Source organism: Podarcis tiliguerta (assembly GCF_965153285.1).
Source record: "Podarcis tiliguerta genome assembly, chromosome: 5".
NCBI lineage: Eukaryota > Metazoa > Chordata > Lepidosauria > Squamata > Lacertidae > Podarcis > Podarcis tiliguerta.
In genome coordinates this window covers 77197131-77269219 of record NC_139538.1, presented here as the reverse complement: position 1 = coordinate 77269219, position 72089 = coordinate 77197131, and the positions used below count along the sequence as shown (strand labels likewise).

The window sequence follows — 72089 nt, the reverse complement described above, 5'->3', positions numbered from 1 at the left end:
CGGCCCCATTGACTTTAGCGAAGCTTCTCCCAAGAAATCTATTTGAGCCTGGAAGCTTTAATCACCGTATAGAACAGGTGAGCGTGAAAGAAAGGAAATGATGGCAAGTTGACTGCATTTCAAAGAACATTTCCAAGGCTGAAGCACAAATCTGGAACACACTAATGTGGAGGGGGGGGGAGTATTGTGTACAAGAAATATGGCTTTTGGAGGAAGTGATCCTAATGTTTCCATATATGTTTTTAATTGGTTTAAATGTTTTTACACACACACACACACACACACACACACACACGTATTGTTATAGCTGTTGTTTTATCACTTTGGTGATAGCTAGCCTGGGCTCATTTCAGAGAGGAAGGGTGGGATACAAATTTAATAAGAAACTAAGAAGTGTCTGCTGGATCCAATATGTGTGCATTGGAGAAAGAGACCCATGTGTGTTGCCCTGAAGAAGGACAGGATATCAATGCAGTAATTTATTGCCTATTTCACTTTAGAGTTTAGATGCTATTTAGAGCTGAAGGGTTTCAGAGCAGTTCAAGCTACAATGAGAAAGTAACATTTTGAAATCTTCAGAGTTGTTCCGCAGCCTTATGTTGAGATGTTGAGGCCAGCAGTTCAAGGTGTTGTTCTGTTGTTAGAGCATTATAATCCTGTATCTTTTCCTACATGGAAAGGAGCGGGGGAACAGCTTGGGAACAAACAGCAGGAGTGGTAAAAGGTAACAGTTCCCCTGCAGTTGTTCTGCTGTCCAGCACTTTCTTCCCAAACTGCTTCTCCTTAAAAGAAAGAAACTGGAAGAAGTGACCTGGCTGCCTACAAACCATACATTTCAAGGACATTTCAAGGTCATGACTTTCCCCAAAGAATCCCGAGAACTCTAATTTACCTCTCACACAGCTACAATTTCCAGCACCATGAGCAAACTACTGTACAGTTGCCAGGATTTGTTGGGGAGTAGGTCAAATGTTTGAAACATGCTTGTGAAAAGTATGGGATGTATGCTGGCCCAGAAAGCTTAAGGAAGAAGACTATTAAAAGTAGCAACAGTTTCCACAAGTATGATTAACAAAATGAATAAATTTTGCTTCAATGGAGAAGACATTTTGCCACTGGAGTGGATTTGCGGATGAAATCAGATTCTTTTGAAGACGAACCATTTCGTGAGATAAAAATGTATGGACTGAATTCTGTGTGGTGACACAAGGGCACCACCATTTTGCAAGGGAATGTTTCGTCGTCATTACCCAGACCTGACTTAGAGAGCAATGCTATGCACAAGAAGCTGGCGTAAAACAAGCTGGTGTAAATTAAGCTGGCATTATGTTATACCAGATCCAAACCCCATTCAATTGTGGGGCTTGTCAGGTCATGTGACCAATCTGAGTGGGATTTGTGATCCAGCCCTACCGTGCCCCTGTTGGGGGACTTGCACCAGACAAGGCTCTGCCATCAATGTCTCAGCCGACTGAGGCAGGATGAGCATGTTATACTGGTGTATCTTTGGCCGAGCCAGGGTTGGAGACCTAATGCCGGCTGAGCCAAAGACTCACTGAATCCTAAGCTGCTTATCCCAGAGCTTGTCGTAGGGCTGCCCCCTGAGTTTTAGACAGTGTTGGGTTGCCAAGACAACAGAGGCTCTTGTCAGTTTATTTGCTGCCTGCTGTCAGAAAGGCATGCTTTGGAGTTTACTCCTGTAAGGAAGCTTAGCACACATACTGTACCCCGCATTACAAACATTTGCGACATCAGTTCCGGAAGCCCATAAATTGAATCTATACACCTCTATCATACATTAAATAATTAAGAAATGACTCATTTCTTTCAATACCATTTGTTTTCAGTCAACACTTGAGCGACTGTGTTTGTGGAATGGGAAGAAAAGCTGAGGGAAGAAAACAATATTTTATATTTTATAATCAGGCATGACTTATCTCTCTGTTTTCGGGGTGCCCGTGTATGATTAGTCCAACCTGTGCCCTGTCACAGATGTCCAAGTTTGATAACAACATTGATGTCACATGACACTAAGGTCACATGCTCTGAGATGGTACGAGGTCATAATGGCGGAATGAATGCACTTTCTGAAATCTTTCCTTTAAGGACGGTGGTAGTTCAGTGTGGTGGTGCTTACAGCCTTTGAACACTAAACCTGCTTTAGATGTGAAGAGCAAGTCAACAGATTCTTTGAGCGATGCCAGACAAGACTGAGAGTCTGGGTGCTTGGAAAATCAAGCAAGGAGTGGCAGTCCAAGGTCAGTTCAGCGTGAAGATCCAACAACTTTATAGGATCAATGTGAACCCTATAGGTCCCTTCTGTCTTTTGACCTCTGTTTAGTTGGTTAATTATTGCTATGCTACTCTTTGGATAGGACATGAGTGGCACTGTGGGTTAAACCACAGAGACTTGGGCTTGCCAATCAGAAGGTCAGTGGTTCGAATACCAGCGATGGGGTGAGCTCCCGTTGCTTGGTCCCTGCCCTTGCCAACCTAGCAATTTGAAAGCATGTCAAAGTGCAAGTAGATAAATAGGTACCGCTCAGGAGGGAAGGTAAACCACATTTCCATGCACTGCTCTGGTTCGCCAGAAGTGGCTTAGTCATGCTGGCCACATGACGGCTGTACGCCGGCTCCCTCGGCCAATAAAGCAAGATGAGCGCCACAACCCCAGAGTTGGACCTAATGGTCAGGGGTCCCTTTACTTTTTTACTCTTTGGATATTAGCAGTGCTAGCAGCGAACTGCCACAGTGAGCAGGGCAGCAGTCCCTTTATCTCAAAAGCTGCTAGACTGTCTTAGAGAATAAAGTATTTGGAGCCTATTAATAGAGTTTCAGAGTTCTGGGGCTTTGCAGTTCCAAGCCACCCCTCCCCCTCCCTCCTCCCCCCCCCCTCTCTCTGTGTTGCAGGAAGTAAAATCAAAAGCCTCCTAGGGATGCTAACCCATATTAAATGTTTGTCAAGGTGATTCTGAAGAACAATAGCAACAAACAACCCCACAACAACTTCTTTCTGGGTTGAGAAATGCTTGCACAGGAAGAACACTAATACCAATTAACTTTGGATAATAACTCAGTTGGTAGAGCATGAGGCATCTCAGGGTTGTGTGTTCAAACCCCACGTTGAGCAAAAGATTCCTGCATCGCAGGGGGTTGGACTAGATGACCATTGTGGTCCTTACAACTCTACGATTCTATCATTCTAATACAGATAATTTGCATCAAAGCAATTTGCATGAAGACAAGCACAAGTCTGTGAATTTAGGACCCAGCATGGAACATGATGGTTCATTGCTTCTAATACAGTCGGAAACATTTTTATATTTACCATATTTTATGGGGGAAAGTGACATGTGACTTGTTTTGAAGCCAGGGCCCCAATCCAGCTACACAGACTGGAAGAAGGCTTCCATGAGTATATGCTTAGCTTGGTGAGATACTAAATGCACAAATAAGTACTGCGGAAGTGATTTCCCTCTCCATGCCAGCAGTCCTGGCAAACGGCTCTTGAGAGGGAACAGAAGGGATGAATACCGCCAACCCCAACCCACTTATTTTCCTTGCCACCTCCCCCAAAAAAACTGATCAGAGGGAATTTTGATTTTAATGAAAGGTTCCATCTGTGCAACTGTCTCTTTCATATGAAACTCCATTGGATCCAAACTCAAATCAGAGCCACACCTTTATGGTGTGGGTTTTGAGACACTTTAAAAAGCAATTCCTGTGCTGATGATTCTTACTTTCCAGAATCCAAACTTCTGTATGCAAAAGAGCCAGACCCTGACTCCTAATAAATAGTAATGTTGCGCTTTGTGTTGTTTGTTGCATAATTCATTGCTCATGTCTGTGTTTCTCATTGTCTGGTCTCCTTTCATGCTAATTTCTCCAAAGGCTGGATTCATCAAAAGGAATAACCAGGAGATATTTTTCATTTTAACAAATACAAATGGCACCCTGATGCTCCCCAATCTATTTTTGAAACGCACAAAATAGCGCTCGGAATAATGACTAGGTTTTGCATTTGTGATAAATTAAAATAAAAGCAATTGCACTTCATAAATATTGGAGAAAGATAAAAGCTATTAGAGCATCCATTTTATACTGTGAAAGTACTGGAGATAAGTCTCAATAAAGGACATATCACCCACTACAGCAAATATTTAGTTTCTATCTTAAAAAAAAATATGTGATAGTTGTGACACTAGTGCTGTCCCACTAGTTATATTGTAATGTTGGCATTGTTGACATGACCACCATTGTTATCCGCAATTGCTATAACTATCTAACACTAACACAGGTGAGCATTTCCATGACAAAAGTGCTCTCATATATAGATAGGGATGCCCGAGTTCAGTATTCGTGAATTGCAATATGAACTGACCCTGATCAGAATCTCCTGAACTAAGGTGTGGATTAGAACATAGTTACCCATCAAATGTCACATTACCCCCCAAATGTTGGGGAGTGGTTTTCAGCTGAAGAAATGTAATAAAATGCATTTTTCAAGGGAAGATTTGAAATGTGCATTTTGAGAGAAAATACATTCGAAAATATTCATTCCACTGCAAATACAATTATCACGAGTGCGGTACTGATCATCTTCAAAGTTGACCTAATGATGTACAGTGCCTTGGATGGACCTCTTATGCCTAGCCATTCCTTAGAGTTTCCGCTTCCTTGTAAGCCCCAGGACAAAGGGTTGTCTATAACCCACAACTGGGTTATTTTTGAGGCCAGTGCTGGATTTATGTATAAGCTAAACAAGCTATAACTCAGGGCCCCACTCTCTTGCCCCCCCAAAGAAAAACAAAACCTGGATGTACATTTCCAAAATATAAGATAAACAACAAATAAAATAAAACCTACAAACAGCAACAGTGTTTTGTGTTGTGTAGGCTCCTATGATGTAAGTAATGGGCGCTGCCTGCTAGCCCGCTCCCTAAAATATCACTGGTTAGATACCTATTAGGTCCATAAATTACCATGTAGCATATATTCAACAGACAAAAGAAAAGAAAAGAAAAAACAGTGACAATTTGTTGTTGATGAAGGATAGCTGGACATATAAAGGGCCCCATTACCTTCAGTAGCTTAGGGCCGCATCAAACCTAAATCCGGCCCTGCTTGAGGCTGCTGCTTTTCATCATGACCTAAGCTCAGTTGGGTCGGCATCAGTGCTTCTCCAGCTTTTCTACATGTGAAAGTGTGAGCCCATTCTCTTGGCTTCCACGCCTCCTTCCTCCCTGTCTCTCCACTCCCGCTATTTTCCCTTCTCTCAACCCTTATGTCCCCTGCTGTCATAGGCACCACCAATTGGCAGGGCCGCCCATTTCCCGAGACGACATCTGTAAAGCAACAGCCCTCCCACAGCTGTCCTGTTGCCTTCCCTGCCTTTCTCCTGGCCCAGTCCTTTGTCTCTGATCCCTTTCCTCAGTGCTTCCTGCCCAGGGCAGGCGACCATTTTGGAACCCACTGAGCTCCATTCCCTGGGCATGGTATTCAGTCAAAGTGCATTAATAACCTTTCAAAATATCTCATACATATCCAACAGTGATTGGAAAGGAAGAGCAAAAGAAAGCTCATGGGGGACAGGTCTCATCAGCACTAGAGTGTGGTGGGATGCATTGTGATCCAAACAAAGATCTATTAGATCAGTAGTCCCAAGGTAGTGGTCTGCGGAACCCGCCCATGGGGTTTGTGGCACCATTCAGAAGTCCAAAGCCACCATAGAGATATCAACATTTTCAAAAATAAGGTGTCCATGGCTTAGCTTTTGAAAAACAGGGTCTGCTGTGCTTAGCTAATTGGAAACCACTGTATTAGAAGCTTTTCCCCTCTAAGGTCAATTGCAGCACAGGGGTGTTTTTTGTCAGGATCACAGCTGAGAAGGGAAGGGTTTAACTTCCCCTCTCCTTACATTGTAGCCCTGGTGAGAATCATCTCTACTCAGTGGAGTATTGCATTAACAACAGCAATAATACGTGTCTGTGAACCACATAATGAAAGTAACATTGGTTTGAACCTTCCTGGTTCTCACTGGTGGGGGTAAGGAAACACATACTTTATCTGGATATGGGGGAACTGTCCTCAACATGATGGTGATAGAAGTGGGGATTTAATGGGCAGCTTCTGTTTTTGGCTGCAGTCACACTGTTCACACTGAGACTTTAATTGGGCTCTGTTTGACCCCTATGCAAGGTTACGGAAATGCTTTTCCAAGGATAGGATTTTTTTAAAAAAATAGGAAAACTCTGAGCGAATAAGAAAAGAGACAGGTGACACCATGTAAGTAAACTACTGAAGTCACTAGTATGAATTTTGTTGTCCTTAAAAGTTCAGTCAACATGGAAAAAACAACAACCTTCGGGTTCTTCATATATATATATTTTAAGAAATCCTCAGTGCTGCAGTCCAGAAGCATTGCTTTAATATTAACACAACAAATGAATGAGATGGAAAATTAAAAGAGATTACGCTTCCTGCTCGGCATGTTTTCATTTTAATAGTTTGCAGTTTAACAATTACAAACAAGCCTTTCATTATTAAAATTGGTGTTTGTTAATCAGGCTTAAGTTCTGTTTCATAATTAATTCTGCAAAGAACTTGATGGATCTGGTTATTAAAAATATGACAAAGCAAAGCACAAATGAATTTTGGACTTTAAAATTATCCTTCTTTAGCACACTTGATAGTTGACGTTCATTAGCATAAATGATTATATTGCCAGAAAATGGGTGAATTGTAAAATGTAAAAATAATGCAACTTGACACCCACTCACCCGCTATCTTTTTCCTCACCCTTATATTCAATAATGAAGGCATTTCCTGTTGGCTCGTTTGAAGTTCATGTGATGTATCTGATCAGATTTTGACTACCAGTTGCATATGGAGAAATAACATATGGGAAATTTGGGACACACCTATAGAGAAGGAAGCCCAGGATGGTCACAGAGTGGAAAGGAACTGGAACTATCTTGGCTCCCAGACAACTGCCTCATAGTATTGTCTTCCTTCTTCCTTAAATATTGCTCTATCGCTCTGTGGGAGGGTGGCAAATCTGTAGCTCCCTGGTTGTTGGACTTCAGCTCCCATCAACCCCCAGGAGCATAGCCAATGATCAGGAATGATAGGAGCTGTAGTCCAACCACATCTGGAGGGCCTCCATTTCTCAGTCTGTTCTGTGCTCTCCAGGAGCATAGCCTGTTGTAGAACAGGAAACTATAAACAGACCAAGTCAATCTTTATCATTTTGAGTGTGCACCAAAGAAAAGGATGGGTGCACATAACTTCTGGAATGCCAGGCAAAGCGTTGGCTGAATATGGTTCCAGTTCTCCAGGAATGGCAAACAGGCATGGAAGCTAAAGTTCTAGCAGAAAAATCAGGCATGGGAGCCATGGCAGTCAGTCAAGACTGACCTGGTGCAATCCTTATGCCTACATGGCATAGATATGTAATGCATAAATGGTATGGATTTTACCCAAAACCTGTTAAGCAGCTAGTCAAGTAATGAAGGGTTGGGATCTCATTCTGTGGATCCTTTGGCATGCAAACTTTCTGGTTACTTGACTTTTGATGCAAAAAATGGCAAATGTGGTGGCAACTGCTGACAGGCAGGGGCAATTAGGGCAGAGGGCCTTCTCGGTAGTGGCGCCCTCCTTGTTGAATGCCCTCCCATCAGATGTCAAAGAAATAAACAACTATCTGACTTTTAGAAGGCATCTGAAAGCAACCCTATTTAGGGAAGTTTTTAATGTTTGATGTTTTATCGTGTTTTTAATATTCTGTTGGAAGTCACCCAGCGTGGCTGGGGAGACCCAGCCAGATGGGTGGGGTATAAATAAATAAATAAATAAATTATTATTATTATTATTATTATTAATTATATTCCGGGTGGGGTGGAGTCTCTGCCCAAATGTGTTTTGAGTCAGATGTGCCTCAGTGTGGAAAAATATATATGCTCTGATGCAGTGCTTTTTTTCCTTAAAAAAATGTATAGGGGTACTTCATTTTCCTACTCATATTGAAATACTGCACCTCAATGAGGCCAAACCTAGATTCACAAAATGTTTAGGGGTATACGTACCCCTGTGTCTTCCCAGAAAAAAAAAGCACCGCCCCGATGACATCTATATGACATAAGTCTAAACTGAACTCTCACTTGGCACATTTTCTCTGCCCCCCACATAGTATCAAGCTATAAAGGAAAACATAGTGATCCAAAGGTGTTAGGAACATTGGCAATCAATGCAGCTAAGCATTCATTTCATTCTGTTTCTCAGTCCTTAGATTCCCCCCCCCCCCATTATAATTTAATTCATGAAGCCTTTATGCAGCATTCATAAAAGTGCAAAGTCGTTAAAATATTTACCTCATTCTTTTCAGCTAAATTCTGCATGGCAGGTGGTTGCTTATCAGAGAGGAGGAAAGCCCCATCGCACAAACAAAAGTCCATGCACAGGGCTCCTCCTGACAGGCACGTCAGGTGAATCCTGCCCTATGTTTCTTTGGTTACTTCTTAATTTGAGTGTTCTTTTATTGAAAAGAATACAAGTCATTTTAAAAGAAAGCTTAAAATACTGCAGGAGGGAGAGTGAGGTTTGGAATCTTTCTCCCCCTCCTCCCCCTTCTGATCAGTGGGATTTAGCTTTCATTTTTTATCCATCCTGCCTTCTCAGTACACACCCCATTGGACTGTAACACAAACATTCAGAGTCACACTCTTAACGACATGAATTTTGAGCTCTAGTTTCCATGTCTCTTGTGCCAACGAGTCATTTTTTCAGCATCCAAACTTCCACAAGAGCCAGACTTTGGTTCGTAATATACTACTGTGGTGTGCAAATTATACAATTTACTGTGTTGTGTGGAGGGGCAGCAAAGAAAGATCTGGTATGTTCTATGATAGTATTTGCTAGATTCACCATTAGCCAGCAGTGGAAGAATGCACTGGGCCAAAGACATTTTATTCAAACTGGCATGGCTTTATTACATATGTAAACAATACACAAATGCAGAGAGAAATCCCTTAATGATATAACTTATTTTAGAACAAACTGTAAATCTTCATTTCTTTCTTGGATTCACAACCTTCTGTTTGTCCTTCTGATTGTCTTCAAGCTGGAGTACTTTCACAAAAGGTCAAATTGTGGAGTGGAAAATAGATCTGACTCATGTGTGGATAATTAGGGGGAAAAATTGGCTGAGCACCTAGATTGAAAACATGGGGTTTGTGTTCTTTTCAGTGGGTGAGAACCCCCAGCAGAGTTTAAAACACTCTCAGAATTAACCAACAGCACAATGTTGGCACATAGGTTGTTAAGCCCTTTTGCATATCTCATTTATTCCGTCTGAAAACGCTTGCACCTTCTCTCTATCCCTCCAGCAATGAACAGACCACACACTATTAAGTAAGTTTAAACTGTTTTAATTACTAAATCCAAAGGTCTGGTTCATGTATTATTGCATGCAGCAGCAAGGAGAACACAGGTAGATTATTCTACAGTGCAAGATACATCATGCAACTTGGAGCAAGTTCTAAATAGGAACCATTTAGAATTGAGATCCAGTGAGCTTGCCTCTCTACATCTAGACAGTCAGACCTTGGGCTTTGTTTCAGAACCATCCCAGAATTACAGAGCCCTGTGAACTAGTTTTTAGACATCAATACTGACACCATCAATCTAAGCAATATTAATGTTAATTAAAATATTATAATGTGTTGTTTTTAATATATGTATTTAAAGAGTGGCTTGAGGTGCTTGTAATTATATCATCCTTTGTTCCTTTATCCTTCTAATTCTCCCTTCTTTTCTGCATATACCATAAAAGCACACAGATTATATTTGTTATCCAGTGTATTTTATTTCAACACATATAAAGGGATTTATATTATGATTTTCCATTAGAAACATAGAATTTAGAGAATATATATATATATGTGGGTGTGTGTTTATTATGTATTATTATTTCACAGTGATCTATAAATATGTTTTGTGTGTCATATATTATGAATAGTTGAGGTTTTCCATACATAATGATGGTTTATTTAATATAAAAAACTTAAGAGAGGTTTTATGGTATTATTCATGTATATAATTATCTGCATAATGGTTTTCTTCCATATTAATTACATGATATTTCTGTGCCCACAAGGAAGGTTATCATTAATGGAAACAATGGCATTTTATTGTTTTACAAGAACAATTAATTATTTGATTTTTAAAAAATACATATTTCAACATCACTCTGAGTTTTGGCTCTTTTGCTGTCCCCTTTTTCCTTCCACTTGCTATCAAGTTTGTCCTAACCGAGGTTTAGATTAGTCCTCATCCAGCCTCAGGCCATATATACAGAATAGGTATGACAGATAAACAGAGCAGATCTGTACAGAAGTAGAACATTTGAGTTTTGATTTCTTTTTTCATCTTTGCTAATTTAGTTCTAGTTTTTCAGTGTTCTCTGTGGGGATAATCACGTCCTCTTTCAAATTGGCTCTCTGGTGCTTTCAAATAGCGACTGCTATCTCTTCAAGGACTCACGTTCCTTTGCTCAGACATAGCCTAGCACACAGAGATGACTTCACTGGCAGAACACAAACACCAGAGCACTCTCCCCTCCTGTCAGGATGCTGTCAGCGGCTCCCAGCTGGTTGCCCAGGAAAGTATAAACACAAGGAAAATCTCTTGCCATCCTTTTTTATTTCAACATTAAAGAGAGAGGCTACAGAACCAGCCTCTTGGATAATGGCATTGTCCCGAGTGAATCTCCACCCCCCGTCTTTCCCACTTCCTCATTTGTCATCATCATCATCATCATCATCATCATTATCATCATCTCCTGTATGGGTACTGTCTTTGAGCTCTTTGCTCTCCTACTTTTAAGGCTCACCAGGTTCTGGGAGATGGAGGGTCTGGAATGCTTTATATAAACACCGTTTCAGCTAACTGCCGTTCCGGTCCTGCCTCCTCCTCTCCCATTATTTCCCAACTTCCCCCCTCATCTGCCTCTGAGCTGTGACCTCCCTCAAACCACTGTTGAAAAGCTATACTGTCTTCTTCGTCGTCTTCCCTGGAAGGGTCAGGATGGGGGGGCGGTCTCCACGATTCCTCCTCTGCTCAGTCCCTAACACCTTCTGTGGTTTCCAACACCCTGGTATTTGGAAGCATTTCTGCCACCGATAGCCCTCTCCCCCATGTAGTTGTCCAGTCCTCTTTTAAAGCCATCCAAGATGGCAGCCATCACTATAGCTGACTATGCGCTGTGTGAAGAATACTTCCTTTTATCAGCCCTAAGAGATTTGCTGCACACATGAGGAGGTGAACAAGCCCAAGATGTTCTGCCTGTTGCATTGCCTGTTGCTGGCAATAATTGTTCTAGAATAGAGCTAGAAAATAAAATAGATATTCCTGCTTTCAGTTACACGTGCATATACACGTGCATGGTCACCAATGCCAAAAAGAACAATAGCAGTTGCCAATGTAAAAACAAAAACAAAAAAACCTGCTTTGGGTGACTGGGGGAACCACCAAATTAATAACAGAAAATAAATTCCTATAAAATTTCACTGGGAATCCTGGACAAGTGCTCACAACAAACAAATGGAGTGGTATTCAACTAAGTTTTACTCAGAGTACGCCCACTGAAATTAATGGCCCTAATGTAATCATGTTCATTAATTTAAATGGAATTTGCTGCCTAGGAGTGTGGTGGAGTCTCCTTCTTTGGAGATCTTTAAGCAGAGGCTTGACAACCATATGTCAGGAGTGCTCTGATGGTGTTTCCTGCTTGGCAGGGGGTTGGACTCGATGGCCCTTGTGGTCTCTTCCAACTCTATGACTCTATGATTCTATGAAATGTGCCTCCTCTGAGCAAAACCTAGTTGAATATCACCCATAGCTGTGCATACTTTTTACAGAGAAGCTGCCCCAAACCACCAACAAATTGCAGAGCCCACCTTTCTCCATGGACTGAACAGTGTTTTCCAGTGCTACCCTGGTACAACAATATGGAACAAAGTCATGATGAACCTTCATGATTTTTCCATGGGGATTGTTCCCTTGACGCATGCAGAACTGTGGCATGAATTGGTTAGTTCTAAAGGGGCAACCCAGGACTGTTAACAAGGGACACCTTTCCAGACCTGTGGGAAAAAAACCATCCATCATCTCTCCTTCAGGCAGGCAGTATTGGCACAAGGTCACAAGGTCATGAACTCTCCTTCAGACAAATAGTAACAGCATGACGTCACAACCACCAGTCTTCTCCTTAAGACAAGTACTATCATCAAGAAGTATCAGCTTGAGGCAAAGGTGCCATTTTCTAAAAAAAAAAAAATTGAGGGGACCTGACACAATGATGTCTTGATGTCACTCTGTGCCTGGCTCTACGTTCGCCCTGAACAATCGGGGCCCAGCCCCCTAAAAACAATATTGAGTGCCCCACAGGGCTTGAGGACACAGTAGCCAGTCTCTCACAGACAGGTAGCACCAGCATCATCACAATGTCCAGCCTCTCTTCAAACAGGCAGCATCACCATTAGGTCACAATAGCAGTTTCTCTTATGGGCAGGTGACATCAGCCTGAGGTCACAATGTCCAGCCTCTCTTACAGGCAGGTAGCATCTCCGTCTTTCAGGGAGACTGCATCAGTATGAGGTCATACTTGGCAGTCTTTTTTATGCTCAAGTAGCAAGTCTCTCTTACAGGCAAGGAAGAGGGCAGGAGTTGGGCATCATCAGAGTACTGAAGCCCCCTCACTCTAAATAGGCAGGTGAACTATCTTACTAGTTTTATGTAGATGTTAAATAGTATAAGGGACAAGACTTGCAGAACCTTGTTGCATCAATGCCATAGGGCTGAGAGAAGGGTATATAACACACACCAGGAGTAGGACTTTTGAAAAAATTCTGTCCCCAAATCTCTTCACTCCAATTTTCTGCCCAGGAGGCCTATAAGGAAAGCTCTCAGTCACACACACCACAGTAAACCTGAATTATAATTTTACATTTAACAGAAAAATAAATAATGTAAACACATTTTGGTTTTTTAAAAGCACAGCATTACAAAATGAGCCTCACTACAAAGATATGCAAAACAGCACAAGGGCAAGGTTAAATTATTGAAGGATGAGTAAAAAAGTAAAGGGGGAAAAGAAGGATTTGGTTTTTTTGGTTTTTCTTTTTTGTATAATATATTGTTTCACTAGGTTTCTATGTAATCTGGGAAATAGAGTATTCATTCACTTAATAGATCAATACCATATGTGTGTGTGTGTGTGTGTATTCTGAATATGATTAGTAAATACAGAACATACTTAAATATAGATAGGGTTACTAAAGCTGTAACTTTATAGTACCTATTGTTTTTCCTTTCCCAACTTTTCAAGAGTTTTCTTCTCCTTTCTTCTTTTTCCATATCCAAGCAGGAAGTCCATGGTCAAATAATAAAACCAAACAAACTATTAATGTTAGCAACAAACTGAAACCATATCTCTCCATGATTTTTCATCTTTTTCATGATTTTTATTTTTAAATATTGTTAACAGCATTGTGCTCACTTTTTTCCTTTCCCCTCTTCTTTTCTTTTCTTTTCTGTTATGAGTAAGTTAAAATTTTTATTGTTAAAAAGAGAAAGCTGCTATTCACCTGATTCAAGCCGGAAGTCCTGTTTTTGCTTCCCTTTTTGTTCTTTTGTTCGTTTTTATGTAAGTGCGTAAGCACTTTTTTTGTTTTAATGTTTTGCTTCTTCATTGTTTTCTTCTTCTTCTTTTTCTTTTACATTTGTATTGTTACTAAGGTGTGTTGTTTTTTTAATTATAAGCTTTATTTTTGTCCCATTCACTTTTTCTATTTCTTTTTTATTATTTTTACATTGACATGCTTTTTAAATTCTTCCTTTTTCTAATGGTGGGTTGAGATCCCACCTTACAGAACTCCAAAGGTATTCCACAGACAAGTGCCACTACTGAAAAGGTCCTAAACTTCTGGGATTAGCAACCTCACCACTGAAAAGGAAGGGACCCAGAAGGGACGATCTTAACAGATAGAAGGCGAACTCTGAGATACCTGAATGGATCCAAGTCCAGGTTAAGACCTTGGAGTGCCAATACCTTGAACAGACTCTAGAAATGAATAGGAAATCTGTGGAGGACTTGTAACATCTAAGTAATATGGTACAATGTTTGGTAAAAGCAATTCAAATGCCCACACCTACGCTTGCAATGGCTGGCAGCTCTAAAAGGACTCCTGATTCTTCACAATCCACTACGTTCCTCCTTCAGCTACAGCAATTCATTGATCTTGCACCTGAGCTTCATCTGTGTCATTTTGTTGCTGGTGTTCTTATGAAGGACATTGAGCAAACACAGCTGCTCACAACAATTTGTTTCGTATTGGCTTTATAATAAAAGCAGCAGCAAAGAATTGCATAGCTTGGTGGAACTGATCTCAGTTCCTTGCATCATGTCAAACAGCTGGTTTACATTTCCAGAGAAGTAGACGATGTCTCTCTCTTAGAACTAGACTGCACCACTTTAAAATGGAAGTGACTATTGCATTCATTTTTATCCTGTCCTTCATGAAGTTCAGGGTAGTCTACATGGTCCTCCTGCTCCCTACAATGATCCTATGCAGAGGGTTGGTTGATGGGTGTCATTGGCCCATGGTCTCCGAGTGAGCTTTATGGTGAGGTGGGAATTTGAACACAGAGCTTCCTGCTTCTAGTCCAGCACTCTAACCACTTTATAAAACTGGATCCCCCATATAAAAATAACTTCCTGAACATGGAAAAAACCCCCCAAAAGGAGTGCCAGGGTAAGAACTAAACTAGAACACTTCTCCATGTAACTTTCCATGGCAAAGAGCTTTTGATTTGAGGATGATGATAATTGGAGGTGGGGAATTAATGTCATACCTGCAGGCATACTACCAAAATGCAACATAGGGAAGCTCAAAGAAGCAGGAATAAGAAAACATTTAGCTGTGCCTTTGCAATCTATCCCCTTCCTATTCAGGTGGTATAGTCCCAGAAGGACTGTACTACACACTTTATGCATGAGTGTATTAGCCCAACTAATAATAATAATAATAATAATAATAATAATAATAATAATAATTTATAATTTATATCCTGCCCATCTGGCTGAGTTTCCCCAGCCACTTTGGGCAGCTTCCAATCAAGTGTTAAAAACAATACAGCATCAAATATTAAAAACTTCCCTAAACAGGGTTGCCTTCGGATGTCTTTTAAAGATAAGATAGCTGCTTATTTCCTTCACATCTGAAGGGAGGGCGTTCCACAGGGCAGGTGCCACTACCAAGAAGGCCCTCTGTCTGGTTCCCTGTAACCTCACTTCTCGCAATGAGGGAACCGCCAGAAGGCCCTCGGCGCTGGATCTCAGTGTCCGGGCCGAAGAATGGGGGTGGAGATGCTCCTTCACGTATACAGGACCGAGGCCATTTAGGGCTTTAAAGGTCAGCACCAACACTTTGAATTGTGCTCGGAAATGTACTTGGAGCCAATAATAAGGCATAAGGGAAACTGTATGCAATCACATGCCATCAAAACATTAACTGGTAACTTTTGGGGTGGCCCTAATTTGAGGGCCTGAGAATGCCATTCCACCTAGGAATTCTGTTTGAATTCCATTTGCTAAAGAAGTTGACAAAGGGAACTTGCATTGGAAAAATGTTCCATGGATATGACTAGCTTCTCATGGGATCAATGTAGCAACTTGTTCCAGGTCACTTCGTGGGTCCCTGAGTGAGTGCCACTGAATCAAATCAAAGAGTGGAATGCTGCCATCTGGATGAGCCTTTTGAAGAGGAAGCGCTGAAATCTGAAACACGAGATGCCTTAAAAAAACAAAGAAAGTGTTCTTGTTTTTAAAATGTCGCCATCCGAAATCTAGAAATGAGACCAGAGTCATATTTTGTTTTCTCCCTGTGCTTACTAGCGGGGGGCAAGGGGAACTCGGCTATAATGCATTAAGACTCTCAATGCTATGTACTTACAATTTCAGAATGCATCCTGTGGGATTTTACAAGGGCAGGGGGAGATGAACGAGGATCTGTACACTCTTCAGGCCATGCTGAGAATTTTAGTGTTTCATTAGGTTCTGGTGGATGCTGTGAACTAACAGATCATCTGCCAGCACTTTGCACAAGGCAGCAGTTGCTGAGCTTAACTGATATGTATGAGCATGTTCCCCAGTGAAGTTGATGAATGGCCTTCAGTGATTGCAGTTCCATATAGTGAGGGATCCATGCATGCATTCTTGAGGCAGTTGCCATGCAACCATTCAGCATTCCCTTTGAATGGGCAAGATAGCCCCCGAGATGGAAATGTGTAATTTCTGTTGTCTGTAAAAGTCTGCTCCTCCGACTAACAGCCCTGCCCGTTATCTTGGCTTAATCACCTAGGGCTGCATGAAGACTAATCTCCAATGCAGAGCTTATTCCTACCAGGATGTGAATATTTCATAGAGAAATGTTGATATCAGAAGGCATCAATATTCAATATGACTGGGTGGGAAGAGGCTGTGATAGTTTGCGATAAAGAAATTTCTAATTGCAAGAGAGGATTCTCATGTAGGTTTAAGCCAAGAGGGGCAAGAAAAGAAAAAAGGGAATAATAGCTTGGTGGAGCAGCACTGCTGAGAGAATAAATTATATTAACTCTGGAATCGCAATTGCTGTTGGTGGAAATATGGTGAGAGTGTATAATAAGTTCTTGGAAGGAAAAGTTACCAGTTTAATTTTCTTCTATTCTGTAGGCTTAGCCAGTTGTGCAAACAAAGCTGTCTGTGGATCACATTTTACTAACAATGCTATTAGGGATTCTAGAGGAAATTTATTTTTCTAAACTCCAAAATAAATTGACCTCCTGGACAAATGTGCAGATGGGAATTTACATGTGAATGAATCGTTATAATTCATATTTTGCACTTCTCTGAATTTTGCAATGCAGTTCTCACTTAGGACAAGTATCAAAATGTGTTTAGAAAGGCTTGTTTTGTGAGAAAATATGTTTTTAAAATGGTATTTTTTTATTAGGCTTTTTAACAAAAAAAGTAGAGATTACTAAGGAAATGCTATGGAACAGACTTGAATGAAGATATGTTCAGCTCACACATAGCATGAAACAGAGAAGGGGAGGGGTGTGCATTTATGTTTGTCTTAAGTGCTATCTTTTATTTGATTTTTAAAAAGGTATGAACTTCCCCAGTGTAGTTCCAGAACAAAGCAGGCTACTTCCCATTTCCACATCTAAAGCAATGTGGACAAATATAGATAGGGTGGGCTGCTAGCTTTGTGCACCTTTCAGGGTCTAGTACAGGTGAGGATTTTGGAAAGGCAGAAAAGGAGCAGGGCAAAAAATAAACAGAAGAAAGGAGTGGAAGCAAAGTATCCAGACATTTAAAGACTTTTTCAGTCTTGCCACCTAAGATTACACACACACACACACACACACACAACACACACATATACACATACAACTAAAGATGCTGAAGACTCAACGCTGGACTTTCAACATGCAAAATGTGCTCAGATTATGTATTAAATACATAGTTTGCATAAAACTATAGTTTTAAATGAAGAAAGAGACAATGGACAAGTAGAGAAACAAAAACTATCATTTGCTCTAACACTGACTGAAATCCCGTGATTAACTATTTCTAGTTTTCTGTCTTTAACCTTTTGCAAACATAGTGACATCACATGGTTCCAGTCAATGTGCCGAGGGTTTGAGTATCTGCACAACCATGAAGGACAGAAGTTCTGACTATTCCTATGCTAGATGACCACCTTTGATAGAACTTGTTATCCACTACAACAAAATAATCCAAGCAGACTCCTAAAAATATATTTGATGAAGGTTTGTAGAGCATCTGCTTTCAGTACAGAAGGTTTCCTGGCACCTCCATGTGGTTCTCGTGGGAGAGACTCCTAGCCGTTGCTAGTTAGTGTAGACAAAACTGAACTGGGTGGACTAATGATATATGACTTTCCTTAAGGCAACTTCCTGTGTTTCTAATAAGAGAATCACAATAAGCCTCATCAAAACAACTTAATCCTTATCTAAAATGTGAAAATGGACACATGAATCAGAGAATGAGAAGCCATTGGCGATGTAATGATCTCAGGCAGGCAAGCAAGCTCCGATAAGAATTAACGAGTCTCTGGCAGTTTTATGGTACGTTTATTCTACAATTAATTACAGAGAGCGACTCCAAGACTGCCGCCCCTTAGCTATGAGTTGCTCACTCTGAGAGTCCACCCCCGTCATGGCACGAAGGGCACCAAAGTCCAGTCCTTCCATTGCATTTTAACCCTTTCAGCTCTTTTGGTTTGGGGAGAAGGTGGGTGGACCCCCCCCCCCCCCCGCTCTCAAAAGAAGAGCACTCAAGAAGCTGTTTCTCTCCTGGTTGCATAACAACCCACTCAATGCCGTCTATCTCTTCCCCTCCCCTTGCCTGCAAGCTGTCCGAGTCTGAGAACTCTTGGTGTTTTTTTCCGCATTCTTTCATCTCCAGAGTCAGACTCTGGCTCTCTCTGTACAGTGGTACCTCTGGTTAAGAACTTAATTTGTTTTGGAGGTCCGTTCTTAACCTGAAACTGTACTTAACCTGAAGAACCACTTTACCTAATGGTGACTCCTGCTGCTGCCGCGCTGCTGCTGCGCGATTTATGTTCTCATCCTGAAGTTCTTAACCCGACGTACTATTTCTGGGTTAGCAGAGTCTGTAACCTGAAACGTCTGTAACCCGAAGTACCACTGTACTGGCATTCCTTCGTCTTGAGAGTTTGACTCTTCCCCGGCATTTGATTCAGCCACATCCCTGACAGGCGGCTTATGTAAAACTGGGAAGCATTGTTCAATGCTTGATACACTGTGTGGCTTAGCTTGATACACCATGTGACTCAGGATATATCATAGGCACCAACTCCTATGGGCTTCGGGGGCTTTGGTCCCCCAATAAAATATTTGATTGGTCTGCCCCCCCCCAAAGTTGATGGGCATTGCCATTCAAAGGGTGTGGGTGCACTACATCATGTGATCAATTAAGTGGGACAGGGCTTACCTAAGCCCCCCACCCCCAACAGTTTATTCAGGTTGGCACCCCTGAGATGGGTTCTGAAAGACACAAACAATGGCGCTGTGCTAACAAGAAGTGAAAGGTTGCTTGTATGAGAGCTCTTTCATCATCACACATTCATGTTTACTGAGTGCAAAAGTCTTTTCACATTAAGGAATTCCAGTTGTAGACTTGTTTTGCTGGGTATTACTGTTCATTTTTGCTAATTCAGTCTGAAGGTTGCTAATGCATGAGGAATTTATCAAATTAAATTAATAGGGTGTATCGTATCAACACTTCACAGAGCTTCTTGCATGCCAGTGATGGAAGAACTCGTGCAATGTTAGGTGGGGAGAAACTGATGAGTGTTAGGCTCATAGAGATCCCTGATGAAGGGACAATCCATGCATATATGCACATGTACACACACCTACCAACCATAAGAAGAAGAAAACACACACTGTTTTTCATCCTTGTTGTTGCAGGTATGTTTGTTCGAGTGTGCTCTACATTTAAATTCGACAGCAAGAAGATTCAAATGGCACCAGTAAAGCAAAACAGTACAATTTATTCTGCTTCTAAGACTGAGGTGCTCCGAGAATTTGGAATCTTATGTAAACAAACAAATGTCATGAGTACAATCGCATGGAAATGTGGTTTGTGCCAGCCAGTTGTTTTAAAGAGGCATGCAGTAACAGTCAATAAGGCAGGGTCAAAGAGACTGGATGATCAAAACTATTTGTTTTGTTCTGGCCAGAGTGGCACTTGCTTCTGAGTAAACAGACATAAAAGCGCCAGCCCTGGCTTCAAATGCTGGCTCATCCTCCTTGCATCCTCCAGGCCCAGTATACCTGAAGGAGCGTCTTCACCCCTATCGTTCTGCCCGGACACTGAGGTCCAGCTCCGAGGGCCTTCTGGTGGTTCCATCACTGTGAGAAGTGAGGTTACATGGAACCAAGCAGAGGGCCTTCTCGATAGTGGCACCCGCCCTGTGGAACGCCCTCCCATCAGATGTCAAAGAGATCAACAACTATATGACATTTAGAAGACATGTGAAGGCAGCCCCATTTAGGGAAGTTTTTAATGACTGATGTTCTAATGTATTTTTAATCTTTTCTTGGAAGCCGCCCAGAGTGGCTGGGGAAACACAGCCAGATGGGTGGGGTAGAAATAAATTATTATTATTATTATTATTATTATTATTACAGAACATGGCACCAAAAGACACACACCTCAATTTTCATCAGAGGAATGTTGGAGGTTGTGCAACATATCTTAGCCCATTGTCATAGATGCGGCTGGAATTTTTTCTGGTAACTGTGGCAATGTATAGCTGACGTATAAAACGGAAATACTTTTCTAAATATTTTGTTTCAACAAGCCTGTAGTTAATGTATTTTGCTTATCTGATCTGCATGGTCTGTGCTTATCAAGAGAGCTTGTAAAACGTAATTCAGTTATAGAGCCTGCTTCGAGCAATATAAATAGTCATCGTTTGTGGAATCGAAAAGTGAGCAGCAATAAGACACACATTCTTTGGGGACATATTGGATTCAGAAAGTGGAGATATTATCTTTCTTACACCTACTAAATATAAAAAGTAGGCTTTTAACAAAATGATCCAAAGGGGAGAACAAAGGCAAGAGAGTTGCTAAATGGTAAAAACTCAATGTCTGCTAAGGAATGTTCCCTGCATAGTACTCTACCTTTTCACACTGCTTTATAATGTAGTTATGAAGAATGAAACTTGCAGAATTTCATGTGCAAATTTTGTGAGGCATGTGATGATTCAATTTTTCAAGAAGTGTTGGGTTGTAACACCTAGAGGAAATAACATCCAAAATGAAAAGACCTGGCAGGTAAAAATAAAAATAAACCAACAAACCATTAGGTGAAGCATTTGGGCGGGGTGGGGGAAAGATGGATTGCTAGCCATGAGACCAGAATAAGCTCTTTCTAAAAATAATGAAAGTCTGAGGCACAAAGAACAAAGATTCATCTGGGAATGGATATGGATATGCCAAACCATCACCTGATTTTGCAGATGCTTCTTCTTTCGTGAACACTGGAGTGAGGAGTGGGTGTGGTGGGAGCTGGGCCGACATCTTCTGATGCTACTAGCAATCTTGTCAGGAGGAGAGAGGGGTCCGACCATAAGGCAATTGAGGGAGAACACTGAAGACATGGATGTGCCTGAACTGTGGGACAATAAAAGAAACACAGGCATGGCTGTGTACACCAAGAGAGAGGGATGGTAGCAAGGAATGGAGGGAAACATAGCAAGCAAAGTAGAACCAACAGCCTCTCATAACTGAGGATGAAAGAGGAGACAAAGGTGAGAAAAGTGGTGTGTGAAAGTAAGAGTGGAGGACAGCATAAGGGGAGAGTAAGGCTCCACCTGCACTATAATTTAAATCAGTATCATACCACTTTAAATAGTAATAGCTTCTCCCAAATAATCCTGAGAATTGTAGTATGTTAATGGATCTGAGAATAGTGAGGGGGGCCCCGTTCCCCCCACAGAGCTACAATTCTCTGAGTGGTTTAACCAGTTTAACCAGTCTCTCTCCCCACAGGGAACTCTGGGAATTGTACCTGTGTAAAAGGAAGAGGGGGTCTCCTAAGAACTCTAAGCACGATTAAAAAACTACAGTTCCCAGAATTATTTTGGGGAAGCCATGACTGTTTAAAGTTTTACAACATTGCTTAAAATGTTTATTGCACATGCGGCCTAAGTGTGGCTGGGCTGGAATGTCAGAAGGAATGTGGGCAGAGGCACCAAGGTCCGCCAAAGTCCACCGCCCCTGCCAGGCCCAGTCTCTCAATAAGGGGAACAGCAGGAACTTCAAAGAGACACAAAAGGAATTCCAAGGAAGAGTGGCAGCAGGAGGGAAACCAAAGGGAACAGATTTGTTCAGCAAAAGGTCAGGTGGACAGTACTACCTTACAGGGTTGGGACACACGAGGGAATAGCCTGAGGGCAGTCTGAATTTTTGAGGTTAGCTCCTCAAAAATTGGTGGGCCAAATAATATGACTACACAGAAACCTTATGCAGAGGGTTTTCCTATGATAAAAAGAATTCCTACCTTGTGTGATGGGCTCACCAGGTATCTCTCCTTGAAACACAAGGTTTTTGAGGATGCTTGGGACTCACCAGGGGATAAAGGTTTCACACCTTGCATATTTGATAGTTAGAACACTTGTTGATTTTCACCTTGCCATGGTTTTTGCAGTTCTTGAATTGACTTAATTGCATAATGTTCCCCACTCGTTGTTCCATTGGTACAGCCTACAATATATTTTTGTACTTTCCCATTTGGTCCTCTTCATGTTCTGCAGGCATTCATGTTAATATCATTTAATTTTATATGCCTGCCATTTCTCACATAGGCAAAATGAATGCCTACCATTTCTCACTTACCTAAACACACAGACATCCTTTCCATTGTATAGTAGGAAAAAAGGAAACAACAATGGCTAGAATTACTGCTTTCTCAATGATATGTAATTACAACTGTTGAGATACATTAGATTTAGATTAGTGGCTTGATGATTGATAAATGAATCCCTTGCCTATCATTAACTCAATCTGTCATGGTGAATCTATTTGTTTGTTTGTTTGTTTCAAATGATTACAAATCAATTCTTGCCAGAGGTGTGTGTGTGTGTGTGTGGAGAGAAACACCTGTCAACAACACTGGGTGAAAAGAATTCAACAGAGGCCATAAATATTGGTCGGTCAATCTCATCTGGAGTTAACAGCAATGAAGTTGAGTGAGATGTTAATGAAGTCAATGGAAATGCAGTAGGCCAAGTCTTGAGGCAGACAACAGTGCTTTTAAAAAGAGAGAGAGTAAAGTGCTTTATACATTGCCCTCATTTTGTTGGCTCTGGACAAACAGCTTGTATGAAGTTTAAAGTTTTAACACAGGACCTTTATACTAGGTCACAGCATTGGTCCTTCTAGCCAATGGGAATTTTTTGGCTATTGTGGTTGTTGCTGTTTTTTACTCTATTTATTGGATTTAGTTAGGAACTAGTAGGTCAACAGAAGGTGTAGCCAGAACCAATGATAAGCAGAGTTAAAGCCAATGATGGGAGGAGCAAACAAATTTTAGTTTTGTCCACATCTCGGTCCCTCCTGAATTCTATAAGGGCAGAATTATGGTTAAGGAGGAGAAATCCATACTTAAGTGGGTCTTGAACCTATGTGAGGTTGTCAGGTGGAGGTTGAGCCTGTGCACTACTATCTGCTGGAGTACGCATCGGCAAATTCGGCCCTCCAGATGTTTTGGGACTACAATTCCCATCATCCCTGACCACTGTTCCTGTCAGCTAGGGTGATAATGGGCGTCGTAGTCCCAAAACATCTGGAGGACTGAGTTTGCCTATGCCTGTGCTGGAGGAAGAGCAGGGAGATTGACCAGACCAGTGAGGAAGACTCTTACGAGAGCCCGTGTTTTGGAGATTAGTGTGTTGGACTGGAGACTGGGAGAGGAGGGTCTAAATCCCCACCCACCAATGAAGCTTACTGGGTGACCTTGGGCCACTTGTGTTCTTGCAGCCTAACCGACCTCAAGGGCTTTGGTGATGATAAAATTGCACTGGGCCAGGAGAGAAACATGTATGCCTTGTTGAGATCCTTGGAGGAAAGGTGGGGTATAAATGTGGTAAGAGATACCATATTTTTCGCTCTATAAGGCACACATTTTCCCCTCCAAAAATTAAGGGGAAATGTGTGTACGTCTTATGGAGCGAATGCAGGCACCGACCCCTCTCGCTCTCCAGATAGCCTCGGGTTCCTTTCGCCTTCGGGTTCCTTTCGCTGAAGCCAGGAGAGTCTTGCTCTCCAGGCTTCAGTGAAAGGAACCCGAGGCTATCTGGAGAGCGAGAGGGGTCAGTGCACACCGACCCCTCTCGCTCTCCAGGCTTCAAAGATAGCCGCCTGAAGCCTCCAGAGTTCCCGCTGCGCTCCAGAGGCTTTGGGTTCCTTTCACTGAAGGGTAGGTGCCCCTTCAGCTAAGGCGCAGTGCTCCTTCAGCTAAGTGAGAGGAGAAATGGAAGTGGCTCCGCTTCTCCTGCCACTTCTCTGAAGGGGCGCTGAGCAGAGAGGGGGAGAATTTTTTTTCTTGTTCTCCCCCTCTAAAACAAGGTGCGTCCTATGGTCCTAGAACAAGGTGCATCCTATAGAGTGAAAAATACGGTAAGTAAAGATCAAGAAGTAGCAGCAGTAGGCCAGAGGTTGTCAGGAGATACAGCCAGTTTCTTTTGAAGTCACCCAAGCTCACCCTGAGTAGCTTTTCAGCTTGATAATCTCTTCCTCCCTATGTTTTGTTTCATTTCACCTCTGTCTTGTTCTGCCTCCACCTCGCCAGCCGTTTGATCCAACATTTGTGACCTCAGGGCAATTTTCATCTTCAATTACTCTCTTTGCTATAACGTGAATATAATCCAAGTGATTTGTGGTGTTCAGGTCCATAGTGAAAAAGGCATTACATGGAATTGCTCTTGTTACCATGGGAGTGAAAGGGTCCTGTTTTCAATGGTGATTCTACTTCTGGTCAGGATGCCAATTTGTCTCTTCCAAACAGTGTTATTTAAGCAGCTCTTCCCTGAAAACTTGTTAAAAATGCTGTGGTCCAACTGCACGACACCTTGGTAAATCCTTTGGGGTTACTTCTGTGCCACTTGGCTTAGCAAAGCTGCCATGACATGAAAACAATATATATATATTTCTATTATTTATAAGATTTTGTTAAGAGAAATTAAGAATTTATGTTGTGAAAAAGAGGACTTCAAGTCAGTAGGTTGTATATGCCAACTTTAAAATGATTTTTACACTCATCAACATTTTTTTTGTTATTACATTAGTTGCAAAAAACCCGCAAGTAGCCGTTTTCTGAATGTTGAAATTTTCAGAATATCAAAAACACGAGCATCATAGCCAGTAATTACAATCAAGTCAAGTGCTGAACAAATAATCCCAGGTAGCAGAGGATTTTATGCTAATAAGAGTACTTGAAGCAGTCCTTTCAGGTTAAAAACAGTGATATTACAGGCAAGTATCCAAAGAAAAGCCAGCAGAATAATGTAAGAGAATTAGTCACCAACAAAGAAAACTTGTGCCTCTGTCTGCAAGTCCATCTATCCAAAACCCACAGAATTTGTGCTCCTGTAAATGCTAGATTTAGAATTCACTAGGGACATGCAATGCGCCTTGCCTGCTGAGGAAATTTTTTAGCCTTATCTTATCAAAGCTCTTTGTTGTTGCTTTTTAGGTTAGTATAGTTCACTTATTATTTGTGCTCTGCTTATCTATTCAAACAATAGCTGAAACAAGCTTACAATAAAAAATAATATAAAACTGTCGTATCTTGAACAGAGGAATAGTGGGAGACTTTTAGTAACAGAAAAAGGCTGTTTTGAAAAGAGCTGCCTTTACAAGCTTATCAGACACGTTTTAACAAGTGAAGCTCCAGATAGCTATGTCCACCATCTTTTGTTTTCCAGAATGCTGCGCCTCTGGTCCCAAGTGGGGTTGAGGGAAACTAAAATGGTAGCTCAACAACTCTCAGGGTCTCCTGGTTTTTACTTTTTGAAATATGGCAACCCTATTTAGAACAGGCAATACAAGCTCATCTGCCATCTTCTGTATTGAATCTGCCTGGTTCTGCAGGTGCCTAGAATGGAGGTATGCAAAGCAGAAACTGCCCTGGTGACTCCTAGAACACATCACAAGGAGGAAAACAAAACAAAACATCCACATAATATATCATTTAAAATGATAGTTAAAACATCCAAAGACAGTGGTATGAAAACTTCAGCAAAACATCATGAAAAGTAACAGAGGTCACTGATTAAAGGCTAGGCTTTTTGTGGGGAGGGAAGGATATTTATCATCTGCTGAAAGATGATCAGATATGGGCATGACATCCTGCTTTGCCTCTGAGATCACCACAGACTCTTCATTTTCACACTTCCTAGGCACATTAGATGGGACTTCACAATTATTTTTGGGTCAAGGCTTAGAGTTGAGAGATTTGTCCTGGCTGAAATGAAGATGCTGGTTTGAAAGCGGAGAGGCTTTTGGAGAGAGAGAGAGAGAGAGAGAGAGAGAGAGAGAGAGAGAGAGAGAGAGATGAGCTAGAAATCTAATGGAGGAAAACAAAACAAATTCTTAATGCAAGGTTTTGTTCCCTGGATTGCTTGTTCTGCCCCAATAATGCACAGTCTGCATGGCGTTAAATTGTACTGTCGTATGTTTTGCTTCATTGTGTTTGTGTGTGTATTTTGCATGTTCAGACCCAGAGACCTCATTCCTAAATAAAGACACATATGACTCAAATTTTAGTTTTGGTTTTTGGCAGAATTTATGCCACAACTTAAGAAAAGTATGTGGTTGCATAGGCTCTGGTTTGACTAGCTCCCTGCCATGCAGGTAGCACTGACCCAGAGCTCTATCATAGGTCAGCCAAGGGTGAACACCTGAGGAAGGTGAAAAGCCTGGGAGCAGACTCTATTCACTCCCCAGATGCTCCCCTGGATTCAGGCACAGGCATAACCCCTTTCCGGGGGTTGGCCAAACCAAGTTGAGTCCCTGGATTCCTTTAATGGAATACCCTTCATGTAGGGATGGCAAGACCATTCTTCCATCCCTATCAAATGAACCAGTGCCTATCCACAACTTTACAAGTTGTGACGAATTGCTACGTGGCAGGCAAAACCCAAATGGCAACAGCCAATCAGCCAAGTGGGAAAATTCCTGCCCTGCCCTGTTCCAACGACAGACAACACACGATGGCATAGCAAGGTCAATTGCAAAAGGCCCTAAAATTAGGGAGAGGTGGGCAGGTGTTCCGATGCACAAGCCGAAAGAGGAAGCTTTGGGTCATGTGCATGGGTTTATATAGGTGCCTCGATCTGTTTAGACTGCAACCCCATTGGCCAGATTAAAACCTAGCATCGAGGGACCTACCAATCAGGTGTTGTGGCTATCCAATGGACCCACCCACAACCAAGAGGTCAGTCTCCAGATCTCACCATAACACATGCCCTCTTTTAGGGAGGACGCGATTTATTTTAGCTTTCCTCAATAAACAAATGTTTCTTTTGAAGATACAGAAGTTCTGTATCTTGAAGCTAGGACTTACATAGCTCAGTTGGTAGAAAATGAGACTCTTAATTGCAGGGTTGTGGGTTCGAGCCCCACATTTAGCAAAAGATTCCTGCCTTGCAGGGGAGACGGACCCCTAGATGACCCTTGTGGTCCCTTCCAACTTTGTGATTCTAAGTTTTAGGGGTGGGAAGAGAGAGACCATGGTATATGAAGAAATGTTTTTTAACCAAGTTTGATCATACTTCTGTAACTAAAAGCTGAGTTCAATTGCTAAGGTAAGATCAATAGCGAAACTCAGTTAAAAATATTTCTTCCTCAAAGCTGAAATTAGCTGTCAGTGTTGTGAATAACTTGTGTATAGACATAAAAGCAGGTGCTATAGTGGTAAAATGTTACCACCATTGAAACTAGTGTGACTATATTATGCACTAGAATATATGAGTTAGGGTTAGGGAAAGGATCTTTCAAGGAAATTTGCAGTGGTCTATTTTTCCTGTTTGTCATGGCCTATTCTTTCAGTCAAGTCTACATTGTGCAACAGGTCAGATTCTTGTGCAATGTATAGGTTTCTTCTCCTTCTTCTAGAATGCTGGGATTCTTTGCTTTATAGAAAAATGAGGGGTTTCTGAGCTAAAGGACATAATCAACAATGCGTTGCTGAAGATCTAAATATTGACAGGTTCACTGTGCCTTCAGCATGTGGTGCCACACTCCAATACACAAGATGCAACGCTGAATTTTGTCTAAGTCCATTTGCCCTTCTCAGGCTTTGCGGGCAGGCACCGGGTCTCCCCTGTGAATTGGCCTATAGCAGGCCGGATTGTCTTCCTGACACTGATTGGTCCAATGGCGGCAGGAATTCAGGGAGCATTCCCCTGGGTGTGCTGCCCATCTTCCAGAGGAAGATAAAATATCTGGGCTGCGGTACCTTTCGGCCTCATGCTCGCTGCACTGGTTCTCCTACCCACCTTCCCTTAGTTCAGGGTTTGTTTGGGTTTTTTTCTGCAGATGGTACATCCTAGCTACAAACAATGTCAGTCGCTGGATTAAGGGGTCAGGCAGGATTTTTTCCCATCTGGCAAATTGGCTCTGCCATCTGGGTTTCCACCTACCTTGTAGCAATCATCACAACTTTGTAAGGCAGATTGGCATCGGGTAAACCTAGTCTTGGTTGGAGGGAAGGTTGTAGCCTCCACCTACCCCTCCATGAGAAAGGTTATCCTGTTAAAAGGATCTGGGAGGAGTGGCTCTGTCCACCCAGATGGGGGCTAGGGCCATACCACTGCTCCAGTGGGGACCACTTGGGGGAACACCCTGATTCGCCATAGGTCATATGGTACCCCTGGCTTCACCCTTGGAAACACTCCCACTGGACGGGTGGGAGTGACATGCACAGTTGCTTACCTCTATGTCTATGATCAAACCAATAAAGTTGTGGCCTTAATTGATCCCAAAACCCAATATGCCATGTCTTGTCTGGTTATTTGCATTTTAGGGAACAGGGTGGTCATGGGGCCTTTCCACACAAAGCAAAATTTGCCATTCTTCCTATGGAGAACCATCTGAGAATTTTTGGAATAAGCCAAAAGGCTAGTAGTAAGATCAGTCAAATTTCTCCAATGGATTTCATGCATCTAATGAAATTTACAGTTACTAAAGAAATCTCCCCAGATACTAAAGAACTCTCCTGCTCTAAGGCAAATTTGGAGTTCCTGCTTGAGCAAACTTGAAAAGAAAGAAAGAAAGAAGCTTACTAATAAGCATACACACTACAAGTGCAGACTCATGCTTCATAGTCACAGGGACTTTGCATTCAGCTTGAGCCAAAACATTTATATTGTTTTGGGAGTATGCAGTATCAACATCACTCTGATAAGTCTTTAACTTATCACAATATGTTCCCACTGAGCCATTTGCCAATCTCTAACACTTTGTTATCGCCATTAATTATTTGATTGTCTCCCTCTTGTGAAATATCACCTTTCTGTTTGTATAAGCTCAACACTCCACTCGCTTCATTGCTCTCTTTATAGTCATGTTGCATACATAGCTGGAGTAAATAATCCATTGTTTTAATCAAAAGGCTATTAAGCCTCCTGCAATGGCAGCAAGTTCATGGAGCATGTCAGAGGACTAAGCAAGCCTGCAGATCTTCTCCAAGAATTTAATTTGTACTTCTGTGAAGTTCTGAGTAGACATCAGTGCGATCATTTTCTCTCCAGGGGTGTATTAAGGAAATATATGTGTCATGGGAGTTTGCGTTAATTGTTTCCCACAGGAGATGCAGGCAAGTCATTAAATTCTGTGGAGTTTCTAATGCCACTCTTAATTTGATCAAGTATTATGGGATCTTTGAGGAAATCAGTATTTAGTGTTCAGCAAGGCTGAATTGAGAGTTGATGTTTCTGGTGCATAGGTTTTACGAAATTACTTCGAGGATTATTGCGGTAAATCATTGAAACTGTCATCAGTAGCACATGATCATCATTTGGAAAAGTCAGGTTGACATAATAAGATGAATAAGAAGACAACGTTCTCAGTGCCGTGAAACATATCGTGTAGATTCCATCTGCCATGCATTGCACTGAGAATAATACAGTGCTGACTACAGCACTGTGAAAAGTAGAGCTTTAGTAGCAAAAACCACAACATATCATGCAGGTTAAGCAAATCTGATCATTTCGTTCTGTAATGAATGGGGGGGGGGGTGGAATTAACATGGCAGAAGCTGGAAGTATCAGGGAACAATACTGACAATCATTAATTACTTGATCCTATTCTCAAGATCTCTCATGAATGGGCAGCTCAACACTAGCACTTGAAGGAGAAGCCAGGGTCCAGTACCTACTAAGATGGTTAACCTGCTGGGCTGAATTGTTTCCCATTGCAGGTTGACTAAATGCTGGATTTCATGAATCTATGTTAGTCATGTTCATTAACATCAATGGCCCTACTCTGAGTAGGACTTAATTGAATGCCACTAGAAATGAGGGCAGCTTCAGAAGAAATATTCACCCATGTAAGCCCTCTCTGAAGCTGGGTTTCTAGTTCAGGAGAACACCATTGCTCCAAATTGGAAGCCCAAAATCTGGGATAAATTTCAGTTGACATAGAATTGGTGACATCTCTAGGATTCCATGCTAAAATAACTGGGGAAATGAGCTTTGTTTTGATGACTTTGAAAATAATGTGGTAGCTAGGCCTGGAAATCAACCAAGTTATAATAGATTGCAAGACACAAGACCCATCTGACAAATATTCTGACCTTGTCTGCATGCTGAAATTTGCCCCCTCCCTAGTCAGTGGCTATACAAAAAGAAGATAGCACAAGACACTCTCTCAGCTAATATGGAAAAGGAACTTATATCTCTTACCTCATTCCCTCACAAAGCCAGGCAGTCAGGAAAAAAATGGGTGAGTTGCATGGTAACAGATGTCAAAATTAAATGAGATTGAAAATCACAAACATCTCTTCCTGCAATTCAAGGAAAATTATTCAAAGAACACAATAGAAATGGAACTAGAATGAAATTTCACCAAGTTTTTGGAGCAAATCCATGTCATCTCTGAATAGCGCCTCTCTCCCATAACCTAAGACTTTGACTCTTGCTTCTTCTCTTTTGTTCTGATTGGCTGCTGTGCTCGTCATCTCGCTAGTACCCACTATTGTACATCCACTCTCTTATCATGCTATTTCTCTTGTCACTCTCTTGTCATATTTTTCAACACCTCAGTTGAGCCCTTGTTTCACTTAAACTCATTCTCCATAATTAGATTGGAAGCTCTTTCCAGGGAGGGATCTGCCTCTTTTGCTTATGTAACTTGGCAATGTACACCGAGACTGCTCTCTAAATCATTAATAACCTTTCCCTCTCTTTCACATTCATGAAAAGGGAACACTCAACATAAATGAAAGTCTGAAAAGTCAAAGCCTGAAAGAAGGAAATATGTTAACAGAGAAAACAAGAAGGAATCCAACATTGCCTGGGGACATCCATCAGGCTATGCTAGATCTCACCTCATCTACTTCTGGCCCACAAACAGGACCATCTCCTTCTAGAACCATAGGGACAGATGAGATGAGACCTAGCGCACCTTAGGGAACTCTAGTGCATGGCAGCATCACCACATCCTTACATGTCTGACATAGGAGGTGAGCATAGTATGTCCTGTGGATGTTTGGGTTTCTTTACTTTGCCTATATGGTGGCAGAGGTGGTATTTTGTCTGCCCCTGGCAGAAATGTTCAGAGTTACAACAATTAATGTTAGGAAAGTTAAGATGGGCACTAATTGAGCACTAAGATGGCCTTGGTAGTCCACAGGCCTGCCTGGTCTTCCTGTTATATACCTGCTGGGATTAACAAGGCATCTGACCCTCACCTGAATCTCATACAAGTGCTTTGGTCTGCAGCCACAGTGTGGAAATAAAGGATGAGATTGCCCACCAGATACCAGACACTTTACTATTCAAATTAGGCCCCAGTGTTTTTGTTACAATCCCCTTCTCAATTAAGTAATCAATTTTAATCTAGAATTTAAATTCTCAAAACTTTCTGATTTGTTAATTTGAGCAAGCAAACTACTGCTCTCACTTCATTACAAACAGTATTTCTACCGGCAACACACTTGAGCAAACCTGCTCCTCTTCCTTTCACAGATATTTTGTTGCCATTTGCAACTGTAGCTGCCTCTGATTAGTTATCATTTAACTCTTTGGGGAAATAATTAGCATCACACGTCAACTAGAAGAATTACTGTTAATAGCACCAGTTTTCATATAACTTGATATTGCTGGATAGTTTGGATGAACTGCAAAAGCATTTTTTGTTTGCTTTTTGTTGCCACCCTGGAACCTTTCTTTATTAGTGCCACTTTGTTTTGTACAATTCCTTGCAAATGAAGGAAAACAACTTTTCTGCTTGTATATGTTGATAATATTATTTTGGTTACTGAGAACAAACAAGATTGTACAAAAACAAGATTGGGTGCAGGCCTGGCCAGGACATAGGTGTCCTGACTGTGACAAAGGTGACCTGTGTGCTTGCTTGCTTGCTTGATTAACAGCTGTTGGGAACTTCAAAGTCTGAGCTCTCCCTTCTTATGGTCTTTGTACTGGCCCTGGAGACTCCAATAGAATAGGCACCCTATCAAATGACAGGGCAGGAGCTACATGGAGCAGGGCCTTTTCACTGGTGGTACCCATTGCATGCCTCACTCTTCCCAGAGCTGCTCACTTTTGCCTTTATTTTGGAGCTATATAATTTAGGAAGACTTTGGAAGAACTGGTTGACAAGTCATCATTCACTGACGTATGAGCGGATTTTATTTGCTGCTATTCTGGGCCTCTGGTGCACCAGGGTTTACACCAGCGTAATAGAGTTGGCTAGGATGCCAGAAGGGATACAATTTATGAGCTTTCTCCATTATCTGCACCGCAGGGGATGTTCAGTCAACAGTGCAAAGGCTGAGCTGAAGCATTTCCTGTTGGTTACCTGCTTTCAGCAATAGGGGTTGCTGCTTGGTAGTATCCAATTGATTAGCTGTCAGATTCTAGAGCTCCCTATTGGTGGTTCTTAGGTAATTCACAAAATACAGAGTCCATTCATAAATCACAGTCCTCATTCATAAAGTAATAACATACATCTCCATTGCTACATATTGGGTGTATATTTCAGCGGTTGAACATACAGGTTTATGGCCATGCTGTAGTGTAGTGCTTATGCGACTGTGAATAAAAGGTGGCTGGGCTCATTGTCTCAAGGTTTGTGGGGGGGGGGGTAAGAGGTGACAAAACTGATTTCCAATAAGTGATGCTCTTTATTTCCATAACAAGTCTTTGAGTCTGTACTCTGAATAGTGACACCAGTGACCTAGAAGGTGCAGGTCTTCTCAGTACAACCCCTGCACAGTCTCATCAGGGCTGACCTTAAGGCAATTGGAGCAATTTGGCCAAATTGGGCCCCGCGTGCCCAATCTAGATGGATTTTATTTATATGTATAAGATTTTGCAGACTTTGGCTGTGAACTGGGGCCCTACAAAAAAAAATTCAATTTGCGCCCCACTACTTCAAATTGGAGACGGGGTGGCGCTGTGGGTAAAAGCCTCAGCGCCTAGGGCGGTTTGAATCCCCGCGGCGGGGTGCGCTCCCGTTGTTTGGTCCCAGCGCCTGCCAACCTAGCAGTTCGAAAGCACCCCCGGGTGCAAGTAGATCAATAGGGACCGCTTACTAGCGGGAAGGTAAACGGCGTTTCCGTGTGCGGCTCTGGCTCGCCAGAGCAGTGATGTCACGCTGGCCACGTGACCCGGAAGTGTCTGCGGACAGCGCTGGCCCCCGGCCTCTTGAGTGAGATGGGCGCACAACCCTAGAGTCTGTCAAGACTTGCCCGTACGGGCAGGGGTACCTTTACCTTCTTTACTTCCAATTGGGCCCCACTGGCTAGCCCTGAGTCTCATAGTTGCTGAGCCTGAGTTTCCCTGCCCTTGCATGAAGTCTTGGGTCTGCGATTTTGGGAGAGGGAAGACTGCGGTATTGGGGAGCGGGCAGGCTGGCAAGGCCCCCTAGTTATAGAGGCCCAAGTTGTCCTGCCCTCACATGCGGTCTTGGGTTTGCAATTTTGGGAGAGGGGAGACTGAGGCACTGGAGAGAGGACAGGCTGGTGAGGACTCCTAAATTTAGAGGCCCTAGGCTTCAGCCTACTTAGCCTGTACATGAATCCGGCACTGTCTTCCGTTACTGATTGTTCTCATGGAGGAACTCCTGCTCAGCTTCCAAGGAATCCCAAGGTTCTCTGAAACCCAGTGTAAAAACCCCTGTTCTAGGCCTCTGATGCAGACCACATAAAACCAGATGCTAAGTTAGGCCATATAATATCCAGTTTTGTAATCCTTTCTGTTCTGATTCAGGTCCTTGATTGAGATGGCAGATTGTTCTATAATTGGGTGTTAATTAGCAACTCATTGAACTGTAATAATCTGTACTAGCAACTGAGGTGTACTCAGAAAGGTGTGAAACCTTCACCTCCCTAAAAAGGAAAAAAAACCACCCCAATTTCATTCTGATGAATACAATTAGATGCTCTGAAAATTTTGGGAAATTGTTGGGCAGGTCCGGCACTATAGTAGGCAGAGTGAGGCAGCTGCCTTTATGCCAAATGTTTGGGGTAGGATAGGGCACAGTAAGTGGCAATGTGGGGTAGAGATGTGCATGCCACATGATCTGCCCTGTATCATTTATGCCAGCCTTCTGCCTTCAGGTGTGAATGGATGATGCTGTTCCATCATCAACATGAAGTAAGATTCGGCTGCCAGTCTAGGCATCCCCAATACTTGGAATGTGGAGATTACCATCTTTTAAAAATATATATATGTTGCGATTGAAATATTTTCATGGATAATAAAGGTACATTTAATGTCTCTGTTTTCAATTCATAGAGTCCTTTCTACAGGTCACTTACATTCAGTGTGAGATACTGCTATCATAAGCATTGTGAAGTTGTGGGGAAGAGAGATGTGTGGGATAATGATATTTCATTACAGCCTTGTTTTGGGAAGTTTTTAATGTTTGATGTTTTATCGTGTTTTTAATAGTCTGTTGGGAGCTGCCCAGAGTGGCTGGGGAAACCCAGCCAGATGGTCAGGGTATAAATAGTAGTAGTAATAGTAATAATAATTAATAATTCTTTTGCATAGTGTATGTGCAAGAGTTCTGTGCCAGAGTCACATGGATAGGCTATGTATGTATGTATGTATGTATATATGTATGTTGGCAGTGTGAGAGGTTGGAGAGCCCAGAGTGTGGTTTGTTGCATTCAGTTGACTGCAGTGAGTTTTGTTTGTGTGTGAGAGGGGGAGACAGTTGTTGGGTCAAATAAGAGGGGGAGACAGTTGTTGGGTCAAATAAGCTATATCAATTCAAATGCTGTTGGTGGGGTTAGATCTTTGTTGGGCTGTATATGTAATAAACAGGAGCCACACCGGGGCGAAGGGATCCTCTTTTGTTTGTCCCCATGCTAATTTCAATTTGTTGGTTAGCTTTTCTAGTAGGACTGTTTCCCATACACTTTTGTACCTGTGGTCCTTGCCTCAGGTAGCAAAACGTCTTCAGCTAGCCATGGTGACCAATGGACTTCTCCTCACATCTGAACCATAGTTTATTTACAGATGAGTGAATTAAGAAGGCATTTGTCATATACTGAAATTTATCCTTTTTTAGAATTTCTACATTGGCATGGCTTCTAGGACCTGTCAGGTTCCCAATGGTTGCACAAAGTGAGCTGGGGATGGACAAGGATGAAGGGAAGCCCCACCCACCCACTGGCCTTTGCTCTCTTTCCTCACCCAGCTATGCACATGAAATGAATAGACAGCTTTAGCATGGTGGCACTGAAGGCTGCTCAGCGTCTACTCTTGACTGCCAGACCAACTTAGGCCCAATAAATTTGGCTAACTGAGCTGAAGGACAAGATGTGCCCCTCTCCCTCATTCCACATATTGGAGCTGATTGGCCTGGCAGTTGAATAATAACTCAAAATAGGTGACAGGGCAGCCCCGGAACCTCAAACCCAGGAGGGTTTCACCATTTCACCTCTGTAATGAGAAGGCCTCCTCCTTCACCTACAAACTTGCTTCTCTGCCTACAGGGAGAGAGATTTGCGCTGCTGTGAGTCCTGGGATGCTCTCCCAGGGACCGCTGGACCACAGCCTAAGGAAGATCATTGAAGGTATAATTAGGAGAGCAGCAATTTTGCCATTACTCAAGCAGCTGCTGTTACAAACAATTGTGCAAAGCTAGATAAAAGGACGGGGCTTTCTCAAAAATATCTGGCTTTATGCCTTTGAGTTTGCGCCATGCGGGGATGACAATGAATTAACATCAATCTTTAAGTGCAACTACCCTGTGGTGGCTTTCTTGTGAGGGAAGGCAGATAATGGACAGAGTTTTCTCATGATTTCAATGACATTCACTGTTGCAATCCCTGTTTAGTCTGGACTTGCTCTTATGTATTTCACAGCAGACTCACACGCTAGAAATAAGCACGTGAAGCCTTTTTTGTGTATACGCATGGCATGGAGGTAAAATGATGGGGGTTTGATAGGGATGTTGTGACACTGGATTGTGGCTCTCTGCAAAAACATTCACATTAGACTGGGAACCCCACAGGGATGCTGCAAAGCTAGCCCCCCAAGTTTCTCTACATTCGCAAAAGATTGAATTTTCTCAATGGGAGCCTCTGTGAAATGGAAAATTACTATAAATGAATGTATTGCATTTGAGAACATTACTTATGCGAGATCTGGAGCTGAAAAGAGCATCTTTTGTTTGAAGGTGAGAAATTGTTTCCTTTAAATGCTCAATTAACTGCAAAGCTATGGTTGGGGGAATTGGTCGAAGCCCCCCATCTCCATTTAATAGTCATTTAGGAGTTTGGCCACTTGAAGAGGCAGCACTTATGTTCTATGAGGCTGAAGCTCAAACCAGTTTGGAAGCTACATCCCTTGCTGAGGGAATCTTTATAGTAATGCCCAGATGTGTGAGGCTTTGTAGCGCTTTGTGGTTGACTTCATATCCTGTCTTTTTGAGCGCGTCTTTCATGTTCAGGGTTTCACGTGTCTAGAAGAGTAACTTAGAATAGAGGCTACCAGAATTTTTGGACCAGCAGACACATTTTGAACTTTAAGGAAGAGCTGGGGACACCAGTCACAAAATAATGGCCATGGGGGTGTGGCATAACGCAATATGGCTGCTGCGGGGGCATGGCATAACACAAAATTAGAGAGAGTACAGCCACTGCTACTTCACATCCCCTAGTCCTAAACCCCAACCTCAGACATACCAAGGGAAGTCAGCTATGCCCTGCTGAAGTCGATTGTGGAGTTCACACAATATTGATTTCTCTGTTTCTCTCACACAGTGATGCGTTGCTGTCCATCAGACACAGGGAGCATTCCCCAGTACCAGGCAAATGAGTAAAGGTAAAGGTAAAGGGACCCCTGACCATTAGGTCCAGTCATGACTGACTCTGGGGTTGTGGCGCTCATCTCGCTTTATTGGCCGAGGGAGCTGGCGTACAGCTTCCGGGTCATGTGGTCAGCATGACTAAGCTGCTTCTGGCGAACCAGAGCAGTGCACGGAAATGCCGTTTACCTTCCTGCCAGAGCGGTACCTATTTATCTACTTGCACTTTGACGTGCTTTCGAACTGCTAGGTTGGCAGGAAGGCAAATGAGTGGTGCTTTCTTAATTGTAGCTTGAATCATATTGATGTAGGAGGGATAGGGAACTTATCTGGATGCTTGGGGAAGGGAGAAATATAAAACACATTTTCCACACATGGCTACCAGTGTTTGGGTAATGACATTTAATGAGATCTGCAGGATGAGAACACAGCTTGTAGTGAAGAGCATGCTGTTGCATATGTCAAATCGTTCCTGCGCAATGCTGAAGAGGATGGGGTGGGTGGAAATGGGAGGAAAAGTTGTACCCAACAGGTTAAGTTACTAGAAATATCTCATCAGCTCAAAAGTTACCTCTTTTTAAAGAAGCAGCCCCAAATACTGGTGTGATAACCATAGTTGATTTTAGAGCTGAAATGAATATTAGAAACTTCTTTTTTATTTGTTTACTTTTTAACTGTTGAGATGAATTGGAAGCTTTGCTGAATATGTTCATGACCTTTAAATATTATTTTCCAGAGGGCACTCAAAAGGCATGAACAAGTTTCACCCAGTGGTGAGTGGGATTTGTGGAACTTTAAAAATAAAAAAGTCCATTTCTGAACATTAGTGCATAGTAGTGGGCTGAAAAAATTGTTTTAAAATGTTTTAAAATAGATTTATTTCCACTGCAGCTAATGGCAACATAGAAAACAGGTCTGTGCAAAATAAACTAATTGCTATGGAATTGAAAATGGTGTGGCATATCTGGCAAAATAAATGACTGTAACTCTTATTCTCATATGGGTCATAATTACGTTCAATCTCCTTTGCATCATTTGAAATGCAATGAGGCCATAACAGTTGTGGCTGCTCTCCTGGAAATGAGGACATGTGTAAATTTTTGAATGGTTTGTTCTCATCTTAATGTTATGGCTTGTTGTGTTGCTTAAATGTCTGTGTACAAAATAAGATATTATGAGATAATACAAAAAGGAAAAAAACGAAAAGGCAAATGAATATCAGAACCTGTTGAAGCATGTCCTCTATTCCTATCTCTTATCCTTTCCTTTGTTCAATTAGTCATGACTTAGGGGTGGGATAATGTAGGGGTGGGAAACAGTGATACTTGTGGGTATCCCCCTCACTTTTCAGTTGTAGTGTGGTCTAAATCAAGGAATCCCAATGTATTCCCCTCTCAGGATGATGTCAATGCCTTTAGATTTGCAGAGAGAGAGAGAGAGAGAGAGAGAGAGAGAGAGAGAGAGAGAGAGAGAGAATGCTCCATGGATCTCCCTATTGTGTTTAGGATGGTAGGTGCATCTAGTGCTATGGCTTAATTTTCCAAGGCACATTTTAAAGCCCATTTCAGCACACTAATACACTATGACACACAATTCTGGAATTCCTAGAGTATTTAAAAGCTCCAAAAGATGGTTATTTCTGTCCAAGAAAGTATCATAGTTATTATTCTGCATTATACAAAATTGTTTAGGACTATAAGCCTGAGGCTGAATCCTTTTCATTAAAGTTCAGAGGTGAGGGGAAGAAGCTCTTTCCCCCCTTCTGCTTGCCAACCCTCATTACAAATCAGCAAGTAAGCTGAATGAGTACTTTTTGGCCAGAGAGCATGTGGTCCTTAAAAGTCTCATGGATCAAACTTGGGAAGCCAAGTGGCTTCAAATTAAGTTAAATGTGTCCACTTCTGTTTATGATTCTGTCAGGTTAAAGCTTAGCAGTATTGCATACGAAGCTACCATTGTGTTGAATATGCCTGAGGAGATGGGATGGAATTCTGGACCAGACTGGACAGAGAGGAGTGAAAAATTAAAGGAGACACCAGTGTGGTCAAGACTGACCAGCAGAAGAGGGATAACTGGAGAGTGAGTAACTTAGGAAAAGGCCTGTTGAGATACATTAGTTATATGATATGTGATGGAACGGAGGAGCTGAAATATATCTTATTATTAACCATTTAAGAATTGATTCTCAAAAAGCTTTTTTCTTTATTGGAGTATGGAGATTGGTTTTTGTGCTGTAGTCCCAATGAAAAGTGAAGGGTCTACACTTAAATGGGCCTACATGAGAGCCAGTGTGGTATAGTGGTTAAGAGCGGTAGACTCGTAATCTGGTGAACCGGGTTCGCGTCTCCGCTCCTCCACATGCAGCTGCTGGGTGACCTTGGGCTAGTCACACTTCTCTGAAGTCTCTCAGCCCCACTCACCTCACAGAGTGTTTGTTGTGGGGGAGGAAGGGAAAGGAGAATGTTAGCTGCTTTGAGACTCCTTCGGATAGTGATAAAGCGAGATATCAAATCCAAACTCCTCCTCCTCCTCTCTTCTTCTTCTTCTTCTTCTTCTTCTTCTTCTTCTTCTTCTTCTTCTTCTTCAACAAAAAAGTCCTGCAGAAAATGCTGCAAGTTGCACATTTGACAGGTCCCTGACAGGTTTGCTGCCGAGAATTGATTTTTCTCAGTGGCTAAAGCTTAGCCTAATGAATCAGCAGCTCTCTCTTGATCAGGGGTAGTAAACCTCTGGCCTGGGGGATTAATGGGGGCCTCAAGATTTATCGATGGAACCCATGGGCCACTTGCCTCACCAGGAAACACCCCTCACTTTTCCTACTCCATGCTCTCTTATGCCTGGCTTGAATGTGTCTTTGAACTGTGATAAGGCCTCTTGCTTGTTTGAAAGGATGGAGATATGTGTGTTGATGAGATACCTTTGAATTTTGCCTGGCTAGAATGTAGCCTGTTGTACAAAGCTAAGGGTCAGTGACCCTTGCTTCACCCACTTTTGTCTTTGGCCACACCCATCACTGGAATGTGGTTCCTAGAAGCTACTCGCTAAGGAAATGTGGTCCTCAGACTAAATAAATGTTCCCCGCACCTGATCTCATCCTCTAACCAAAGATGGAAGCATAGAGATTTCTTTTCCCTTCCCACATTTTCTTGTCATGTCATGCTTTCCCCTCTTCATTAGAAGCGATGCTATGGAAAGAACAGATTTTTTTTATCCCCCAATAAAAGGACCATCAGCAGAATGTTCTCATACAACTTTCCAAGACTGCACCTGTGCTTTCTTAGTCCCCAAACTGCTTTTTAAATCAATGGAACCAGAGAGATGGATTTAATGCAGTATGTGTAGCAAGCTGGGTGCAAACAAGAGGGATTAAAAGTGCTCTTGAACGCAGGAAAGACTAAATAGCACATAAAAAAATGTCTGGAGAACATTTCCATGCAGAAAACATTTGTGCCGTGAATATTCAGAAAGGTTCTTTTCTTTTCTCTCCCCCTCCCTCCCAATAAGAACACACATTGAATAGAAGAATCCCATCAGTGAGTAACACAAAAGAAAAAAAGTAACAGCAGGAGTCACAAGAGGCATAGATAAAGGAAAGACCGGAAATAATTAGGCCCAGCTAAAAGAATGTGTTAGAGATAGCAAGGGTCTAAGACTCCTCTCTGAGGTATTTACTTTTAGATTTCTCAAAAGTTGAGCAGTCAATAAAGAGAGTTTGTGTGTGAACCAATAATTGCCAAGCAAGAGAAAGTAGTGGGAAATGATCAAGAGATATGTGGCGGCTGTAGTGTCCGTTCACCAGTTTCATGGTGGGCGGCTCTTCAGTGATTTCCCCATATATTTCAAACTAATAAGACTCAATCTGATGTATTATAATAACTTTATGGAATATTTGCTAGAAACAAAGATAACACAGCTCTTTCCATAAAGTTGAGCGCAATATGAACACAATGCTAAGCCCCCAGTTCATTACTCCTGTTAAGGCCAGACCTGGGCCTTGTGTAAGGCTACCACTTAACTCATGCCCAGTTAAAATGTATCTTTGCATGTATAGATGGGAATTTAGAAATAATAATTATAATCTAAATAGAAACACAATACAGCTCAGCATAGCAGGGAAGACTGCAACCTATGTACTGCTCAATCTGCTGCCCATGTCAATTTGTTGATGGGCAACTTCAAGGTTCCCCCTCTACCTTCTTATGACTCTTTATTGTTCAACCAGATTTGGACCGGATAGCCTTTCAAACGTAGAATTGTAGGGTAGAACTCATAGCTACCCTAGCCTTGAGTAGCCTCCAAATAAAGATGTGGGATGCAGATTTTTCAACCCAACCTCCTTTCCGTCCTTTGCTGGAGTTGAAGCCTTGAACTAGTGTGAGAAATGAGGAACAGAGTGTAGAATATGGAGCATACTATGTTAATCAGGCAGTGGCTGAAGACCAGGTTCCTAGTACTTACATCAGGCTGGTCTAGAGCCTTCCTATTGAATGCCATACACAGAAGCTGATTACTTAAATCCCTATTACTCTCTGTGCTCAATGGAAAGTCTAAGGATTCACATTTCCAGGGAGATCACTAGGCTCAATCCCAGCCATGGCCCACAAGATGTCCAGTTCAAGTAGCAGATTCCCCTACAGCTTCCTTGATCTTCAGATCTCAAACATTTACCTACCCCATGATGAAACTTCTCTTGGTTTGAAAGAAGAGAAATAATATATTAGCATGTTTTCCACAAGGGCAGGCATTGTATTGATAAATAATTAAAGATGAATATCTTTCACAGTTATTAATCATCATTAGCATGAGAAACGCCAGACAAAAACCTGGTGCATAGTTGGGAAGAAATAATGAACTGAACAATCTCTCATGGGTAATGCTGTTCAAAAAGATCAAATATTACTCCTACATGCATATAATGGATATAGGAAAAATGCTAGGGTTCTGTTACCTACCTGTGGTGAGGATTACAATTACTGTCCAGTGGCCAACTCGAGAGAGTAAGATCAACTTTTTTAAAAGGAAAAGTGTTTTACTATTACTCTCCAGGGCAAAATAAAACACTTTTTTATTTTATTCAAATATCATGTCTTCAGGCCTTCCAGATTTATTTTCTTATTGATTAGCAACTGTAATTCTTTTGCTTACTTAGCTACAGAGCCCCTGGTGAGTATTACCAGAGTGTATGCTTCCAGCTCTTCAATAATGAGAACCTGCTTTCTTGCCTGTTAGGGAGTGAAAAATATTCAAGTGCCTTCATCTCTGCTTCCACACAGTGACTGGGTGTTCATGCCATGGTTTAGGGTGGGTTAGGTTTGTTTATGACTCAAAAGTATTGCTTGATGCTTAAAAAATAATAATCCAAGGAAGATGAAACCTGCATCAGGAATAAGAGTACAGACATTTAAAATAGATTTTGGGGTATTTTGGGAAATTCTTTCATCATTTCCTGAAGAATAGAAGAGTCTTGCTAGAACAGGTAAAAAGTGCAGGTTCCAAGTGAAAAGATAGGTCTTTATTGAAATACAAATATGCATAGGCACAGGCTCAGAAATACGGAGGAGGCTGCAAAGAACCACATCCAAAGCAATGTTTTTAATACAATTCCAAATTGCACATGTCATTTCTATTAATCAATCAAAGGATCCCAGCAATCTTAATAGTTGCAAACCCGATGTCATCATCCTGAACCAATCTAAATCATTTGGCTCTTCAGATTGGCCCTCATCAGAATATCATGTGATTACATATAACCATTTCTTGGTGTCTTTCTTTATTTGACTAATTTTCCTGTTCATTAAAAGGTTTCCAATGTCCTCTTTCATGTGTCTACAAAACAATTCAAGATTAATCACAATTGCCATGCCTAGCTGATTTTATTTTCAGGCATACCACAGCCACCATAGATTCTAACAGTTTATTCTTTTTAGTATTCTGGAATGGCCATTCATTATGTACAGTACCTAAAAGCAGCTAGTTCTGTACTGTAAAAGGCAGGTACAGGACTTTGAGTTTAGACAGGCCACAGACTCAAAAGAAAATGGAAAAATGTAAAATACAATTTTTTGAAATTATTATTTTCTCTGACACCAACTCCCACCAACCCCAGCCAACAGGGCAATGGTCAGGAATCATGGGAGTTGCAGTCTGACATTAGGAGGACCACAGCTCTCTCCCTTTCCTATCTAGTCCAGCATTCTGCTATAGGCAAATGTTAGGGTTTCAGTGACTTCCATTCTCGTTTCAGTAAGTCCTTCTTAGAAACGGGTCAACATGTTGCTGAATTCAGCTTGGTTTATTATTCATACCTCAGTTCTACAGGTAAGAAAAGCAGAGTACATGTGAACATATATAACAGTCCCAGTTTAAAACGATTAAAGCCGACAGCAAGGAGGACTTCAAAGTCAGCAGCAATGGATTGAAAACCTAGATCGTACTCTCAAAGCAACCTGAAAAGAAAAGGTCTTCATAAGTCACCTGAAAACAGATAAGGAGTGGAGCTCCACTAGGAGGGATTTCCATTGTCTTGGTGCTGTCACTGAAAAGGCCCTGTCCTTTATACCTGGCTGTCTAAACTCACAGGCAGCTGGGACAGACAGCAGGGCCTCAGCCACTGTTGGTAAAGCCCAGGCAAATTCATATGGCAGTAGGGAGTTTATCATGGATTTTCACCTACAGTAAAATCTGAGGTGAATCTGGTGGTTCTGCTTGGACAAAACATCTGAACATTTTCAGGGGGGATTAAAGATTTTATTAAGCCTACAGATATTTACTGAGGAATGATGGAAGGGGGAGCAGAATATTCCCAGCATGATGCTTCCCGTTGGACAAAATGGATGGCAAATGCCCCAAGTGAGTTTGCACAGCCATCCTTTAAATCTGCTTCTTGTAAGATGCAAAGCTGTTTTAAGAGCCTCGGGAGGCCTCGGGTAGCTATTAGAACTAGAGGACCATGTGCTTGAAATAAATCAGTTGGGTTTTGTTTTCTCACCACGTGGTTTGAGTTCCTCTTTCTGCCTGTCTGCCATCAGCAGACAGCTAACTTCTCCCAGCACTGAACGTCCTTTGGTTCTTTGTGCTCAAAATAATAATAGGAGGACCTGTGAAAATTCAAGGCAAACAGTGTGCTCTTTTTGGAAGCGAACGTGAGGTGAAATCTCACTGTGGCTTTCTGGGTGCTAAGGAAGCCAAAATCCCTCCAACCCTTTGAATTAATATGAGCAGAGAATTTTCATTTTTCTTCATTGATGACTGGTATATTAAAGCAAGAAGATTCTAGGTTAACCAAAACAGTGTGGAAAGGCTAAATGGTCTGCTATAACAATTAATATTTTTAAGATTAATATTTATAAGAAGATCATAACTGTGCACATTATAGCTGATACTGTTTTGTGCTCTCCATTTCTTAAAGTTGTTTTAAAATGTTTTTATATTGTGTAACCCATCCTGGGACCTTAGGTTGAAGGGTGGGAAAGAAAGAAAGAAAGAAAGAAAGAAAGAAGGAAGGAAGGAAGGAAGGAAGGAAGGAAGGAAGGAAGGAAAGAAAGAAAGAAAGAAAGAAAGAAAGAAAGAAAGAAAGAAAGAAAGAAAGAAAGAAAGAAAGAAAGAAACATGTTGGTAAGTGCCTAATCCCCCAAGGCTGGTTCCCTCCTTTCTTTTGTAAAATTTCACATCAAACAGATGTCATACAATATGGCTCATAGAATAACATCCAAACATTCAGAAAGTGGAAATCGAGGAAATTGCCCCCCCACCAAAGGTACCCCACCTCTGACTCATAAGAACCCAGCTGAGAGTGTCAAATGCATTTATTGTTCCAATTTCTAACAATTGTGTGAGTTTGGCCACCTTGCCTGCAATTCCCATTTTGCAATAAAGCTCCATGTATAATTTCTTTCATCATGCTCTGTGTCTTAATGACAAATTGCAGCCACTTTGAAACAATCCTGGCTGACAGTGGAAGTGGCTACTGAATCTTAATAATCAATTTTTAGGAATCCATTATCATTGCTACTGCCAAGATGAGAGAAATGTCACACCAGCATATGTCTGAAAACTACAGTGGTTTAACCAAGTCTGCTACTGGTGAAATGGTCCAGTCTAGTTCCATCATCTATAAGCTTGGGGATGTCTCATGAATCCTTTGGTTCATTCCTTTCTAAGATCTATTATCCTCCAGGGGAAGCCCTGCAGCCCTGACTATCATAAGTAAACTTTCTAGCAAATATATACCGCCTCAGTTCTCATGCCCAGAGGATATTGAGATATGAGACAGCAAACATGTTCTGGGTCAGACACTCAAGCAATAGCATGATTTGAACCTGAGTCTTCTATGTCTTAGCCTAATACCTTGATCATTACACCACACTAGTTCTGGATTTCAGACTGAGAGTACATGAAAATCTATTGGAAACAGGCAGGAGCTTATGGTATTCTAAACTTGATAGCTGATACCTTCTTATGCAAATTCAAATTAGAGGCACACTCAGAGATGGCGTCATTGTTAGACACCCCCCCCCCAAGGCCCACATCCCAGCTGGAGCTCACTGCCAATCCCTGGAGCTTCCAATTTCTCTTCTACTACCTTCACCTGCCTTTTCCAAGGCTAGATCTGCGCAGCTATAAAAAACAAAACACTCTGAAAACATTCTGAAAGCAACCATTTTAAAGCTCACAATGGAAAATTTCACTGAGTTGTGATTTCAGCTCTACAGTGCCATCTGATTTCACAGTGTTGTAGCACATTTATGATGTTGTAATTTGACTAATGTAGCTGAGTCCCAAGTGACTAAGCAGTGGGAGGATCAAGAAGAAAGAGCACTAACCTCTACAGGCCTTGTTTTTTTAAATCTCTGGCAGGTGGGCAGACTGGGCATAGAGAGAGGGGAAGGTGAATCAGCAGTGGCAACAGCTGCAATGTGGAGGAGCTGGAAGGACCACTCTAGGAAGAAGACCCAGTGATAGCACTAATTTTGGTAGATTTTGAAGACACATCATTTTCAGCTACATGGGGTGTTAGGAAGGGTTAGTACCTCTGGTGGGGGACACGTTGTGCTCCTTCTGGGGTCGTTTGTCCATCTTTGGTTGCCACCCTGCATTCAGCTGTCACCTAATCTCACCTAATCCCTCACCTGTGGCTCCTAGAAGCTGTCTGTATGCGACAGCGGCCACACCCTGGGAATGGCTTCGATTAGCCAGCTAAACCAGGTGAGGGGAACCGATAGGTCTCAAACCCTCCAAGAGTTTGGAACTTCTCCTGCATCTGAAGACAGGCTCCAGTGGACAGGACCAGTAGTGGGTCTGATGATCAAGAAGGCAGTTTCAGCACGTGCTGTAGAGGAAGGTGAAGGGCTGATAGGGCTCATCAACCTGGGAAGGTAGCCCATCTAGGAGAAGGAAAACCCTGGTTCTAAACTTCCACTGCCTTGCAGGATATCTTCAGGAGAAGAAAGGCTACGAAGTAAACCCTACAAAAATCAGGAATAGAGTCCCTATGTTGGCTGGATGGCGCTTCGTACACCTCCATTTGGCAGTTCCTGCAGCCAAGCTGGTCCCAAGCATATTCCTCTGCTTTCCTTTGTACCAACCTCTGTACAAATTGTCCAGGCTTGTGCCCTAGAGAGGTCATTTTTGTGCACAGCGGTTTGAGTTCACCCCCAGAAGTGGACTCTATTGTCTCTCAAAACAGATGGGTGCCAACAACAACAATTCATGATTGGCTGCTGGTTCTAGGGATGAAACATTTTAGATCAAAGGTGGACCATGGACCACCGGTGGTCCATGAGGTTCATTCACATGGTTCATGGCGACAGCTCTGTGCAGCAGCAGCATAACTATGTTTGTGGGAGAAGAATGGCAGTTGAACTAGCTGCTCTGTCATCATTAGAACCTGATGCTCTGCCTGGAAGATGAGTGCGGCAGATCAGAAGTAACCGTGGCTGGTGACAAAATGGGGGAAGGCCATGAGAGGGTGACAAAGCATTTGAAAGGAGTGAAGAGTCAATACATGTTAATGGAGGGAGCAGCAAGAAAGTGGAAAAGATGCTAAGAGAAAATACACACAAGAGAAAGGGAAAGAGTCAGAGTGGGAGTTATTGGTTTATAAATAAAATATCCAAACACAAAGCAGGATGAATGCTGAATCTGACCTACGTTATTGTATTAAAATTTGAATTCTGCATGCATATATATATATATATATATATATGCATAGCACTTTAGCAGCTAGCACTGTGTATTACAAAGAGCATCATTATGTGGTCTGCCAAGACCCTCAGAAATTTTCAAGTGACTGGGAGGGGGAGTGTGGGAGCCAGACTTCTAGATGTTAAGCTAAGTATCTGCTTAGTTGTGGCTGCTTGTACCTTTTTATCTTACGTTGCAGTGATGACTTTTCTATTTTTACATAATTCAAACTATCTTGAAAGAACATTACCCAGAAAGGTGTCCTCGAAAGACTGTAAAACAAACAAAACAATAATATTTATGTTGCTCTTCGGGCAAAGGATTTTGATTGTTTTCTTGCAACATTTGAATAGATGCATACGTGTGCGCAGGCAATGGCTGCATTGTGCATAGGGAAGATACCTTCTCCTTCCCTCCGAGTCTCTGGCCCACAGAAGTAAACAAACGAAGGACTCGCTTGCACATTCATGTCAGTGTGGCGGCATCTGTGACAATGATTCAATTCCAGCATATTGGTCCCATCACAGCCTTCTGCGCTATAAGTAGGTGTTCCTCGGGGATGCTTTTCGTGCCCAGCTTTGAGTTTCAAACAAGATCATCCCTGTGCACAGCCGTAAATTAGAGCAGAACATCCTGCTTTGTGTCATTTCTGCCTTCCTAGTTTTAATTAGCTAAGTGCCGGCCTCTGGTAAAGCACTCAGAGGTACTTCTCAGACATTCTTCTGCATGAAGCTGGTTTACACTGGCAGGGGGTGGCAATGGCTTGCTGCTTTTTCGAGCCAGAGTCTCTGAAGGCTGGTCCCCCAATGCTCTTCTCTTCTCATAGCAAGACGGCTTGCCTGAATTATTTGCCATTAGCAAAAGCGGGATTGCTTTATTCATTCATTTTTAAAGTTATTCTGCCTGCCTGAACGTCTTCTCTGCAAATCGAAAACCAGCTTTGGACTATCTTTTAGTGGTCTCAAAAGGAAAAGCAGTAGATATACTGTTTTCCATTCAGATTTCTTTAATCTACACTTTATTTTCTTCTTTATATTTATTATGCAGACTGGTGGTTAATCTAGCTATGAGGACTGGGCTTAAATCCCAGATCATCTATAGTGGTCCTGGGGAGAACCTTACTTCTCAGGTCTGATTTTGAATGCTACTGCTGAGGTCTATCTCACCATACGACCATGACAACATTTGGATGATGAAATCACATGGATCAGACAGGTCATTGACAAACACTATGCCATGGGCTCGTAATTTGACCACATGAATGCATATCGTTGGAGCTACTTGATGCCTAAGAAACCTTTTTCTCTTCCTAACTACTAGGCGCTCTTCTCCTCCAGATAGTAACATAGGACTCCTGGGGTGTGTGTAAAGTTATAGGCAGGAAGAGGATGTGGAGGTATGTGGAGCCTTCCTCTCACCATCCACCATGCTTGGCATTGCACCTAATGCTAGCGCCAATGAAAAAAGCAAGGCAGATATCAGGAGAGATTTTGCTGTGGAGAGAACCAAATGGAGTTTTGCCAATGACTGATGTCACAGTACTACAGCTTGCACACTGATGGCTGATGTCACAATGCGACACCTGATGCAATGAGGCCATGTATGCTTATAAGCAAAATCCTGTGAGTTTTTACAGCCAGTAAGGTTAAATGGCAAATGAGTCTCAGAATTGGGAGGGCAAAAGAAGTAGGAAATAAAGCACCAAGAAGCAGCTACAATCAGAACAACCAAAGGATGCCATATCTTTTGAGGTGAGCAACTGCTGGGAGTTGAAAAGAGTGTGCTATTTTCACAGGTTCAAGCTGTCATTGCGGTCGGGCATCCATGCTCTTGCAGCGATCTGGCTTGGGGACGCCCCCCCCCCTTGTGCCAACCCCCAGCTGTGTCATGCCCCACCCGGCCAATCAACACCAGAGGGTGGCATGGCTGCAGGAGTTTTAAACCGTGGCATGGCCGGGGGGGCCTTCCCTCTTTCGCTTCCTTAATGCATTGCTATGACACGACCTTGCTATGGCCACCATATTATTGGGGCTGGGTAGGAATTGGCACCAGCCATTTTGTTTTCCCCAATCTTCACAACTTTATAAAGTTAGGCATTGGGTAAGCCTTTGTTTAATGGAGGGGAGGTTGTAGTCTTCACCTGTCCCTCTATAAAAGTATCCTGTCAAAGGGATCTGGGTGTGTGGATCCTGTCCAAAGCCTGGACATGGGCTAGGGCCATGCCACAACCCCAGAGGGCACCCCTCAGGGTGCCCCTATTTGTGCTTTCCCTTAGTTGTAATCCCTGCAAATGGGCAAGAGTCAAGATATAGCCTGGCTTCACCCAATGCCTAAGTCAAACCGTTCACATCTGTAACCAATAAAGTTGTGGCCAACTTTAGCCTATAACCCTAAATAATTGTGTTCGTGTGTCTATTAATCAATAGGGAACTGTGGGGCATGGGGCCTTGGTACGCAATGAATGATCAGATTTGAAAGTATCTTATGCAGTCCTAGTGATAACCAAAGCTGAGGTTATTCTAATCCTCTGTTCAAACCCTTTGCCATTCTGTTGGCATCTCCAGCATGCTTGCTTGTTTTCAGTTACTTACAATTGTGGTTTTATGACTTGATCATGCATTGCCATAATCAGTCCTTCCACGTCTACAGGAGAAATAAACTCCACTTTTGGAGCTGTTTCCTTGATAAATGTGCATCTTTCCTCCTTGAGGCTTGTTGGGTAGTGGCAATGCGTTTTCCCCAGATTCTCAGAAGCAACCTTCTTTGAAATTGTTTCAGAAATTGTTTTTCTAATTTGCTTGGCTCCAGAGGGGAGTAGCTTTTTTATCTGCTCTCACAAGTGCTTGCAACAGGGAATAATCTGTGTTCTGAAAACTGGCATTTTTAAAATAATGATTTACACAGAGCAGGCAGAAATGCACTGTGCCTCGTGGAGGGTCTCCCTCTCTCCACACACACCCTACCCATTGCTCCCCCCCCCCCGTTTTGTTCACATTGTGTATGAAGGGCAAGGAGGATGCATAAAATACAGAACTAAAGACAGATTTAAAACACTAATTGACAAACATCCTTTCCACCTAACCCTCCAATGACTGCCCACTTTAGGTTTCGGCTCATAATTAAAAGATAGCCAAGCTCTAATTTCAGTAGACTTCCTATTTACAGAGTTAAGAATTCGCCCTCTCTCGGATTCTTAGTAGATCAGTGGCATTTTAATCTCTGCGAATTCTCACTTTGCAATGCAAGCATCCAAATCTGACTCTTGTGAATTCCTCCAACTTCAGCTTCTCAATATGTCACTCATCCGCATGTTTGTATTATCTCACTTAAAAACTCACGTTTTCCTTATAAGGTATTTCACCTTTGCCATGCATACACACGTGTGTGTGCCTTTGTGCTTGAATTCCTGAGCTGCTGTTTCCCATCCACACCACACACACCCTCCCTTCACTGCAGACCATCTGAGCATGGCAAATTTGACAGGTGGGTGGACCAAACTCCGGACTGCTGGGATCAGCTTGGGCAGGGGCAGTTAAGAGGCACGGCAGATCCAGCAAGCAAGGGGTGTCCCAAGCAACAACTGACTGGTGAGGGGCAGAGCTGCAGCAGATCCAGTTGGATTCCTCTCCCCTCTCTCACATGAGCATCCCGTGGAGTAAAAGGTAAAGGCAAAGGACCCCTGGATGGTTAAATCCAGTCAAAGGTGACTATGGGGTTGCAGCGCTCATCTTGCTTCATGCCAAGGGAGCCAGCATTTGTCCACAGACAGCTTTCCGGGTCATGTGGCCAGCATGACTATACCGCTTCTGGTGCAACGGAACACCGTAATGGAAACCAGAGTGCATGGAAATGCCGTTTACCTTCCCACCACAGCGGTACCTATTAATCTACTTGTACTGGTGTGCTTTCAAACTGCTAGGTTGGCAGGAGCTGGGACAGAGCAAAGGGAGCTCACACCATCGCAGGGATTTGAACCACCGACCTTCCAATCAGCAAGCCCAAGAGGTTCAGTGGTTTAGACCACAGCACCACTTGCATCTCATGGGGTGGGATAGGGATAACCTGTCAGGCAGGCATAGTCTCTCCTGCTCTACTAATGATCCTGCATTCTTCTCCAAGAGGGAGGGAAACTGCCAACTTTCTGCAGGCATCTGCTATGCACCCAGCCCTCCATGCAGAGCTCAGACCCACAGCTTCCTCATCTGGCTTCCTCTCCCAGAGATGATCGGGGGGAAGAAATTTGCTTTCCCGTGTTATTTTTTATATGCAAGTGTGTTTTACTACTACTACTACTACTGTTAAAAACTTGTGCAAAAGCACAAAGGAATTCGGGTGTGTGGAAGGGGGAGTTGATTCATTCACTGAGGAAGAGCACTTTTACCACCTTTTAAAAAAACTTTTCAGATTTTAAGTGCATATTTATTTGATTGAAACTCAAGCAGCTTCAAATACACATTCAGCGCTGGAGTGGGCAAGCCCTGTATTGCAGCTGTTCCCCATTTTGCTTTTTATCATCACGTTTAAAACCTGCTGTCTTGTACTGCATACCATCACTGTCACCGTTTCTTCCCCTAATTGTACCCTCAGAGTAAGTAGCAGTTATCTTGGGGTGGGGAGCTGGGGGTGATTTTCAGCTGGAAAATTATGTGAGGTGGGGGGAAGAGTTAAAAGGGCCCTCCATCTAGTTTCTCCCTATGCCTGCATTTTGAAAGAGAGAGGGGAGGAAAGTAATCATGGGGAATCCTTTCATTTCAATGGGTCTACTCTTAGAACTTAGTTGTCTACAACCCTTAGACTAAAAATGATGTACTCATTACATGCTGCATACCTGTGTTTGTGAATATTTTTATTCAGTCAATGCATTTGCATCCAATTTAAAACTGGGATGGATCTGATAAATATTGGATTTCCCTATGAATATTATTTTAGCTCTATACTGTTGGCACTGCTTCCCTGCTCTCCACCACCAATTTGTTTGTCCAGCTTTTGTGTGAGCAACTATTGATAACACCATCAATTTGTTCAGTGGTCCAAAAGAGCTTAAAACAAAATGAATCACAGGAGTTTATTACTCAGCAAGAACCTAGTCACATTGTTATTACTGTACCAAAGCAATCAATGTCAGTAACATTGTCATCTGAAGTACACAGCATGTTCGCAGTAACAAAAACATGTAGCACGTTCTCTTTATAGATAGTAAACAGAGAAATTAACAGCCAGCATCCTTGTTCAATGATGTAGAGGAATTTTACACTCAATTCCATTCTATGGCATCTGTGATTTGCTTTGCTTAGTGCTGGCCACTGTTTGGAGTACATGTGATGTCCAAAAACCCTAATTCAAATAACAATAGTGTCTTGGATTTCATCTACAGTATTCTGAGTGTGAGGTTTTCATCTCTTGTGAAAGTACCACAAAAAATTCCATTAGGGATGAGCCAAAACTCCTTACCTTTTCTGTTCCATCTCGGGAGCGTTGAGGAGCAGCTCCAATTTTTGGCAACCCCTAATCTTTATGTTTTTGGAACCATATGTTCAAGCTAGTGGAGTTTCAGTGGAGGGCAAAATGAAATCATTTCTGCCAAAACTCTAGAGTGAGCCACAGAGACTGTATTGGTTTCTGCAGTTTGCTGCTGGCATGGCCAAAGAGACTACAGATTCCTCAGCCGCTCTTAAGTGTGCTCAATGACACTCCAACAAACAAAGGGGCTATGTGCACTTTCTGCTGCATTGTTGTTGTTTAGTCGTTTAGTGGTGTCCAACTCTTTGTGACCCCATGGACCAGAGTACGCCAGGCACTCCTGTCTTCCACTGCCTCCCGCAGCTTTGTCAAACTTACGTTAGTAGCTTTGAGAACACTGTCCAACCATCTCGTCCTCTGTCGTCCCCTTCTCCTTGTGCCCTCAATCTTTCCCAACTTCAGGGTCTTTTCCAGGGAGTCTTCTCTTCTCATGAGCTGGCCAAAGTATTGGAGCTTCAGCTTCAGGATCTGTCCTTTCAGTGAGCATTGAGGGCTGATTTCCTCAGAATGGATAGGTTTGATCTTCTTGCAGTCCATGGGACTCTCAAGAGTCTCCTCCAGCACCATAATTCAAAAGCATCAATTCTTCGGTGATCAGCCTTCTTTATGGTCCAGCTCTCACTTCCATACATCACTATTGGGAAAACCATAGCTTTAACTGTACGGACCTTTGTCGGCAAGGTGATGTCTCTGCACACACTTATTTCAAAACTAATACTGGAATTAGTGAATCTTTCATATTTAATTACCACATTTATATCCCGCCTTCACTCCAAGGAGCTCCCCTGCCTTCCCCATTTTATCCTTGCAACAACCCTGTGAGGCAGGTTGGGCTGAGAGATCATGACTGGCCCAAGGTTGCCCAGTGAGCTTCGTGGCTGAGCAGCAATATGAACCTGGGTCTCTCCAGTCCTAGTCCAATGCTCCTACCACTACATCACACTGGCTGTGCTTGCTGTAACCTGAATTTTATTTTTCAGACATTCTAGCAGATGTCTCCACTCAAGGTGTCCAAAAATTCTCTTTAACACCTAGGGATGGGGGATAAATCCTAGGCGGATCACCTTGAAACCTGTGTAATTTGCACTTTCTGAAATAGTATGCAGACTGAAACAGAGCCATCCTTCAAAATTCACACTTCTCTGAATTTTGCAATGAAGTTCTCCAGCCAAGTTATGTGTACACAAATGTTTAAAATGCATATATTTACTTTTTTTAAAAAAGGCATTGTGCAAGGGAAAAGTGCTATGCAAAAATGTCTACACTGGGCAAAATCACATTCAAAGATGTGTATGTGTGAAGAAATTTGCAGTAAAATGCAACTGTGTTTTCAGGAGGACTTCTTTTTAATTGAAAACTCATGTGGAGGACTGAACTTGAGAGTGGAAAAATAAGAAAAGGAGAGAAACCAAAATTGACAGATTTGCCCATTCCTATTAATACTGGTGGGAAGATAGGGACACTCTCACCACTCGGAGATAGTTTGATCACCTGGATGACTCTGAAAGTGTAATCCTTGAGTATTTTAATGTTATGTGTGTGAGAGAGAGATGTATGCATGTCCACTTAGGCTGCAGTCTTACGTGCATTTACCTCAGGTTCCATTGCACTAGGTGATACTTACTTCTGAGTAAGCTTATATAGGTTTGCCCTGTAAGATTCAGAACTTCTATGAAGCTAATGCTATTAGAGAGACATTTGAATTAATGCTCTGTAATTTTGTTCCACAGAGATAATGTGGGCGTAAGTAGGATAGATAGGCTTGTATTGTATATTTTCAGGAGAGGGGATGATTGCTTCTCAAGGAAAGGGATGCCAATAGAGGAACATCAAGCAAACAATAGCTGAAATGCTTCTTCATTATTTGTTCTGGTGTTTTGAAGGCCCACTCATTTATCTCATTCTCCAGTGTTTGTCCTAAAGTTGGGGGGGGCATTGGGTTGTTGTTTTCTATTTTGATTATATTTTTGTGATTTTATTTTATTTTTTATTCTATGAACTGTCCTAAGACCTCTGAGTATAGGGCAGTATATAAATTCAAACAACAGCAGCAGCAGCAGCAGCAGCAACAACAGAAAGATGGCTTCGATCTGAGCTTGGAGCAACCAGATCAGACATCTTTACACACTGAACTTCTCAAATAGACTGAGGTACAACAATAGGTTTGATTACCTATCTCCTAAGGTGAGGGTGAGTAACAACCTAGTCTGGCAGAATGACTTTACGCTATGGCATTAACCCCCTCATGCATTAATTAGAGTTAAGCATGTTGGTTATATGAGGTTGGTTATTCCACATTCCTTCTCAGAATCCATCCCCTATTCTCTCTTCTTCCCCTCCCTCTTTGTGGAACACAATGTCTTCCAGCTCCTCTTTCCTAGACTGTCTGCTACTTCTTCTGTCCTTCCCTGGGGCTGTGTGGGTCTGCTCTTGTCCTCTGCAGCACAGCTGGCCAAACTTCAGACTTGTCAGGTCTCCTTTGCTTTTTCGCTAGAACTCCCAGTTTTACCAACCAGAGCCAGATGCAGAAGGCATGAAAGTGAGAATGAGAATGAGAGAGACATATTCTTACCCTAGGCATTTCTCCTCAGTACTGGGATTCAACTGAGCTCACAGTCCTTTCACAGGAAAGTCCACTATTAGTTAACTTTCTTCCTTTCAACAGGGTAGGAAAACTCACTTTCCTGTTCTTGTTAAGCAATTCAGAGTCTTGCCATTTGACTGCAAATCGCTCAGAGATCTACCAGTAGATTCCTTCTGTTCTGTAAGATTCTAGCAATTCAGACAGCTGCTGGCAGTCAGTAGCCCTCCTGACATGCCCCACTGCTCTGTGACATTTGGGGTCCCCAGCCCCTCGCTAGGAGAGACTTCATTACATCCACAGTTACCACAACCATAAATTGTGCAGTTCTGCTCAGGGCCAAATGATGGTTTCTCTCAGAATTAAGGCAGGAGTATTAAACCTACTATACATGTGGAAGTATGAAGAATTACTCTCAAAACCATAAACATCAGATCCTTTCTGTCATGTCTTTTACAATTTGTTTATATAATAGAAGCCCAAAGAAGCGTCTCCACCCCCATCATTCTGCCTGGATACTGAGATCTGGCTCTGAAGGTCTTCTGGTGGTTCCTCCATTGCTTGGTTACAAAGAACCAGGCAGAGGACCTTCTCAGTAGTTGCGCCCACGCTGTGGAACACCCTCCTTTCAGATGTCAAGGAAATAAGCAACTATCTGACTTTTAGCAGATATCTGAAGGTAACCCTGTATAGGGAAGTTTTAAATGTTTGAATGTTTTACTGTGTTTGATGTTTTAATTTGCTGGAAGCTGCTCAGAGTGGCAGGGGCAACCTATTCAGATGGGTGGCATGATGATGCAAACAAAAGGTCACTTTTCTTGAACTATCATTTCAGTGTACGGCTGAAGTTGTATGTTAAATGTGCACTCTCTCACACACAAACACACACACATACTGGCATGTCAGATAAATAATTTAATTTAGCATTCTTCCTGATGTCTAGTTGTTTTTGTGTGTGCAGGGATCTTCTCTTGCACACCGGAGAATTCAAATACACAAGCCCACATTCCTCTCCTGTAATGACATGGTCCAGGAAAAGGTTTGCTACTTGATTCTGCTGATTGCAAAAAAATACACACAAAAAAAACCTGGCCCTTAAGACAGTTTTAATATCTTCACTTGGATATGCTCGTCAATACCGTATCATCAATTTTATTCCAAATCCAAATCAGAGGACTGTCATATCAGAGAAGCTGGCAAAAACGTATGTGACAAGTTGCATTTCAGAGAAATTAAAAACAACAAACCTCTGACAACAGGAGAGAATCTAGATTAATATGTCAACATCTCTTTTGATTCCCCTAAGAGCCTTCAGTGAGGTTGCAAGTCAAGCTAACACGCTATCTAGTATTTTTCAAATATTTAATACTGCTGGATTAATGAGAAATAAAAAGAGGATATTAGTTTCTTTGCCACTCAAATTCGGCTGGTTTAGCTCTTTCTTTTTCAGTCTCTTTGGCATGCATCTGAAATTTTGCATATTGCATGGAAAACATGCCCCCCAAATATGCACACAAGCTCTCTTAATCTTACAGACAACATATTCCATAAATCCCAAATTAGGTTAAGCACACGCAAAGGTATTGATTCTACCCATATTTGACACCCTTATGTGTCAGTGTTTCAGCAGCATGGATCAAATCAAGTCGATTATATGCCTGCTTTCATATCGAGTGATTAAATGCATGCATTTTCCTGTCGCTCCAAAGTATTTAGATCATTTGTGATGTGGAAATGAGACAGTGGCAGTGCTCTGTTTTGAATATAAAGCAATCATTCACACAACTGAGCAGAAACAATAGGGTTTTCATACAGATGCATATGACCAAATAAAAAACAATCTGCTCAGTCCAGAACCTTATTTCTGTACAGAATCGGAGCATTATAACGTTTAAAATGATGCCAGTCTAAAGTTATCTAGGTCTAGTTAGCTGTTTCACTGCTTCCGCTACCAGTATTGTCCCATGTGATGGAAAATGGTGATCAAGGTGCCCTTGAGATGCACTGGAAAGCAGTGGACCAGGGAGACTAGGCTAGACCTCTAAATGTTCCTCTGGCACCTCCTTCCCAAGGTCTGGGAAGCTTCTGCCTGGCTAAGGGAGGGAAGTGCGATGCTCCGATGGGTCCAAGAGCCCTCCCGCCATTTACCCAACGCTCGCCACTGAAGCCAATTGGACTTCTAGCACCAAAGATAGCTCAATAAGCAACCCCAGTTGGCACACCTAATCCTTTAGCGAAAGCACAACTCCACCTCCCACCCAGAACAGATTGTGCATCATTCACATGCAGCTCCAGGTAATTTCACACATCTGTAACTTATTTTGATACAAAGTTATTTTGATGCGAAGTTACAAATGTCAGAAGACTAGGCTTTCATGCCTTTCATACTTTTTTTGGTGTGCAAGTTAATCATTGAAAATCTCCTCCATGGCATTTCATTGATTTTATTAATGAGATCCCATCAGTGACATTTGGTGGCTGTACATCTGTCATAGCTGTAGGCTGAGGCTGGTGATTTACTGAAAGGGATACAGTCCCCCCCCCCCCGCTATAAACTGACACTGCTCATCTGAAGTGGTTGTAAGGTTACTATTACTGTCATTAAACATTCATTTGCAATCGGTGGCATATAGATGCTGTGCAGTGACAGTATCCTATTCTATGTCAATCAGTAAATCCAATGGGAGGCAATTCTCTGTTGTGTAATCACAGTTTTGTGACATGTAGATGAATGTGGAAGCCATGCTTTTGAGTCCGGCCATGTGCATCTTTCCCACATGATCATCTTGTCCTGGCCAGGCAACAATGGTATTTACACATCAGTCATGTGCATGTGCTTCTGGTCTTGAGATACACGCCACAGGAAAGCAACAAATATGACTTGGACCAGTGGCAAGTGAAGATCTGTTGGTGGAACTTAAAATTATAACACACACAGGGTTGCAGTGTTTCAGGTCCACTGAACATAATAAACCTGTATTCAATTTCCTCCCTTCTTTGCATCCATTAGTACAGATCACCCCATATAATTGTTTATGCTGTGCATCATTATTCCTCTACTCCACTTGGTTGGCTGGTAGTGGCAGAGAAACATTTAGCATAATGTATGGGAACTTGAGGAATTCATTCTTTGCCCATTGAGGTTCAGATTGATCTGCTCTGTGGCTCCCAGACTTATGTGTGGTTCACAATGCAGTTATCCTTCAGAGTTTGCACTTCTTCTGTTTTCCGTTGCAATTCTCTGTGAGAAAAAGAAGAAGTATTAAAATGTGTATTTTAACACAAAGTACGTTTAGAAAAGACACTGAAATAAAAAAAATATGCATTTCATAGATTATTATTATTATTTTTTTTGCAATTTCTAAATCTTTATTTCATTTGATTATTATAACACGGAATATATGCCCTAAGGTATACAGAATATACAGTGTAAAATATAACATTAATAAAATTCCCGTTTTCCATTCTGTGTCTATCTTATTCTATTATTCTATTATTGTGACTATCTTATTCTTTTATTCTGGCATTTCATAGAATCTATACACGGCTTGATTGTAGGAAAAAACCTCCAAGCAGTTTACAGATTTTTTTAAAAAAAATAACATTACCACAAGAAAACATTTATAGCTATAATTTAAAACATACAAAAAGTTAAAACAACAGTAGACTAAAACAAAGTTAAACTCATTTAATAATTGGCTTAGTGAAGCATTTTTACTTTATTTCTGTCTTTTTGGAGAAAATACCCCTTTGAATGCAAATTGTCATGTGGATCTATTTTTTTAAATAAAAAAATAGTGGATTAATGCAGAAACAGGAGGGAACCAATTTGTGAATGAACACATGAGAAACTGAAATGGACTGGAAATAAGCTCATCTGCCCATCCATGGCATAATAACATTAGGACATGGGGTATTTGGGTGTAAGACACAGGAAGGCCTTTCTTTGGCAGTAGCTTCTCAGTGCATAGGGTTCTTCCACCCTGTGTTTGCAGACTGGCCTCCACACATGAGAAGATTAAAGGTGAATTAGAGGCTGCCGGAGCAAATTTTAGGTTTTGACTGTGAATAAAGGTCTGTGGGAATTACACGAATTGGTTTCAAGTGTCAGCTCTGTGAATATCTACCGAGAGACTCTCAAAAGAAAGCTATTTTCTATGACAGCATCACCCAATGTGAAGCTATATTGTGAAAGCTTTCCCTGCCATGTTTGTTTTGGCTCTGTAAAAACACAGCTTAAGTAAAATTGTGACTTCTTCAGTTACAGAGAAGCAAGACTCAGCAAGTTATGCGACGGAGTGCGATTTATTCCCCTGGTTACAATGCAGACACTGTTTCTAACTTGATAGTGCATGTAGTAGATATATCTTAGTGATTTTGTGCCTCAAAAGAACTAATCATTCAGCTTTCCTCCAAATAAAACATCTGGGGGAAGTCGTGAGCAGTGTTGTCTGTGAGCTAGTTCATATAAGCGCAAAATTCCCCCACACAAAATGTCTCTCTGATAAAATGGACTCTAGTCCATGAAAGGTTGTGCCATACTAAATTGTATTAGTCTTCAGGGTGCTGCAAGGCTCTCAGCTGCTTTTATCTGCTGACAGACTCCATTTCCTGCCGGTGGTTTGTGTGAACATGACATTGCTCACACAGGGATGGAACCACCAAAAATGGTAGCATAGATGTTTGGTGGTTTGGATTTGCTTCTGGGTTCAGTTCAGCACATGTTTTTCCATGACCAAACGTTGTAACAATCAAAATACAAAAAGTGAGTAAAAACTCAATTCATACCACCACAACCAATATTTTTATCAAGGTATTCTTGTCACAACTTAACAGCACCTGTGGAGATAGGGCAGCCTTCAGTATAATAAACTTCTCTTTACCAGATAACAGAAAGATCAATGTCAGCTGGATGGGCCAGTGAACAATTCTAACTAATAGGTAAGAGAAGAATGTGTTTCTTATTTTACCACAAAGGCAGTATGTTAGCTGATAATGAGGAAGGTTATGTACAGCCCCATGTGGCATCTGTCTGTTGTGCACCAGGCACATCTCCATGCCAAAAGCAGGGGTCTCGGAGCAAGGCCAAACCATAGGCAAGAAGGGTGAGTCACACACGACCACAACTTTATTGGTATCAGTGCATCCCTGGTTTGGCACAGCACAGGACAAGGAACTATCCCTTGGGCTGCCGGACTGTTGGTTGATATCACTTCTCAGCCCACCACCTGCCATAACTAAAGGAGTTTCTGGGAAGGTAGACCCCACCATGGTGTGGGTCAGGCATGTGGGTCCCTCTAGCAACCTGGGACAAAGGAAGATCTATCCCATTGCACAAAGGCTAACCATACATACATCTACTAGATTAAGAAAACATTAACATCAGTTATCAGGTCGTTCCTGAACATAGAAGTCTAGTAGGTGTCTCCTGAATCATTTGCATGTAAGGCCCAGTGATGCTTCCTGGATGATCGTCTCTGGAGGATAAGCAGATGTAGCTGTTGCTGATGGGTTACTCGTGGATCAATCTGCAGTGCTGCTCTCATCAGGAAGCATTCTCTAGTGTAGGCTGCAACAGGTTCTAGTAGGTCTTCCTCTGATGGAGTAAGGAAATAGGTTGGACACTGAACTATAATGTTGCTAAGTAGGTGCTGGATTTGTTTAAGCAGGTACAGACAAATGTCAGCGATTAAATGCTTTAACCATCAGGCAGCTGCTTTGACAGTATCTTAGGTGGTCAGAGGAAAGGGATATTTCCTTCACTCCCATCTCAGGGAATTCCTGTTAAGTGTAGTGCATATAATTGACCATCCACAGGTTCCCTTCTCCGGACTTCGGTTGGGTGGTTTTAATTCTTATGACCAATCCTATATGCTCCAGGAGGAGACATCACCCTGAGATCAAGAACTGCCATCAGAATATCAGGAAACTGGTATTCACAGTAAAGATTTGTTGTTGTTTTTTTCCAGACAAACTGAAAAGGTATTTTTCCAGTTTGCAGAGGAAGGGGATTGGGGCCCCATGAACAAGGGGAAGCATGGATTTGTTGAGCGTAGTTTTGAGATTGTAGAGGTGTGTTTACTGTTTACAATGGGAGATGAAGGAAAGAACATAGCAGGTACAGTTGACTGTTAATCTAGCCTCCACCACCCCCTTAATGATTACATGAACAAAATCTCCCAGTCCAATAGGAGTGTATAGGCTAGTAACAGAAGTTGTGGGAGAGACCTGTGGATTGCTCCTTACATCTACATCAGCAGAGGCATGGAGTGGAGGATGAAATTAGGAAGTGGCAGGTACAGCCTGACCCTCTGATCTGGAAGGTCCTACTTCTGGTGGGACCAGAAAGCCCCAGTCAACAATGAGAGCCTGTAATGCAGATGAGAGTGAAAACCAGACACAAAGCAGTAAGAGAACAGTGGGAAGAACTTGCCTTTGACCTTTTTAACAGGATTATGCTTCCAGCATGAGGGAGAAAGTGAACATCTACAAGCTATCAACTGTGACATATTGGGCCAAGGGGAGTTTGGCTCTATATCACCAACATTCCCAAACACCTTGTAACAGCTTTAACAAACTATTGACTTTAAAACCTGCACTACCTTCGTTTCCACTTTGCAGTTCATTAAGTAACTGTTGGCCCTGTCTGTGTGTCTGTCTGTCATACTGATAGCATGAATTAAGAGCTAGGAATTGAGAATTCAAGATCCAGGCTGCCTTCTTTCCAGTTTTATACTTGGTTAAATAATTGTTGATCCTGCCTGCTTAACACCCCAATAATGCAAGATAAAAACAAAGGTTTTTCTTTTCATTTTAGTTAACAGCTGACCTTGCCAATCAAGCAATTTGACAACTCAAACTAATCAAGCACAATAATTTATTCAGAATAATAACCTAGATATTCTATTTTGTATTGTTAATAGACAAATAATAATATATTACATATGTGTAAGTTTAGAAATCTGAGGTGATATTTTTAGATTTTTTATATATATAATTCATATATAATTTATATATATATATAATTCAGTTTTAACATCACATTGGAAGATATATATTTTTCAAATTATTTTGGGCATGTGAAAACCTAGAATATTTAATGAAGTGAATTAGGTAAATGTGTTAAATAGAGCTTTGTTTGAATATGGAATGGATTTATATAATTGTGTAAGCAATGAATATTTCATTGATCATTTTCAAGTATTAGGTAATAGAAGACAGATGTTAATTCTTGGAGTGTAAACTAGTGAAATTAGATGTGTTGAGAAAATTGTAACACCTGCCATCTTTTGTGAATGAAGGAAAACGTAAACCAAAAGGAAGTAAAGAAGAGATAACATGAACAGCTGATGTAGTTAGATTTATTCTGGCACAACTCTGTAAAAGGAGTGTAGAAAGACCAATACAAAAATTAGAAAGCACAAAGAAGGATTTAGATAGGAAAACAGATAATATAGAAAAAAGACTGCAGATAGTGGAAGAGAAAGGTGAATTGATTTTGCAAACAGTCCAGACAATGAAAGAATTGAAAGAAAATCAAGAAGGTTTAACTCTTCAGCCTGCTTTAATAGGAAATAAGTTTGGGACACAAGAGGAGGTGGCAAAGAGAAATGTCCAAGGAGTAGATGATTTAGAGGAGAAGTTGGAGGAAGAAGATAGTTGGGGGTGGGGAGCAATTTTCTAAAACTTTAGGACCATATACAGTGTTCTGTAAAGGTTAGCACAACAGCCCTTGTGCTAGGGGATGGCAGAGTTTAAAAGTTGCACCACAAAGAAATCCAATGTAACAGTTGCACCAGTGAAAGCTTGTTGTGCCGCAGCTGATTCCCCTCAAGATTCAAGCCCATTGTGAACCCTGAATGTGGAATCTGGAGAATAATAGGCAGGGATTCAGTCTGAACATCAGCACAAAGGAGGAAATTGTTTCATTATAGTGAAATGTTTTAATCCACTGTTGCAAGCCACTTTGAGATTTTTTTAGTGTTCTGAATATGTTTTTAAAGGAAACAAAAGACATAGAAAGTAAAATATGGAAACCAGCTAGACCAAAAAAAGAAGTTTTAAATAAAATAGAATATGTAGGTAATTTTTCATGTGAGAAAGCCTGTCATGATGGGTTAAAGGCACATCACATGATTACCAAGGGGTGGGGGCATGCTGTCCCCCTCCCGAATTTTACTTATATTTTTTTCATTAGTACAATTTCCAAAACCACATTCACATTAAAATAAACATTTCCCTCATTGCTATATTACTCTATAATAAAACAATCATTTATGACTTCCCTTCTCCTCCTTCCCTGGTTCCTTTGATTTTCCCACCATTTCTGCATATGCTTATATATCCATTTAGTTCTCTTTTCCCTTTATTATTCCTTTATTTTATATTATACTGTTGAATTTACCATAATCCTGCTAACACTTTCACATGTTTACAATTATTTTCCAAATACTCCCCAAAGCTTTTCCATTCCTCTTTATATACTCAATCCTTGTGTTCTCTTATCTCACTAGTTAAACCTGCTAACTCTGCATATTCTATCATTTTTAATTGCCAGTCCTCTTTATTAGGGACCTCTCTCACCCTCCATTTCTGCGCTAACAAGATCTGAGCTGCAGTAGTGGCATACATAAAGAAGTTTTCCTGACACCTGGGCACATCTGTCAATGGTACATGCTTCTGGCTCCAACCTTGTATATTGTTGGCCCTGTCTCTGTCCATGTAATCAGAACTGACACACAAAAATGGGTTATAAAAGCTTTAAAGTTATGCTTGCTTTTGCATGGACAAGGGGACTCTACTCCTGCTGGTTCAATGTGATTCTGTGGTAGTTGTTGTTGGTATTATTATTATATTTATGTGCCACCCATCTGTTCTGGAGTACTTCCATTGAGGCTATATTACTCTCTCCCCAGATTTGGGGATATGCTGCCCATCTGACTTGGTTGCCCCAGCCACTCTGGGTGGTTCCCAACAGAATATTAAAACCACATCAAAACAGGAAACATAAAAAACTTCCCTATACAGGACTGCCTTCAGATGTCTTCTAAAAGTCAGAGAGCTGTTTATTTCCTAGACATTTGATGGGATGGCATCCCACAAGGTGGGCACCACTACTGAGAAGGCCCTCTGCCTGGTTCCCTGTAACTTCACTTCTTGCAGTGAGGAAACCACCAGAAGGCCATCAGAGCTGGACCTCAGTGTCTGGGCTAAATGTCAACTGTTGAGGTGAAGTTGGAAAGAAACATTCAATGGATTTTGAGAGGGGGAAAGGGGTTTGCTATGATTGGTGCCATTTCCTCATGCCTCCCCCTTTTCACCTTTTCCTTGCCCCCTAACCTTTGTTTTCCTGCATCCCAGAATAGCTACGTTCCCAAGGCCTTGCTCCAGGTTTTGGTAGGAGATGAGTCTTACAGCATCAGAACTGTGGTATCAGGTTTGTTTTTCTTTGTTTTACCTAAGAGAGCTATTTTAAATATTTGCGTCCAAACAGTGCTCTCAAAATACTATAAAGGATTGCAGCGCCAGCCTCTTACCCAGAAGCATGAAACAACACAAGGAAATGCAGAGATACTAATGCACATGTAAATGGGAAGCTTTTTTCTTTTCTTTTTTGGCTTGGCATGGAGTATCAACACTGCCTTGTGAAGAATTCCAAATAGTTCACGTCTATGTTTTTGCCTTTGTCCTTCCTTCATAGCCCCACACTCGTCTTTCTCTCTCAATCAACATGCATGCTAAAAATCCTTAATGTAATCAGTCACTTGTGTTTATGTAGCACCCTTCATGTAAACATCTCTGAGTGCTTTTCAGTCATTAAGATCAAATTAGAAAACCATCTTAGTAAATATAGGGACATGAATATTAATGTTAGTTTCAGTATTAACCCTGTCTAGGTAATATGAAGGCACTTCTTTTAATTTCTAGCTTACCTTGCAACTTGAGAACAATAAAACTATTGTCATATAGAGTGGCATTCAACTAAGTTTCCCCCAAAGTAGACCAACTGAAATTACAGTTGGTCTACTCCAAGTAAAAACTAGCGGAATACTACCCATATATTACACCCACTGAATTCAAAGCAGTTGCATTAACTGTGAAGCAGGGTTACTTGTTAACTTAAAATTGCAAGACCGCCCCTTGAAAAGTCTAAGCCTTGGATTATGCAAACATTAGACAAGGTGACGATTTCTTTCTTGGGTGCTATCACTTTCGATTTGGGAGTGGGAAGGAATCACAGAACTAAATGATCCCCCATACAAAATAAACCTTATATTCTTCTTGAAAGGGGTTAAGTTTACTGCATGTATGATGTTAAAGGAAAATATTATGAAAATGATGTATAGGTGGTACTTGACCCCTGTTAAATTAGCCAAGGTTTATCATAACTGTGATAATGTATGTTGGAAATGTAAAGAAAAGGAAGGTACCTTTTATCACATGTGGTGGACCTGTCCCAAGGTGAAGGATTTCTGGGAAAAGATTTATAATGAATTTTAAAAAATGATGAAATATACATTTATAAAGAAACCAGAGGCCTTCCTCCTTGGAATAATAGGTATTGAATTGCCCTAGAAAGATGTAAAGGTATTTTTGTATGCCACAACTGCTGCTCGAATTTTAATAGCCACTGACCTCACTGGAAGAATCCGCAACTAGAAAGAAGAGGAACATCAAGAAGATTGGAAGAAATTTAAAGATTATTTGAATAAATGTAATATTAAAAATTAGAAGTTACCTGAAAGTACTAATTAGGCCTAAGGATTTAATTAAATAAATGAGATTTAGAATGTTAAGAAAAGTTAAGAAATTTGACTATAATTGGAATATTGTTTTTGAATAATGATATTGGGAAAACTGCTACATTCAGTTACAAGGAAACTCAGATGGGAAGGACTAGAGGAAGTCAAGCAATATGTTTATGAGGGTGGAAGTTTAATTAATTAATTAATTTGTATTGTTTATGTGTCTGTTGTTATATCTTTTGTTGTTATTTGCTTTATTTCTTTTTATTTTTGTTTTATTTGTTTTACAGTATGTGTTATATGTGTATGAAACTCAATAAACATTATTGATAAAAAAAGAGAGAGAAGACTTATATTCTCCTTGCATGGCCAACCCTACTACGAGGCCATACTTCAGCCGGCAAATTTTGAGGGGTGGGAAGTGGGTAGAAAGGTGTGCTATGCAGTCTATCCTGCAGTCATTAAGGTAGCTTGCTGCCCTAGCATGGCCAGCATACCAATAAGATGACCTGAGGCAACCCACCTTGGGTAGCATGCTCCACCCAGCCCATGAGGGCATGGGCCTGGATCTGTGGTGGGGAGAAACACTAATGACATGTCTTGCACCAACCACCAAAAGGTCTTGGTCCAGGCCTGTCTTCCTCATATACTAGGGTTATTTCCTCCAGTTGGAAACATTTCTATTCTACAGTGGTACCTCGGGTTAAGAACTTAAATCGTTCCGGAGGTCTGTTCTTAACCTGAAACCGTTCTTAACCTGAGGTAACCCAAGGTACCAACCGTTTCTTAACCCAAGGTACTACATCTGGGTTAGCGGAGTCTGTAACCTGAAGTGTTTGTAACCCGAGGTGTCTGTAACCCTAGGTACCACTCTATTCTATTTTATTATTTTTAAAAAATTTGTATACCACCCTCATCCGTATATCTCAGTATATAAAAATGCAAGACAAGAGTCACACAAAAATAATAAAAACCAAAACAAACCAACAACCCCTTCCCCCCTCACTTCCCATAAACACATTTAAAAGGATATAGGGTGATAATCAGCATCTAGAGCTACACTGCAGGAACAAACATCTCTTCCAATATGCTTGTTTTGATATCTTTGTCCTGGCCCCTTTCTGCAAATCACTGAGGCTATGGCTGAATTGCTTAATATTGTTTTGGTTTATAATTCCACCTGCTTTAAAAAAGAGAGAAAAGAAATACACGTATCGATTTTTGTGAGGCGTGGAGGTTATAATACTCTTCGTAAACTGCATCAGTCTATCCCTTGGCTGAATACTCAGTCCTTGCCTATGGTTATCAGTTTACAAGCACAGAGGAAAAAACCCATCGTGTGAAATTAAAAATGCATTATCAGCCTATCCATTCAAAGAATGAAATTATGGATCCAGGATAAATCAATCATCTCGGCGGAAAATGATAGCTTTCTGAGGAGAACTAGCAGGATTGCCCACTTGCTTTTATTGCTGTGCGGGTTATTTTCCCCAGCAAAGTTGCTTTAGGGTTGCTATTGGTTCTTTCCTGATAGAAACTCAATCTGAGTTTTAATTGTGCAGCCTTTTGAGCTGAAGAATAGACTTTGCTGAAGAAGAGAAACTGTTGTGTAGTACCCCCCCCCCCATGCACACTGTATATGAAAATCCTAAACAACAAGGGTTGAGAAGCAACACAATAATGATTCTCTCCTGGAGGGAACATCAACAGCAATGCAAAATGCCTTTCATGTTATATAAGATTACTGCTAACCTTTTCCAATTAGAGTCAGGCAGTGTTATTCCCTGGGAATGATTATACTGTGCCTTTCTGCAAATGGTGCCTGGATATTTTGATATGAAGGTCTTTCCCCTACATTCTGTTCATCGGTCCCCAGGAGCCTTTTTAATGTTGTTTTGCTTTTAGTTCATTTGCAATTTGCTCGTTGCAATACTTGTCATGTTGAGGTAAAAGGGTTGCAATTTCTCAATGTGCAAAATGCTTTGACTTAAGCCAGAGGGTTTCCTGTGCTTTGAAACTACAGGTTCTCCTTATCCATATAACTTCTAGAATGCCTCTAATATCGCGAAAGGATATCATGAATGTGTGTGTCCTAGCACTGTTGTTGGTCAGCTAATCCTGAAGAATCAGTAACATACCAAGCTCCTGCCTCTATTCCTGTCACATCAGCAAATGAGGAGAGACAATATAAACCACAGGAAACATTCTAGAAATAAAGTGGTTTTTTTCTAACTCAACCAATGTTAGAAAACATGCACATAAAACATATATTGGCAAAACCTATTGGTGTTTCGCAACTTTCTGACTAGTTGCAGGACCTTAGCCAGACCTAGCAGAGTACACGCAGAATCCACGGAAGCAATTGGAGACTTGGCTGCAGACAGGATAGACGAAGCAGGAACCAGGAACTTGTAGTTAGGTGTTTATTATATACAGTGGACTATATACAGGAACAGAACACAGATCTTTTGCTAGCTCTCTCCGACACGACTCACAACTCCTACCCTGACACAGAACTCTGAATCTCTGAACTCCAAACTCTCAACTAACAGTTAGTAGGCCATTAATTATCACTCCCTTGAGAGAGCTTGGCCAATCAGGGAGTGGTCTCCATGTCTCTGTTATCACCAGGCAGACTTACTCCTTCAGATTGCCTTCTGGCTATCTGCCAAACCTTAATTGCCTCTGTGTGAGTAGCTGCACGTACACAGTTTCCCAACAACATAAACAGGATTGTGTGCAGGTTGCCATTCTGCAGGAGTGCAGACCATGTTCAGAATGGTGTATTGGGTGTGGAATTCAGCTTTCTGACAATCTTTGGGTTTTTCAAAAATCAAGTTTCTAAATTTTATGGTTCTGCTTGACAGCAAGCAGGCAATACCTGCTGACATTTCAGAAACTAGAGGGATAGCTGAATCAGGCAGAGATCACTGGTCAGAGGCTGACATTCTGTGCCCTGCAAAGCGAAACCATAATAAACAATGCAAAATAGGACATGAAACATGTTTTATTTGTATATTTTAAATTGCTCGGGCACAGGCTTTTTTCTTTCCCTTTTTTTAAGTTAGGTACACACAAATGTACTATTATTATTGTGTGCATACAAATATTTGCAGATGGTGCTCACACTTTCTCAAGTCTGTGTTTCGCACTCTTCTCTTCATGTCACCCCTTTCTTCCCCAAACAAATTAGCTTCCAGCTTTTAGTGAGTACAACCACCAACTACATTTGTGACAGGGATGTTGCCAAAAAAATGGCATCCATGTGGTGACACAGCCCTGTCTTAGATGCAAGGTCTATATAAGCACTCAATTTGTGTTGAGTTTCAACTGTCGGCCATGAGGATGTGAATAAACTGTCCTTATTATTCCTTGTAATATTCCCAACATAAAAAATAATAACATTGCATGCTCAAAACATGGATCTTGAAATGCAAATATGTATAATCATAGAATCAAGGAAGGGACCCCCAGCTGGAAGGGATCCCAAGGGAAGGGATCCCAAGGGTCACCTAGTCCAACCCCCTGCAATGCAGGAATCCATGACTGATGACCATCACAACCATTGAATCATAGAATCATAGAGTTGGAAGAGACCACAAGGGCCATTGAGTCCAACCCCCTGCCAAGCAGGAAACACCATCAGAGCACTCCTGACATACGGTTGTCAAGCCTCTGCTTAAAGACCTCCAAAGAAGGAGACTCCACCACACTCCTTGGCAGCAAATTCCACTGTCGAACAGCTCTTACTGTCTTAGAAACCTCCAAGGAAGGAGAGTCTACTACCTTCTGAGGGAGACTGTTCCACTGTTGAACAGCTCTTACAGTCTGAAAGTTTCTCCTGATGTTTGTCGCAATCTTCTTCCTTGCAACTTGAAATCATTTTTTAATGTATTTTTTGATTGGGTAGGATTTTTTTTTTTTTTTGAATAGTTACCTTGCATCCTAAGTGCTCTGCTTTTTATTGCATTTATTTCTGGGTTACTTCTCAAGAGATCAGCCTATCACACCCCTTTCCCTGTGTAGTGTAATTGTCTGGAATGGCAAGATGGCTGGCTGCTTTTCTTCTGTCTTTTAAGATCTGTGATAACTGTTAAGAACTTAATACTGCAAATTTGTTTTTTCCTTTGGGCATGAGAACCCACAGCAGCCCATGGGAATATGTTGTACCTGATATGGACACACGAACAGACCAAGCAAAACAGCTTTTTTAAAAAGTCCATGCTGCTGTGACTCTAATCAGAGTCACTTCCTGCCCTGAACATTTGCTAGGGGTTGCTACCTCTCGTCACGCATCCACCAGAATCAGCTGCACTTAGCAGTGATCAAAGGTGGTCTCCAGAAGCTGGAAATCAATAAAGTGCTCTGGAGTGGTTTGAAATCAATTTGGATGAGATGCACTATGCTGCCTGCCTATATGGTACACATATTATCATCATAATTGAGAAGGTTTTCAGGCTTAACAGCAATAGGTGTGCCACAAAGCATGTCCCAAATTTCTGGCTGTTTAAGCCCTTTTAAAACAATCAAATTCCTTCATTTTGTCTCTCTTTATGCCTTCTGTTTTAAAAAATCATAAATCTATAGAGAAGCTGCAGTACAAATGAGACTTCAAATAATATTTAATAGGGCATTTCTGTTTAATCATGCCTTTCAGGATTTTTCTGGACTTCCTGCAGAGTCACTGGAACGAAGCTGAGCTCTTTCGATATATAGCTGAAGCCCTAGGAGAGCCACCTTCTGCGCTCAGCGTAATACAGATTTTAGCAAGATTGATTACAGCGGAGGAATTCAGAAACGTAAGCTATTAGTCCTTGTTCTGGGGCTGGATTTTCACTTACTTGAGCTGAATTTGCTCTCCATTCCCTAGGAGATCTTTCCTAGGACAGCATAACTTGAAATGGAGCCTTCTGCTACATGATTGAAATGGTTTTCTGTACAACTGAATCACACTCACTTTCCCCTCCAGATGGGAGAAAAAGTAAACCACTCAGAGCAGGAAAAATATATTCCTAGCACACTGTCCAGGGCTCAGTCGTGTTACAAGACTCTACATGAGAATACAGTCGTACCTCGGAAGTCAAACAGAATCCATTCCGGAAGTCCGTTTGACTTCCAAAATGTTTGAAAACCAAAGCACGGCTTCTGATTGGCTGCGGGAAGCACCAGCAGCCAATCGGATGCTGTGGAAGCCACGGAAGCCCCATCGGATGTTCGGCTTCCAAAAATTGTTCAAAAACCGGAACACTCACTTTGGGTTTTGATCATTTGGGAGCTGATTTGTTCAGGAGCCAAGGCGTTTGAGATCCAAGGTATGACTGTATTATGAAGATCACTTAACGTGGAGTCTTATGAAGGACATGATCCATATATAAAATTCAGATGCTGCCATTAGTTGCCATGATACCTTCTTGCTTGGAGGGATAAAAATTATACAAGAAATCAGTTTGGCAACTTGCAGCCCAAAGACGGGTGGGACCCTTAGACCAAATGCATGTGGATCATGATGTAACTTCCTGTGTATGGCAAGGAGAGGGCAAAGAAAGGAAAAGAAGGGCATCAAATGAGAAAGTGAGAGAAAAGTGGTTACAGAAAAAGGTAAATCCCACTTAGCTTGGCTTTAGCTCCACCCACTTTTGACTTCAGCCTGTTCATCAGCAATATGTGGCCCCTGACATATTACCCTTGAGGGTGTCTTTCACAGTCTTTCATTTTTCCAATTCATTCCTTCATATTTCCATATCAGTTTGCATGTTCTTTTTCAATACAGTCACCATGAAAGGTTATCAGCATTGCAGTTCAGATTTCTCCTAATACACACATTCGGTATGCAATTTCTGCCTAACATGCACATTTCTGCAAAACGTATTTCCCTAATGTTAATATTTTCCTTGATATAAATGTCTGGATGT

At 41.7% G+C, this 72089-nt stretch overlaps 2 long non-coding RNA genes across 3 annotated transcripts; one reads left to right on the top strand and one right to left on the bottom strand.

Annotated features, from left to right (window-relative positions):
• The first annotated feature begins 12603 nt into the window (after nt 1-12603).
• On the top strand, nt 12604-39321 carry LOC310677350. Its single transcript, XR_014511113.1, has 3 exons — nt 12604-12769; nt 37106-37166; nt 39070-39321. It is a non-coding gene; the product is annotated as an uncharacterized lncRNA (long non-coding RNA).
• A 4093-nt stretch (nt 39322-43414) lies between these two features.
• On the bottom strand, nt 43415-47599 carry LOC310677353. 2 transcript variants are annotated; one of them, XR_014511117.1, is made up of 4 exons: nt 47511-47599; nt 45601-45765; nt 44138-44246; nt 43415-43623 (listed from the first exon to the last, which is right to left on the bottom strand). It is a non-coding gene; the product is annotated as an uncharacterized lncRNA (long non-coding RNA). The 2 variants fall into 2 exon arrangements; XR_014511118.1 differs by lacking the exon at nt 45601-45765.
• Between the last annotated feature and the right edge of the window lie 24490 nt (nt 47600-72089).